Source organism: Malania oleifera, chromosome 2 (assembly GCF_029873635.1).
Source record: "Malania oleifera isolate guangnan ecotype guangnan chromosome 2, ASM2987363v1, whole genome shotgun sequence".
NCBI lineage: Eukaryota > Viridiplantae > Streptophyta > Magnoliopsida > Santalales > Ximeniaceae > Malania > Malania oleifera.
This window is the reverse complement of record NC_080418.1, coordinates 2,746,559-2,818,647: the sequence shown is the minus strand read 5'-3', so window position 1 is coordinate 2,818,647 and position 72,089 is coordinate 2,746,559. Positions and strand designations below refer to the sequence as shown.

The 72,089-nt window shown below is 36.4% G+C and overlaps 2 protein-coding genes across 5 annotated transcripts; both read right to left on the bottom strand.

Moving 5' to 3' along the window:
- Positions 1–16,691: 16,691 nt before the first annotated feature.
- LOC131147577 (WRKY transcription factor WRKY24-like) lies at positions 16,692–19,494 on the bottom strand. The gene is made up of 5 exons (XM_058097067.1): positions 19,087–19,494; positions 18,538–18,726; positions 17,852–18,435; positions 17,596–17,760; positions 16,692–17,373 (listed from the first exon to the last, which is right to left on the bottom strand). The coding sequence occupies exons 1-5, from the start codon at positions 19,348–19,350 to the stop codon at positions 16,896–16,898; spliced, it is 1,680 nt and encodes a 559-aa protein (XP_057953050.1). The 5' UTR covers positions 19,351–19,494; the 3' UTR covers positions 16,692–16,895.
- Positions 19,495–25,751: 6,257 nt separating this feature from the next.
- Positions 25,752–39,030, bottom strand: LOC131149460 (F-box/LRR-repeat protein 3-like). Of its 4 annotated transcripts, none has more exons than XM_058099911.1 (8): positions 38,016–39,030; positions 29,128–29,253; positions 28,919–29,023; positions 28,305–28,695; positions 27,407–27,536; positions 26,641–26,935; positions 26,307–26,558; positions 25,752–26,123 (listed from the first exon to the last, which is right to left on the bottom strand). In XM_058099911.1, exons 1-8 carry the CDS (start codon positions 38,619–38,621, stop codon positions 26,079–26,081), a joined length of 1,950 nt encoding a protein of 649 aa, XP_057955894.1. In that variant the 5' UTR covers positions 38,622–39,030; the 3' UTR covers positions 25,752–26,078. The 4 variants fall into 4 exon arrangements, with proteins under 4 accessions (XP_057955894.1, XP_057955895.1, XP_057955896.1 ...); XM_058099912.1 differs by having other exon boundaries at positions 25,752–26,120; XM_058099913.1 differs by having other exon boundaries at positions 28,305–28,665.
- Positions 39,031–72,089: the final 33,059 nt, after the last annotated feature.

The window sequence follows — 72,089 nt, the reverse complement described above, 5'->3', positions numbered from 1 at the left end:
TTCTTCACTCAAAAGGAGCTGAATATGAGATAGAGAAGGTGGTTGAAACTTATTAAAGATTATGATTGCACCATTAGTTACCACCTAAGGAAAGCAAACATGGTAGCTGATGCTCTGAGCCAGAAATCAATAAAACCAACACTGATAGCTATGGAGGTTTAGCATCTGATCCAGATGGATCTGGAGAGATTCGGCGTAGAGTTGGTAAAGAGTGATCCTCAAGCATTTATTACCAGCCTAGTAGTGCAACCTACTCTACAGGAAAGGATTAAGACAGCTCAGAGAGATGATGCAGAATTAGCATAGCTAATAACTAAGGTGCAGGAAGGACAGGGGAAGGAGTTCAGTATTTTTTATGACGGGGCCTTAAGGTTCCGTTCCAGGTTATGCATGCCTGCAAATATGGACATCAGAAGGATGATTTTAGAAGAGGCTCACAGGTCCTTGAACACGGTTCATCCTGGTAGTACTAAAATGTATAGGGTTTTGTGAGAGTCTTACTAGTGGAGCGGCATGAAGAGGGAAATTGCTAAGTTTGTACAGTAGTGTCTCACGTGCCAGCAGGTAAAGGCTGAGCACCATAGGCCAGCGAGCTAGTTACAACCACTTTACATCCTAGAGTGGAAATGGGATCATGTATCTATGGAATTTGTGACAAGTTTGCCACCGGCACCGCATGGTCAGAATGTTATTTGGGTGTTCGTTCATAGATTGACAAAACCCGCTCACTTTATTCGTATTAAAGTCAAGTACTCCATAGACAGATTGGCAGAGATTTATGTTCAAGAGATAGTCCGTTCTCATGGTGTTCCAGTGTCTATAGTGTTAAACCGAGACCCACAATTTACATCACGATTTTGGTGGAGCTTTCAGGAGGCTCTGGGGTCTCAGTTATCTTTCAGTACAATGTTTCATCCTCAAACGGACGGCCAGACTGAGAGGGTGATTCAGATATTAGAAGATATGCTACGAGCATGTGTGCTGGATTTTGGGGGTAGTTAGACCCAGTATATGCCGCTGATAGAGTTTGCATATAATAGCAGCTATCAAGCCAGCATTGGCATGGCACCCTATGAGGCGCTCTATGGTAGGAGATTCTGTTCTCCTTTATACTGGGATGAGACAGGTGAGAGGTGAGCGGTGGAGCCAGAGCTGGTGCAGCAGGCATATGATAAAGTTTGGCTCATTAGAGATATGATTAGTGCAGCTCAATTTCGACAAAAGAGTTATATGCATACTCACTGTAGGAAACTGGAATTTGACATGGGAGATCGCGTGTTTTTGAAAATAGCTCCATTAAAGGGAAATATGATATTTGGAAGGAAGGGTTAGCTTAGCCCTATGTTTATTAGTTCGTTTGAGATCCTTGAGAGAGTGGGGTCAATTGCCTACAGGCTAGCCTTATCACCCATTTTTTCCAGAATATATGTCGTATTTCATGTTTCCATATTGAGGAAATATCTCCCAGACCCCTCTCATGTGATCAGTTGTGGTGAGATAGAACTCAATGATACTCTGGCATATGAGGAGGTACTAGTGCAGATTCTGGACAAGATAGAACAGTTGCGCAATAAGAAGATTCTTGTAGTAAAGGTATTATGGAGAAATCATGCGATAGAGAAAGCTTCATGGGAACTCGAGAAGCAGAAATGACAAAAATACCCGTATCTCTTCAGCGGGGATCGATATTAATCGGGAAAAGTTACTAGTGAAAATGTAAAATTTCTTTTGTGCTGGTTAGTTAGATGTAATAATTTTCTAGTAGTAGATAGTATTTTGGTTGTGGGAAAATTTTATTTTATATGTATATGTAATCTCCTAGAACATTGAATGTAACCACGGTATTCCTCCACCACAAGTGAGGGTAAGTAATAAAATAAGTAGCCCATTTTCTTTAAAAGATGGTGTCGCTACAGACAGTAAATTTTGAGGACAAAATTTTTATAAGGAGGGGAAAATGTAGAAACTTGAAGAATTATAACAATTAAATAATAAAAGAATGAGAGAAAAAATATTTTTTCTTAAGGAATTTCAGCAGGGTCTTGTCGACGAGTGACGAAGTGCTCGTCGAGAAGCAGGGTTCTTGGGCTCGTCGAAGGGGACTTGCGTCTCGTCGACGAGAAGTTACAGAAAGGATGGTTTCTGGACTATGAAACTCATCGATGAGGAGAAGGTGTTCAGTGACGAGCTCCCTTCATTAACTCGTCGACGAGGAGATGCGACTCGTTGACGAGTCCACATGGACAAGCTTTCTATATAAGCTCAAAACCTCATTTTTTTGCAAAAAATTTTTACAGAAACTCTCTCTCTCTCTCTCTCCTATGAATCCCTCCCCTTCTCTATTTGATTTCAATCCCATTCTTTGCCGGTTTGACGATCGGAAGCCGCCACGTCACTCCTGGGAAGATTCTCTTCACGTCTGTTGGAGTGATTTGTAGGTCAGGACAACTTGGGAACCATCCCAAAATTTGGGTAAGTTGATTATTTTAATATTTATTCAAGTATTTGGTATTTCTAGGTTGAGGAAGGTAATTGTAGTGACCTGAAGAATAATAATATTTTAATAATAAGAGGGAGAGAAAATAGAAATAGAAATAGAAGGAGGCCGTAGACTTCGTTGACGAACGCTCCGCGTTCGTCAACGTCATTGCATTTTGGAGATAATATTAAATAATCAAAATTTTAGAAAATTGCTAGGCTTCGTCGACGAACACAGGGCTTCATCGATGAGAAAATATCGAGAGAGGGTCTAGGGCAATCTGAATTTCGTCGACGAATACAAGGCTTCGTCGACGAAGTGACGTGGCTCGTCAACCAATCTGACAATATAAAAGGAGGAAACCAGGATTTTTATCAGTTCTCTCGCCGCTCTCTCTCTCTCCTCTCTCTTTCCTACGACTCTCTCTCCCTTCTCTCTTCATTTTCGGCCCCACCAGTCACTGGATTGACGATCCGAAGCTACCATGACGCTCCTGGAGGAGTTCTCTAGGTATCTACTGAAGTGGATCGTCGGGAAATCAGAGTTGGAAATCATCCCAAACTCAAGGTAAGGCCTTTTAGTTTCCTTTTGGCCTTGTGGTAGTTATAGGAAATGATACAGGCAAAAAATACTGATGTTGAGTTCTGACAAATATTGGTTTCAGGGTGTTTTGTAGGAGGCCCTGCGGGTATCGGGCTAGAGTATAGTAGGGGTTTTTTAGAGATAAGGTAAGGGATATATGCTATGCTATGAAATTTCTAAATATTATGCAGTGTATTTATTTATGAAAATTATGTACTCAAGTATGGTGTGGCTTGAGAATATGTATGTAGTATGGGAGTATGTTTTATGAATTGTAGTTTCATGATTTTATGTATTTCAGTGCTATGATTATATGAATTACAGTACCATGATTTTATGGATTTTAACACCATGATTATACGAATTACGGATACAGTATTATGATTACGTAGTTCCAGTGTTATGATTTACATAGTTTAAAGCATGCCATGTTTTCTATTACCATAACATTCAAAGTATACAGACAGAGCATTTAGAGAATATATAGACAGTTATACAAAGATAGCATCGAAATGCTACAATTATAGTATGTACAGAACAGAAAGATAGCGTTATGGTAATTTTGAAAACATGATGAAAACAGTGAAAGAGTATATATATGAATATGTATATAGTATCAGACCCTGTTGGACCATACAGTTTACAGAGCACGATACCGTAGCTACATGCAGTATACAGTTTACAGAGTGCAACCGTCTATTCAGATAATAGGTTGTAGGTCAATCGTATAGTGCCCTTGACGTGGACAGGTTCCCCATCAGATATGGGTAGAGGTGGGAAGATCGACCGAGGGAGTATAGTGAATTACCTGGTCGGCCAACCAGTGTAGATCCCGCCTACGGGCCGCACAACCCTGTCATAAGGGGTTAAATCATGACATACAGATATCCACAGGGGAAAGTTTACAGTTATTATTATGTATATTAAGATTTATAGAAACAAGGAAATTACTTATGTATGTTAGTATTTTGAATAGTAACTTAAATACAGATGTGTTAAATGACATGAAAATGGTAATGAATATTATGATTTGTATTGTATTTATAGATCTAGATATGATTATATGGAAACGGATTTTTATGATATGATGACTCATTTGCCACACACTAGTAATAGCATATATCGTCTTACTGAGCGTTGGCTCATCCCAGTGTTGAAACCTTTTTCAGGTGATCCAGGTAGGCGAGCAGATCAGGCTCGCAGGTAGAGGGGCGTCTGTTGTGCCCTGACAGCATAGTGAGTATAGTGGAGGGTTTTTGTATTCGCCCTAGCTAGCTGAGGGCAATTTTGGGGATTTAGTAACACATGTATATATTCTTTTGGGAAAGCACTCTGGTATTGTACAGTATAGTATATCATTATGTATGGAAATGTTTATTTGTTTTATGCTTCTCGCTGCTTAGGATAATGTTATGGTATTAGAGTACGATAATTATTACAGTGGAAAAAAAATCATGTTAATTAAGCAAGTCGTTACAGTAATAGATGGGTATATACTGAAATTTTGTTGGGGAAAATGCAAATTTCAGGATATTGAGCTGGGGAACACACAAATATAATTTTGGAGTAATTTGTGGGCTTTTCCATAAGTCAGGTAAGGGGATAAACTAAGTCAGTATTTTTCATGAAATTACTTATTTATACTCAGTTATTATTTTCAAGGAAATTATGTTTGTCATAAAACTGAGTTTGGAAATACTGCTGTTAACAGGAAAACCAATTTTAACACAGTTCAGTAGGGATTATGATTTTATGTAAATTTTATGAATGAAACAATATTCACTTTTGTGTGGCATGAGTATGAAATTCTATGATTTTATATAATATCAGAATATTATGTTTTCAGAATAAGCATGTTAGTACTGTTTTTCAGGAAAATATTAAAAATGGTACGGGGATTTCAAACTATGAATTTTATATAATATGTTGGCGTAAAAGCCATGGTTTTATATGATATCCCGACGTAAGGGTTGTGATTTTATATGATATGTCAGCGTAAGGGCCGTGGTTTTTATATGACATGTTATGCCAGCGTAAGGGCTGTGATTTACAAGATACAAAATGCCGGCATAAGGGTCGGGAATTTTATATGAAATGTTATGTAAAATTTTATGAAAATATTATCATGACAGATATTATTATGAAATAGTTATGTATCATTATTTGGAAATATACTATATGTTATTAGAACCCGGATGGCTTGATTTAGGCTTTCCAAATCATGGTACCCTAGCTATATGATCACGATCATGTATATGTTAGTGCTACGACTTGTCGTAAGGGGCAGTGGGAGATCGGTAGTTGATGTGGTTTTATGGTAGTGCAAGCGTCCCTCTGGTGTCTGGACCAAGAGGGGCAGACCCATCGTACTTACAGACTTATGCTGATTTAGTGTGGTCGGCTAGCCATTACTAAGTCTCTCCTTCAGGTCGCAAAACCTAGTCATGTGGGGCTAAGACATGACACCAGCTAGCTATCCATCCAGGGTGTTATTTCATGTATAGTTATTTGAGATGATTTTCATGTATAGAAATTTAGTATGTTATACCATGTTATGATAATTTATGTTTTTCAAAGATATGATACGGACTGTTTTACCAAATAGGATTTATGTACCGTTATATGTATCACACGAAAATACTCATGTTGCCACACACTAGTATTAGTTTGTTTCCTTTACTGAGACGTGTCTCACCCCAGCTATATACAAATTTCAAGAGCCCTGGATAGGAAAGCGGATAGAGCTCCACAGAATTAGAGGTTGACTATTTTACCCTATCAGAAGGGTAAGTCGTTATGCTAGAGTCTGATGGATTTTTGGGTTGCGACCCTAAGCCAATTTTTGGTCTTTTTGGGATATTTGTATGTATGTAACAATTTTAGTAGAACTATGGTATTGTGTTGGTTGGATGATTTAATATGTATATGATTTTACGTTTCTCGTTGCTTAGGTATCAGTGTTGTATTTCAGGTATATCCCTAGTACCCATGGGTCCAGGTTGACTATGATTTGTAAGGATTATTATATTGGATATTATTATGGAAGGAAAAAAAATTTATGGTAAAATAGGCAGGTCATTACAACCTGGTTCAACCAAACTCGTTTTTCTTTAGCTTAGCATACAACTTCCTTTCCCACAGTACCTAAAGTACTAACCTCAGATAGTTTTCATTCTTTTCCAGACTCCTAGAATATACCAGAATATCATCAATGAATACCACTATGAACTGGTCCAGGTATTCATGGAAAACCTTGTTCATCAAGTCCATAAATACCACTGGAGCATTAGTCAACCCAAATGGCATGACCAGAAACTCGTAGTGGCAATATCTGGTTTGGAAAGAAGTCTTCGCAACATCTTGAGTCTTAACTTTCACATATTGATACCCTGACCGTAAATCGATCTTCGAGAAGACCTGCGTTCCCTACAGCTTGTCAAACAGATTATCTATATGAGGCAACGGGCATCAGTTCTTCACTGTTACCTTGTTGATCTCACGGTAATCAATGCACATTCTCATTAACCTGTCATTCTTCTTCACGAACAATACTGGCTCTCCCCAGGGTGAAACAGTAGGTCTGACAAAGCCCTTATCCAGTAGTTCCTACAACTACTCCTTTAACTCTTTAAGTTCAGTTGGAGTCATCCGGTATGGAGCTTTAGAAATCGGTGCCTTGCCTAACAATAATTTAATAGCGAACTCCACCTCACAATCAGGAGGTAAACTGGTTAAGTCTTCCAGGAATACATCCGAAAATTCGTTAACCACTTGGATATCTTCAAGTTTCAAATCATCTCAAGGTGGTTCCTTCACACAAGTTAGGTACCCCTAACACCCATCCAAGAGTAACCTTCTTGCCTGCATTGCCGATAGAATCTGTCGCGTCGAGCGCACACACGATCCTACGAACTCATACTCCTGTTCCCCAGGAGGTCTGAACACCACCGCTTTCCTACGACAATCAATCATAGCAAAACTGAAGGATAACCAATCCATCCCTAGTATAACATCAAAACCAAACATATCGTACACTACCAGGTTTATCGGTAGCGGCCTTCCCTGAATTATCACTTGACAGTTCCCTAACATCTTCCTGCAGATCACTACACTCCCAGACGGTGTAGCCACAACCAACCCTTCATCCATCGCTTGGGTTTCAACCCCACACAATTTCACAAAGTTTGCAGATATAAAGGAGTGAGTTACTCCTGAATCAAATAAGACAATAGCTTTATTTGAAAGTAGTAACATGGTACCTGTCACCATGTTGCCAGTATGCTCTGCATCGACTGAAGTAAGTGAGTACCCAACACAACTCCCGAGTAAAGTGTGGGCGCACATGGTCAACTGGTGAAGCTCTCTTTAGCAACAATATCGTGCTTATAACAACTAGGTCCACTGGGTTCTTAGAGCATATCATGCAATATAAGTAATTGAAAATGTACTTTAAACTTATTTCACATAAAATATGTCATTTTTATAGATCCCGGTCTCACGCCATTTAATACAAACTCAAGCCTCGCCCCTCTATTACAACTTGGCTCTCGGCCTCTGAATAAAACTCATCATTTTATAAACCATGGCCTTATGCCGTTTAATACAAACTCGAGCCTCGGCTGTGATGACCCAAAAATATATATACGATTAAAACATAATAATAATAATAATAATAATAATAATAATAATAATAATAATAATGGTCATTAAGTTAATATCAATGCAGAAGTACTTTCTGTAGGATCCTTGATTCCATATTTGATGCCTAAGAAAGACTTTGTCTTAGCGAGTGCTCAGAAACCATTGCAGCTCAGTCACTCCTTGGAGGTTGGTCTGGTCAAAATGGAATTTCATAGGAACAAGATAAACATTGTTTGTACACGTAAATAAGTACATATACATAAAATATTGTTTTGATAGACATAATTTGTAAAAATACAGGATAAAATACTAATAATAGTATAGGTATCCTACGATGGACCCACAAGACTGTGTGGGCCCATATGAGTCCTAAAGTTGTGTATGACTTATAAAACCGTATGAGAACTATTGGAATTACATAAGACCCATTTGGGTCTCGAAGTTGCGTAAGACCCACAAAATCATGTGGGGCCCATATGAGTTCTGAAGTCGTGTGGAGTCTACATGAGTCCTGAAACTATGTAGGACTCATAAAACCGTGTGAGGACTATTGGAGTTACGTAGAACCCACTTGGGTCTCGAAATTGTGTGGGGTTCACAAGATCATGTGGGGCTCACATGAGTTTTCAAATTTTGAATTTAATTTTAAAAAAAAAATACTAAAACATGGCTTAAAAATAATAATAATAATAATAATAATAATAATAATAATAATAATGATTTAAAAAAATTAAAAAATTAAAAAAATAAAATAATAAAATAATTAAGAATTAATTAAATGGGAGTGGTGGCAAGCACTCTCACATGGCCTCCATCCCTATCTCATACTCAATTCATACCTAACCCATCCCTTGCCCATTCTTTAATTTTTTAAAAAAATTATAATTTCACCTCTCTCCCCATACTTTTACAAATTTCATTTCTTCTTCAAAAGTTTCCTATAAATAGGAAGCTCTCAACTTTCATTTTTCACACAAATTTTCAAAGGAAGAGAAGGATTAGTGAGTGAAAGAATTAGTGGTGGAGAGAATTTTTGAATAAGTTCTCACTCACCCACTCTTTCCAATCTCATTTTTTAGAGATATTCATTATATTCGTAGCACAAAGTAAAAGAAGAGATAAGTAAATTTGATTATGCTAGATTTTTTATTTAAAATTTATACCCGAATTTTTGTAAGTAAATTTCGATTATGTTAGTTAGTTTCATAAAATTTCCCTAAGTTTATTTTTACGCATATTCAATTATATCAGTTTATTTTTAATATACTTGCAATTATTTTTGGGTTAAGAAATGTTCTAATCCACTCAGGTAATTTTTAGCATTTCTTTCTATTCAAAAATAAATAAATAAATATTTTTAACACAAAAATTGTGTGGTATGAGTTTATTTCTACGTTGCATGTTTCATGTAAATATGAGATTTTCATGATATTATTTTAAATTGCATATATTATAATAAGATGATTTTAAAACCCCTTATGGCAACAAAAGTTCAAAGTTACAGATGTTTGGTACCGCAGCTTAAAGTTTAAAAGACTCAGAGTGTACCCACACTGTTTACAGAGTGGCTATTTAGCTAAGTCCAGTCTTCAGACCGCACAACCCAGTCATAGAGGTAAACATGACTTACGATTAACAGGCCTAAGGGTGATTTTTACAGTATCTTTATATACATATTTAATTACATGTACAGAGTTATTGATGATTTGAAGGTAAAGTATAAGTATATATGAACTGGGTCATTCTTGTGCCTAAATAATGATCTAAAGGAAACGTATAAGGAAAAGTATATATATGTATATAATTAAAAGTTATAATTACAGTTTTTAAAATTAAAAGTTTAATTTAACAGTTATAGTATATGTTTATAAAATTTTACTGTTATAGTTGATGGCAAAAGTTTTTATGCAGAAAATTTTAAATTTACATTTATTTTAAAAGCATTTTAAAGTTATAGCATTAAATATTACTTTACGAAATTAAAATATTTTGAAAACTTATTTTAGCCACACACTAATAATAATTTTATTTACATAATAAGTGTCGTCACACCCCTAATTATTATTTTACATTTCAGATCATTTTGATGAGCATACCAGAAATATGGAGTAACAAGTGCATGGGTGGGAGTAGAAAGAGTAGAGTAGAATAAAAAAATTAGCATAATATAATTTAGAATATGTTTGTTTATTTTAGAATTTTGCATTTTAATAGTTGAGACATATATTTGTAATAAAGCTAATTAGCGCTCTAGCAATAAAAATGATTTAGATTTATTCGCATCCGCTGAAAAAGTTATATGTAGGAACCCATTCGGGTTCGGGTCCTTACATTGGCCCTCTCATAAAATCCCTACATTTCCCAAACAATTCCAGTATGTTTCGCAAACTTCTGGTATTTCCATAACTCAAAATAATAATTGTCTGCCACACAATTTTCCCTATTTAAAACATAGCCTGTAAGCAAGCAATAAAAGCACTGGATAAATGGTTTGTAGGATCAAACCGAGCTTTCCACCGTTCATTTCTACTCAAAATATCATATCATATATCCTAGGTTTGAAAACAAGTCTTTTGAACGGTTAGTTTTAAAAAGACTAACTGAAAACATAATTATACTTACTCCATAAACATTTCCATCGGTTCAAAATCACTAAAACACTGCATTAACATAATCCCCTTACCTGTTTTCTGAAAAAGAATCTGAAACGAACGAAAAATCGAAAACCCTAGCTTTTCGAACTAGTAAAACTACGAGATTATATGAACCAGAAGGATAAAGAGTGATCCGAGAGCACATGAGAGTCCGTGGGAACCTTTTAGCGAAGAAAACCAAAAACCCTAGCAAAGCTCAAAAGATAAGTTTTTGAGATTTCCTAAAAAAATGTGCTCACTTCTATTTATACGTGGGAAGCCTAGGAGGAAATCGGCACCGGTTTCCCCTGCTCCCACAAAACCGTCGCCGATTTTGTGGTTGACTAGCCTAGTTGACCCAAAATCGTGGCCAATTTTCTTCCAGCCTAGAAAACCGTCGCGAGTTTTGGCCCTAACTTCCCTAATTCCTTCCTTTTATTTTATCTTCTTTTATTTCTCCATTTTATATTCATTTTCCTTTATTTATTTTTTTTGGGTTCGGGTTCCTACATAGCCCCTTTTACATAAATTACATATATGCATCAAAAGCCTTCCTTATTGGACTAATTGACATATTTAACCCCCATGACGGGTTGTGTGGTCCGTAAACTGAACTTAACATCTGTTCGGCCGACCAATGCTAAGTCAAAATATCCTATCTAAAGTACAATTTGCCTACCTCAACCTGGTCCAAACTCTAGGAGGGGACGACCCAACTCAGGCCAAACTGACTATCACTGGCTCACACTTCCACTACAGTGTGGCTGCACTGATCCTTATCACTAGCTGCGGTGCCGAGCTTCTATAACATCTAGTCCCTCATGGTTCATACCATATATAGAAATTTACATAAATAAAAGTAGTAACATGATCTCATTTTCGCAACTTGGTATAAAATCATCATATTCACAAATTGGTATAAAATCGTTATTTCATAAATCCGTATCAAACCGTATTTTCATAACTCAGTATCAAACTGTCTTTTTGTAACTCGGTATCAAATTGTCTTTTTCACAATTTCACAATATTCTCAATATTTCCAGAGATCAGTATAAAATCACAACTTTCACTGTAATGCCCCGAACCCACCACGTGGGGTCCGAAGTGTTATGAGACCAACACACGTCTCTAATACCATTCACGCAGCAGGAATAATAAAATGACCTCAACAAAATATACCAGAATTCTATATTTGCACATACAGATCCATAATAATTACAACCTAATTCTTCATATTACAAAACCTGAATAAAGTATGTATATATATCATAAAACTAAAAACATAACTATTCTGTGACCACTCACAAAACTACCCCGCCCTGGAGCTATCTAATCTCGATCACCTGGATAACCTGAAAAGATTTAATCAACAACGGGGTGAGACACCTCTCAGTAAGGAAGAAATAATTTATAACAGTGTGTGGCTGAAGTGTTTAATATATAATTAACATATCCATGCAAACGCGTTCACAATCCACCAGTAGCCAAAATATCACGCCCATAATCACACCATGGTCAACGTCTTTGTCATCCAATCACATGCCCATATATATAAATATTTTACTGATAATTCCTGAGAATAAGGAAGTCTACCTGCCCATACAAATAGATTCCCTCTGCTCTAGTGCTAACACCAGGGTACTCGCCTTTCTCAGTAAGCCATCGAGTTACGTATCCAGGTAAAGTCACCGAGAATAGGGAAGGTCACCTACCCATACAAGTGGTTTCCCTCTACTCTGGTATCCACAAATAATTACTAGAGTACTCGCCTTTCTCAGCAAACCCTAGGGTGGAGTAATCTGTTTTACCATAAATACTTAATTAGTTAAAGTCTCACGCAACCTACCATATTCGTTTCACAGAACTTTACACATATATGCATATCACAATCAATCCACACAGGATAATCATATAGTCTTCAATCATACCCACATAGGGTCTACACCCACACAATATGAATCGCCCACACAGGACTCTAACACACACATCATACACGTCCACACAGGACTGTCAATTACGACATACCTGTCCACACAGGACTGGTCCACACGGGACTAACTGATCACACATATTACACGGCCCACACTGGACAAACCAATCACACAGCATATATGTCCACACAGGACTGGTCCACATAGGACAACCCAATCATACAACATATATGTCCACACAGGACTAATCAAACCATATTGGTTACGAAATAAACACCTCGTTCATGGTAAATAGGTAAACAACCTCCTCATATCACTACCAATGTTTACCTCCCAGTATAAACGCCCATATAACGACCTCCTCATACCACTACCAACGTTATATGACGGTTATACCAAGTACAATATAACGACCTCCTCATACCACTGCCAACGTTATATCGGAATTTACATGAACCACAACACAAGTCCACAGTAAACTAATCATTCAACACATCCACAGTTCTACCACAGTATACACAACATCAATATCCGCAAACAACCAGTAAGTTCAACCAAGCATAAAATTACAACCAAACAATATTTGCAGCCTCAATGGTTCATCAAATCCACAATGCTCACAATCATTTAATTAAGAAAAATGGTTTCAACCACATGATTTTTCCCAATATAATATAAATATTTTAAAACAGTATTTTTAATACTAGCATGGTTCAGAAAAATTATACCTAAATATGAAGAGATTGTACCCAAAATTAGTCGTTTAAAATTATTAAAAAGTTATTATAAAATATTTCCCCTTACCTGCTCCTCGGGATTTGACCTAAAATCAACAAAACGAGATCTTGTATTCCAAAAATTCCAAATTCCTCAAATTTTAGTAAAACACCCTTTTAATACTTTCTAGGCTCTAAATGCCTCAAAATAATAATAATACCTTAAATTATTTCACTTACCCTAATTTTGGGATGTTTCCCAAACTTCTCAAATCGAAAATCCGCTCCACCTATATTGCAGAGAATCTTCCTAGGAGTCTCGTGGTAACTTCCAATTGTCGAACCGAGCTAAATCCGGCCCGAAATCAAAGAGAGAAGGTAGTAGGGCCGAAATTCTAGTGAGAGAGAGAGAGGATTCATGCAAAGGATTTCGTGCTAAAATGAAAGAATTCGCTATTTATAGTTAGGAATTCGTCAACGAGTCCTAGCACACAGTTCAGCGACAAAAGAGCAAACTCGTCAACAAATTTTAGTCATGTGAAAACTCCTTTCGGTGATTCCTCGTCAATGAGACATATGCCATCGTTGATGAGCCAAGACAAAACGCTCGTCGACGAGACCAGTTGGTTCATCGATGATTGCTCGCTGTCGCCTTTTAAAAATTTCTTTTTCCTTCCCTTTTCTCTTCTTTTATTATTTTTATTAATTAAATTTTTCAGGACGTTACATTCACTATATAATACCATGAAAATCCAACAAGTTTAACTATGCAATAATAAAAAATCATTCTTATGCCACATAAGTTGAATATTAAATCATAATATAATAAACTATCCAGAGAAAATATAATTTATTGAAAACAAAGGTATGATCATCTCCATGATTTAATTCAACTCAAAATACATGTATTACAGGGAAAAGGAGATGATCACCATACTCGCTTTAGTTTTCCCCAAATACGTATAATATACAAAACCATTATTTTCATATGTCTGATTCATTCAGAAAATCATATACAGTATTCTTATATCCATATTGTTGACCTTATAGGTCACACCCAGTTTTGATAATGACAAATACTCAGGTATTTGATGACTTTCAAGTGTTTGTGCAGGTTCGTTTTAACATATTAAGTAATGGCACATGAAAGTAAAACATGAAGACGTTGAGGATTCTCTCTCATTTTGTAAATTCAATTAATGTAATATGGGTCTATAATAGTAACTAGGTATATGGTCTATAGCAATCTCTGCATGTCATGCATGTAGGTTTTTGTAAGCTCAACATGACCATAAACTGACCTTAGGGTATTGAATGTCATTAGGGCAAGTCGACCGACACCAAATTTTTTCAGTATCTTCAAAAAGACCTAAAAATGACTCTAGGACACTCACTCATGCACATATATGTATGGTTAAATGAATAGGGTGATTATATAATTAAATAGAACCGAAATGTACTTAAGTTGCATATTCGGTCGACTGTACTGTTCACGTACAAAACCTCCCGGTCGACCGAACTTACCTAGTTCATTTATACTTGGTCGATCGAACTCCCTAGGAGTCAATATAATTGACCTTCTGGTCAACCATGACCAAAAAGAATAACAGCGCCCTAGTTGACCGAGTTCCCACGTGTGAGAACTCAACGGTCTGGTCGACCGATCGAGATAGTTCAAAAAGTTCCCGGTCAACCGAACTGCGCTAAAAGGGAAAAATCGCCCTGAACCTCCATGTTCGGTTAACCGAACTTGTAGTTCAAATTGTTTCCGATCAACCGAACTTCAAGCAACTCGGTCAACAAAAATTCCTTCGGTCGACTGGTGCTCTCGGGTTGCCCCAAATATTTTACCACGGTTAATATTTTTAAAAGGGGTCAATTGGGTTAAAATGATTTAAAACAATATTAATAATTGATAAAAATACTGTTATATTTCCAGGCGTGGCCTGAGGGGGCAGTAATCCAACCCGGTAAGGATTGTGTAAAGGTTGGGGTCAACCCTGTGAATTTGACCTAAGGCCTTCTCTGCCCCGCAAGGAGAATTTGTAAAAGTTGAGGTCAGTTCTGTGCTAAATGACCTGATTGTTTAGGTGCCACTTTACCTGTTAAGTGAGCCTTTAGTGGAATCCTCGAGCTTGCGAGCTAGAGGTGAAAACATAGGCACAGTTGGCCGAACCCTGATAACATATCGTGTGTGCATTTTATATTTTCGTAATTTATGTGTCGCATGTGTATGTTATATTGTGAATGTCACACATGATTTAATATTCGAACGTTATATTTATCTGCGCATTTAGAACTGTATAGACAGACCCTAAGTTGCGAATATACTGCTGTTAGATTAGTTAAACTTATGAATAAATTTTAAAGTTCCAATTCACCCCCCCCCCTTCTTGGGAATACAACAAAGCTAACACATATACTTCAGTTTTATCGGTTCACATTTCAAAATAACTGACATAATCTAATTCCCGTACCTGTACTTAACTTTAACCGGTTGGATTTTGAAATAACAACTAACATAATATCCCTAGGATCATAAACTCTAGTTTAATCGATTGAATTTTGAAAACAAGCTGATATAATTTATTCCCCTTACCTATTCCCAAAGATATGTCTACCATGTTTTTGAAACGGTGCCTGCAGCATTTGGAAGACGAACTTCCCAAGCTTCCTTAAACCTCGCCGCAGAGAGAGAAGCCAGCAAGTTGAGAAGAGAGAGACGATCAAAGAGCGAGGTAGGACTCGAGAGTGGGAGAGAGAGCTTGGGAGAGCGGACGGATTAGAACGAGAGCTTTGACTTGTTCAATAAGCCTCCCCAAAATATTTAGATATATAAATATTATAACAAGATATTTGTATAAAGATATTTATATATATATATATATATATATATATCATAAGAAGATATTTGTATATATATACTTTAGCTTGTCCAAGAAGCCTTCCTAAGATATTTAGATATATAAATATTATAACATATATTTGTATAAAAATATTTGCATATATATATATATATATATATATAATTTTATTATATCAATATATCATTTTATTATATCATATTATTTACTCAATATTCATTATTAATTAATTAATTAATTACCATTAATTTTTTTTTCGGGTTTCTACATATGTGCACAATTTCCCTTTTATAAAGGGAAAGATAAGGGGTCCCTTTTAATTGTAAAAAAATATTTTTATTTTTTATTTTTAGTTTTTAAAAAAAATATAAAATTTTTAATCTTTTCTTAAGAAAAATCTATGATTAGACCTAACAAATTCATTTGGATCAAGAATTTAGCTTGAAAAAAAAAAAGTAAAACAACAATCAAACCCTTTTTTCCTCCTATTTTCTTTATTTAGTAAATATTGTTAAAAATAGAAATTTATTTTAATATAACTAAAATTTTAAAAAATTAAATAGCAACTATATACAAAATTAAAATTTTATTTAAAAAATTAATATATTTTTTATTTTCTAGTTCTTCAAATTTTTTAAAATATTTTTCAAGTTTTAAAGAGAACTATAAGAAAAATGTTACAATAATAAATTTTGTGGCTCATTATTTAATTGTATATGCTAAAAATAATCTAATTAACCCAACATAGAACATTAATAAGAGTGACAACAAGAATTTTGAAAAACTACAATAATTAAAAATCCATTTTTTTATTTTTAAAAATAATGAAAAAATCACAAAAAACAGAATGAACAGCTATAAATTCCACTTATCTTCGAATATACAGAACCATATTTTTGTAGAATTAATTAAATATACAACAAAAAATACAAACAAACTGAATTCCAAAAAATAAAAAAGAATTTGAACTATTTCTCTGTTTCTTTTTTCTTGAAACAAAAACTTTCGAGGATAATAATTAATTAACCCCAATTTCAAGTTCTCACTTCTCAACACAACAAAGATTCGAGAAACAAGTCATCCCTGGGCTCTTCCTTGGCTCTGGAAATGAACACACTGCTGTCACTCTGCTGCGGGAATTGATTCATGTAAGCTCCCATTCCCCCGGGATTCCCAAATCCCGAGAATCCGAAACTTCCCGGTGAAGATCCCGGCAGCATTTCCAGGGTAAAGGGTGCTTGCACCTCCGGCGCCGGCACCCTCAGGTCGCTTCCGCGGAAAGGGTTCGCAGCGCTCGCGATGCTGGTCTGCGGCCTTATTGCGGCGTGTGGGGCAGTGATTTTGGCGGCGGCCGCAGCAGCGTCGGGCAGAGGACGGCTGATGGAGTGGCCGCCGCTACCGCGCGCCGCCGGGACGTCGTGGGTGTGCTTCCCCTCGTACGTGGTGATCACCGCCCGGAGATCGTGGGACGCCCGCTCCACGTGCTTCCTCACCGGGCACCCTGGGTGCGTGCACTTGTAGTAGCTCCTGCAGCGAGAAATGAAGACAGAATTAGAAAACATATTTCAAATATTTTGAGAGATTAATTACCCCTTTAGGAGCTTAATTGAATTCTGATCTTGATTTAAATCATACAGATTGAACAAATTACAGTGTAAAAGAATGCTAAATTAATTAATTTTCATCTCATATTCTCTTCTTTTTCCTTTTTTTTTTTCTCAGGAAAAGGAAAGGGAAATGGAATTCTACCTTGGATTTGGGTTTCCCTTCACCACTTTCTGCCCATATTTCCTCCACCGATAGCCATCGTCGAGAATATCAATATCGCTCGTTGTTTGAACGACGACTCTGGGTTCTCTCACTGTCCTGCTCCCTGGAAGTGCAGAGATACATTCATTCTCGCTCTCTTTTTTCCTGGGAAAAATTGAAAAAAGTTCGATCAGATCAAAAGTGAAAAACCCACTTCCCAGAAAATTTAATTGTTTGGAAAATTTAAGAAATTTACCATCTTTTGGCCTCGGGTTCTTCATCATCGACGTCGTCTCCTCCTCCGGACTTGCTCTTCTGAGAACTGCGATCAAAATCGTCGTCTCCTATGGAGATGGAGGAATTCTCCGGAGTCGCGACGGAATTTTCCATTTGTGCAGTGAGTGATTGATCTGGTATTTCAGAAGCGGAGAGATTAGAGAACTGAGCTGGTTGATGAGAAAAAGCGGATGAAGATGATGATGATGATCTTCTGGTAGACTGAGGTTTGGGATGGTTATGGCTACCCTTGTAAACAATCTCAGTGATCTGCCCATCGATAGACCTCTCCACTTTCTTCTTAGTTGGGCAATTGGGGAACGTGCACTTGTAGTAGCTCCTCGGATTCTCGCTTCCCTTCACTTGCTTCTGCCCATACTTCCTCCAATTGTACCCGTCCTCTGACCTTCTCTGTTCCTTCACAAACTGAGATGGCTGGTGCTGATAGCTACTTTTGTAATCCGGTTGTGACGATGCGAACTCGGGTTTCACCATGTTCTTTTCATAATTGGGAGACTCTTGGAAGCTCCACGCTTGCTGCTGTTCTGATCTTGAGGCTTGTTCCTGAGAATTTGAACACTGTTAGATGAGGATTGTTCGAGAGAAGGAAAACAGGGGAGAACAGATGAACTGTGAAATTAATCATATTGAAGAAAACATGTATACCGTGATGACCCTGGACGCTGAAGATTGGAAGTCCGTAGTTGATGCTGGGGGCGGCTTCGATTGAGCTTGGAAAGAGAAATCCGAGTAGTTCTTGTGTTCTTGCTTCACACCCTGCTGGCTAGTGGTGTCGGAGTTGTAGGTTTTCCAATTGAAACCTGGAAATGTTCCAGTAGTTGGGGACGGCAGAATCTGCAATAAAAAGAAATTTGTGTTAATCCAAACAAGATATTAACTAAGAATTTCTTTTTTGGCCTTTTGGGTTTAGTCTGATTCTTTATTTGGATCGAAGAAATGGGATAAAGATAAAAACTTCCCAACTGAAACCCCGGTTTTTTTTCTGTTGCTGGGTTCCCGGGAAAATCAGGAAAGAAGCTCCCACTAAAACGCTAAGCTATGCTCTTAATTTACTTCAGAGATAGTTTTCAGTTTCGGGAGTTCACCTTTCCTATACTTTCTCGGAAACCAAACAGAGCCTAAAAACGGAAACCCGAAGGGGCCAAAAGACAGATTAATCAAGTTATGTACAGAGTTTGAGCTTTGGGAACTCACGTTGGAAGTGGAGAGAAGAACAGGGGAGTCCAAGAGCTCGGCGGGGCTCAAGCCGGCAGGAATAGCGATATAAGACGACGGAGAGATCGACGGCGGGGAGATGGGCAGAGACGGCGGCGGAATCGACTTGAATTTAGGGACCCCCCTGCTGGCAGAGAAGGCGGGGTTGTCGTCGGCGGCGGTGAGGAGATCGGAGAAGGAGGTGGTCATGAAGGAGAAAGGTGAGTTCGCCGACGTCTCCAAGCTGCCGGTGGAAGAAGCCATCAATTGAGAAAGAGAAAATGAAAAGAAAGGAAGAGAAGGGGTGATCAGATATAAAGAGGGAGAAGAAGAAAGAGGAAGGGAAGATGGAAATGGTTGCGTATGAAACAGGAAGAGGAAGGTACCTTCTGAGAAGGTGGAGAGATGTTTGACGGAGAGGAAACAAATTAGAAATACAGAATTTGGAGGCATGCGGGTGGAGGGTGGTCAAACCTCGTGGCTTTGACTGGCGGCCATGGCCATGATCCACTGTGGGTGCGGAGGCGGCTGCAGCGCGGATATTGCAAGAATTTTAAATTTTGATTTTCCTTTTTTGAAAGGTTAAAATTTTGATTTTCTTGCATTAATATTACTTTTGGTTATTATTATTATTATTTTAAATGATGACTTTAATATTCAAATTTTAAAAATAACAGCACTGAACATTGTCTTTTAACGTTAGAAATTAATTTTATTAATTAATGAGAAATAGTTTTGGATGAATTAAATCAAATTTAGTAGGTAAAGTGAGAAATGCTTAAAATATAAAAATATATTTAAATTAGCGTGGATTAGTATATTTATTTTTAAAGAGCGATGTTATACATTACGGGTCTATAATTATTATACTTCTATAGTAAGATGATAGAGAAGGATACCAACCCTTAAGAGCTTTTCTTTAGTTTTCTTCTTCGTTTTTTTTGTTAAGAGGGCTCATCTGATGTTAAGTATTTTTCTTTTTTTAATATGAAGCAAAATGTTATGATATTATGCACTTATTATTACTATTATTGTTATTTTTTTATAATGCGGAAACTCCTACCACCGTCATGCATCATTGGACATCATGGTGCCGCACCAATCTCGGGGAATGTTCACCCTCCAAACACTATCTCTAACATTTTTTTTTCACCAATAACGTGCAATCTCATGATTTGCTAGAATTAATCAACTTTTTCACATTTGATACTGCAATGAAATAGTATGAGATTGTGAACTTTTTAAGTATTAACAGTACTGCGGCAAAATAAAAAGGAAAGAAGCGTACCATTACGATCAAAAGTTGTATACAATTTTACTCAAAGTCACTATTTCTACACATTATGTTTAAAACTTTTAAAGTCTATTTAGTTATGAAAAATAATTTTTATTTTTAATTTTAGTTTTTCAAATTACTAGAAAAATGCAACTTTTAAGATTCATACTAGAAAGCAATAAAAATAAAAATAAAAATAAAACGCCTGTTTAGTTATAAAAAGTAATTTTTATTTTCAATTTATAGTTTTTTTAAATAATTAAAAAATTTTAACTATTCAAAAATTATATAAGAAAATGGAAATTTTAAAGACCATATAAAAAATTATTTTTTATAATTTTTATGCCAATTTAAAAATTTTAAAAATATGTGGCATTTTTTAATTATTTTTAAATTTAAGAATACAAATAAAATCATTTTTTAGAAGTGAACTATCAAGCCCGCTCATAGACTCCTCCAGTGCTAACAAGTGGCATTAGTGCCTGATTCATCATCATTCTCCCTAGTGTGTCGTGCCGGAGGAGACCCCGATGCATTACCAAAAGAGATCTCGATGTGTGAGGGGAGATTATTGGATTATCTCACGTCGATTGTAGAAGGAACTGGTGGTCAGTTATTAAGTATGAGAGAAAGTCTCACCCCTTAAACTAAATTTTAGGGTTAAGAAGACCAAATACCACTCAACACCGGCATCAGAGTCAGGTTGAAAAAATTTTTCATTATTTTTCAAATTTTATATAACTATTCCAAAAATTGGAAATTAAACTAACCAATCTATAGTAATAATTATTAAAAAATAAACATAAAAAATAAACACTATTTTTTTCCAATTAAATAGGCTCTTAAATTTTTCCAAATAGCACTTCATAGCAAGGGATTGCAACCGAAAAAAAAAAATCAGAGTTTCCCATTTGTGGGCCGAGTTGGGCTACCCGCAACTATAATCCAAATCTTATCCGGTCCGGGCCGGGTCTTACCCGACCCAATCATGCCAATTCTTACAACCCAGGATCCAGCTTTGGCATAGTTCGTCGGTTGAAGTAAATTAATTGCCGATAATGACACTGGCGGTGGACTGTTGTTTATTAAATAATTAGAAACTAGATGGATCCATTTTACGGATCTTGCCAAAAATTTTAAGATTAATTACCTCATTAATTTAATAAGAAGGATAATCATGCGTCATCAAATTTTGTGTACCACAAATTTTTAACATATTAATAATATATTTTATCAATTTTATATTATTAGCACCCCATCATCTTTTTACAGTCATCTATTTTATTCTTTTTTTATTATTTTTAATTAAAATAATAATATTATTATTATGCTATTTTTAGGATGCATTTGAGACGGTTCGTTGTAAACGAGAGCTCAACTCGTCTTGAACTCGATTCAATCGCAATTTAGTGTTTTAACTTTTTTGGATTATAAAATAATACTAAAATATAAAAAACTCGATTTGAAAATTTTAAAAATATAAAAATATTTAATATAGATATTTTCAAATATGAAGTTGGAAGTCAGCATATTAATAGTAGAGGGGATCCATCAAAAGATAATATCTCACCTAACAGATTATGTTTAATTAATTCCAACTACATTTAATAATGTAACAAATTGAACATATATGGACACATACTACGAATCAGGTTTGGAAATTCTCCTTAGTAAAATCCCGTTAAGCAAAGTACAATTTTATGTGCACCCTAAAAAGATCGGATAATTATAAATTCAAATTTTCCGTATAGGATTAATCTTCCCTTTGCTTGAAAAATTAAGAGTCTGTTTGGATCAACGATTTTATTTAAGAAAAGGAAATGAAAATAAAATAAGAAGGAAACTCATATTCCTTTATATTTTTCTTTTCTATTAAATACTATTAACAATAAAAATTTGTTTTAATATGACTAAAAATTTTAAAAAACTAAATATCACTGATGTGTAAAATTAAAATTTTATTCATAGAATTGGTATATTTTTTTATTTTTTTTTCTACTTTTCTTGATAACCAAACATAAAAACATAAATTCTTTGATATTTTCCTTTTCTTTCTTTAATATTTTCCAAGTTCCAAACGAAGCCCGAAGGATAAAAGAATGAAATGATTATTGTTAATTTTAGAGAAGAAAAAATAAAAGAAAGGAGAGTGATTTCTCTCATATTATTTGGATATTTAGAGAGGTATGAATAGAAAAGAGGATGATCCCTATGATGAGATAATTTAAGAGAAGAAAATAGTATTATTTTATTAAATTAAATTTTTATTTTTTAAATAAGTTAATAAATTGTGTTTCGTGTTTTGTTGGTCCTATTGTGAATTTTAAAAACGAATTAATGAAAAGAAACTAATTCAAATTGTTACAAAAAATTGTTTGCCTTTTCTTGAAAAAGGAATTGTTACAAAGAAACGGGTAAATTTAAGTGTTCGATAAAAAAAGTTGGAAGGTATTTAAAACTAATTAAAATAATTATAATAAAAATGTAAATTCAAGAAATACAATTGAAGCATATATAAATTTATAGTATTTAAAAAAAATAAAAAACAGCACCAAAATGGAAGAATTTGTTTAGAAAAAAATACTAGCTTCCGGATTTTAAAATTTTCAAAATCAAAATTTTTTAAAAACCCTAAAAAATTAAAAGCTAATTTTTCAAAATTGAAAAAAAAAATTATTTATCAAATAAGTTATACCCAACTTACTAAATTCACCCTACTTTCATGGATTAAAATAGTTTTTTTCAAATTAATAAATTTAAAATGAAACCTATTTTTTAAATTTATAATCCTATTACACACGACTATCACGAATCCACGTGACAACAATAAGATAAGTATAATAGATAAATTCTACTTTGTTTCATCTATTATGTTATTAAGGGGTGGCAAAACAAGTTGACATACCCAGTTTAGACGGATCAGAAACGAGTGGGGGTGAAATGAGTTTGAGTTCGGATTGACACATTTATTAACGAGTAAATAACCTATAAATCCAAATCCATCAATTTAAGAAACATGTACTCATGTTAACTCATAACAATATAATTTTTTTCACCAAAATTGACTTACTTTTTTTATATAAAAAAAAAAAAAGCACTCACTTACTTTATTTATTAATATCTTAATAAAAATTTAAAATTTAAAATTTAAAAAACCATACATCCTTTTAATTTTTAAAAAAAATATAATTTAAAATTTTAAAAATAGCACTTATATATAACTTATCACGTGTCGTGTATCATTTTTTCTTCTTTAATTTTTAACAAATATAATTATATAATTTATATCTATAAAATATTATTTTATCTAAAACCCAAAACTAAAAGTAAGAATAAAAATAAGATTTTTTTTAATGTAAATAGGTGATTCGACGGGTACGGACTCAAACCCATTTAACTTATTCATGAAACCGATTGTATTCAAATGGATCCATTTATAAAGAGATCATCCCTCTCATCTTAAACTTAAATTCAATCTAAAAAGATGAGCAATGATTGTTCATTGTTCAAGTAGGGTTTTGATTCCTTTTATTACCCTCACTTATCAATCATCACGTGAGCTCATGTCATCCAAGTAAGCATCTTCCTTTTGTGTTTTTAAAATTTTTTTCATAGATGTTCACTTCTAGACGAAAGGCTGAAAAGAAGAAAGCAAAAAGTCTCCTCAGGACCAAAAAAGTTTAGCAAAGGTGAAGGAGAGAGAGAGAGAGAGGTACAAATCTAGACGATATGAGATCTAGAAAGAAGGTGATGTACGGTATGACACACCCCACTCTCTCATTTTTATCATGTGTCTATCCATCCATCCCCCAACACTCCAAACACTTCACACCATACCCAATTCTCTATTTTCATTAGTTTAGTTTTCTTGTAGAAAAAGCAATCGCTTAATCACACCCTTCCCCTTCTTCTTTTTTTTCTATAAATAGCACAGATTTCCGAGCTTTGCCTAACTAATCCTGAGGAGTGGCGGTCTTCCCCTCTGGTTCGCCATCCAGGTAAATCGGATGCGGTTACAACTTATGCACACTTGGGTCAGACATTTGGGACGCGATTACCCTCCCTATGAACCCTTCTTTATGTCGTGCGGATGGGGCCTCCGAAGGGGCGACCATGTCTCCACAGGGCAGCATAATTGTTGTCATCCAACTACGCGGGGATTCAAACTTCTATACTTCATAAGAACCCTCCTACTTTACCACTGCGTCATGTCCACAAAAATAATGTTTAATGTAGTCAGATACTGTCTTCCACCATTTGATTAATTCGTAGAAGTAACGGGTTTAGCTTTTTCTTTTTCTTTTTTTAATTATTTATAATAAATTGCAGTTTTTAAAACTTATTGAGATCGAAAAGAATAATTTGCCCAGACAATTTTACTCTATTTTTATGTTATCGTAAATTTTTTACATGTTTGTATTATATGTATGCTTTTATTAAATTAATTATTTTTCACTTATATTATAATTAAATTTAATCTTTGTTTATGAAACATTTAAGCACTAAATATAAGCAATCATTTGGCCGCTAAAACAATTGTGTACTATTTTGTTACCTAGCAACTAATTTTTTAATAAAGCAACCATGCTGTGCACAGTGATTTTTGAGATTAGAATCGTACAAATTTATCATATATACATGTTATCATAATTCATTGACCCATGCCTAAGGTGGCGGTCATGGCGAAGCAATTATAGAGTCAAATTCTTGGAGGCCCTTTCATTTCATTTCAGAATTGTTAAATGTCTTCTCATCCATTTGGGTCAAATTCAGGATGAGAGTTTGAAAATGAAGTTTGGTGGAGGAAAGAGAAATAAGCGTGCCAATGTTCTGATCAAATTCACTTTGAGTTACATATATATATATATATATATATATATATATATATATATATATATATATATGTATCTTAGGTTCCAAACAGATCATGAGTAGAAAAGAGATTGGGAGGATGATCTTTCCCTGTTTGGGGAACTTCACAGGTTCTCGCTTTGTGACTTTCTGCAATATTCGCTCCCACAAGGCCATAAGTAGGGGACCCTACAAGCCCATTGAAGGGGGGTTTGTCTCTTCACAAAAATGAAAAAATCACAATGCCCACAAATGCATCCAGTCAAAGTCGACAATTTTGAATGAGACCCAATTGTTCAACGCCAAAATGGGTCCACAACCATTGATGCTTTCACACCCCCTCACTTCCATATCAAGAAGGGAGTAGGGACGTGGGAGACAGGGAGAGTTGAGCCAAACAGGGCCCTAGGACTACCTACAGACATGTGGGGAGCTCATCTGCTGTGAGTTCAGACTCCCTGCACCTGCATTAGCCGCATGAGGCCAAGCCAGCACTTCTTCAGTACATCACATACTCTTGGCAGCTATAACACGAATATGAAGCCAATATAGTGGTCAATTCTTCAGCACATAAAGAAATTATTCAATTGATTATTACATGATGGGCTTTGCCCAGACAAGAAATAAAGAAATCTGTTCTTATCGCTCCCAGTGGCACTTGGTTGAACAGAGTAGCCCATCCGAGTCCTGTACCCCGTCTAACTGAGCTTTCAACTTGAGACCTCCAATGCGGGCATCTTGCTGGGGAGTCCTGGACTTGGAGATTCAGGACTCGAAACTATCAGTCCTGTATCCCGTCTAACTGAGCTTTCAACTTGAGACCTCCAACGCGGGCATCTTGCTGGGGAGTCCTGGACTTGGAGATTCAGGACTCGAAACTATCTCCTGAGACGCAGGTGTCTCGGTGCTGCTGCAAAGCAAGCTCACATTATAAGTGTTTAGATTGGTCTGGAAGTGTTCAGATGCTCATGCATAAGCTGTGAGCTTATAACAAGATTCTAAATTTCAAAAAGCAAACCAAGTCTTTTCTCCAAATGAAAAACCAAAATATACAGTTAACTTGAGCAACAATGGAAGGAACAGAACAAGGTACCTGGAATGCTTTGTCCCTCCACTGAAACACGCACCCACTGGCCTCCATTTGGCCTAGAAGGGACCGAGGAAGCAGCCGTTTAAAGGATGAGTGAAGCTTAACTTTCATTAGCCCTCTGCTAGCCGACAAAGCAGCCATCAAGCCACTCGGACTCAAACCTGTCAGGTTCAAGATGGTAAGGTTCTGCAGGCGGCCAATACTGGCCACCGCTAAGAGCCCAACATCTGTTACTGAACAATTTGACAAGTTTATCTGCAGGAAACAGATGAACCATCACAGTTAGTTTGGCATCATCTCTCAATGTACGAAACAAACCAGAGGAAAGGGAGAGTACCTGTTTGAGATCGTGGGAAAATTGAGCAAGTGAAAGCATTCCAGAGTCATTAATATTATAGCACTTCTTTATATCTAGCATGGTAAGTCGCCTACACCCCATAGCAATAGTGGAAAGGCCCACCAATGAGACACATGAACATCCTCGAATTTCCAGTATTTTTAACCTCAAACATTTAGACAATGAGACTAAGGAAGCATCAGTGACGTTACTGCAGTAAGCTATGTTAATCATTTCCAGTGCCGGACAACCACGTGCAATTGCAGCGATTCCCACATCGCTTATCCCAACAGACCTGAATAGAAGAACAACAGTTAAATCACTATGAACTTATATAGAAAGTTCTTGCTCTGGAACATTTCACATTTTGCCACAAAGTGGTTCGAGCAGATCCCCACACCTAATCTGGAAAGTTTACCACATCTACTTGCATGCATGGCAACTAAATTGTAGAACTACCATAATACCATTATACTGCAGAATGACATCGACATCACTTTACTTGCATCAGAATGTAAAAAATACGTCAAAGAATGCCACAAAAGAGGTATTTCAAGTTCTGCGCTCTCATTACTGCAACAGGAAGTCATGTTTTTTCGTTCAAAATATTTAAAATCATTTTCAAATTCAAACACTTCATGGATTGGGCAGTGCTCCATGCTCCTTGATTAGAAAAAATAAAAATGCTTACAAGAATGCCCATCTACATAGTACATAGTAGTCAGTTTCAACTCAGATAAAAATTAAGTGAGATGGAAAATCCAACCTGTACAAATCAAGCTCTGTAAGTTTTGGACAACAAAGGCCAATATGGGTAAGTCCACCATCAGTAACATTTGGACAAATACCTAGCTTTAAACTAGAAAGCTTGCGGCATCTTGAAATGGATTTCAGACCTGCACAAAAAAACCCAGCACGAATCATTTCAAAAACTGGAGGGCATTTGGGATCATTGTCAAAAATTATGAAACGAAAACATACAACTAGAAAATAAAAAATAAAAACTAAAAGCTGAAAACCAGTAACTTTAATATTTCTAAAACTAAAAAAAATCAAAAACTTAATTGAAAAAAAAAAGATGCTTTTTTTCCTTGAACCAAATAACAATTAAAAATATGATTAAACAATAAAAATATTAAAAAAATACAAACTAAAAAATATTTTAATAAAAATATAAAATATAATGATTATTTTACTTGATTATTATGTTTCAAAACTCACATTTGAGTACTACACGAACAACCTCATTGTACATGACAACTGAAAAATTGTAAAAATATTTTTTAACTGATTAGTATTATTATTTTTATAATTTCATTAGAAATTTTATGGATATTTTATTTTAATTTAAATTCATATGGTTTTATTTTAATTAAATTTTTTGTATAAAATTGAATGATTTAATCTACAAAAATTAATTCTAAATATTAAAGTATCATGGCAAGGTTGTCAAAACAATTGAAAATCATAAAATCTAGTTTTATATTTTTTGAAAATGGTTAAAAATGATAACAAAAACAAAATACTAGCAATGCAAACAAAAGCATTGTCATAATTTGTTTCTTCACTATACATAAATGAAAACTCAAAACAGAAATGAGAAATGATAGCAAACAGGCCCTGAAATTTGTGTTATATATGACAAGTCAAGGACAAGCTGAAACCTTCATCATCAATTTCATTATCTGTGACATCCAATTCCTCCAAGAACTCACATCGCCCAATCAAAACAAAAGCTTCTTTGGAGACCAGGCTACAAGACTCCATTCTGAGCGACGTGAGGAAAGAGCACAAACTTGTTAAGCTGTCTATAGAGACGTGAGTTATCTTGCGACAGCATGTAATGTCCAATTTCCTCAGTTCTTTGTGTTTTCGCACTACGGGGGAGAGACCCTCATCTGTAACTCCCAAGCACTTACTTACACTCAGCTCCTTGAGGGATGCACACCAATTTCCAATGGTCATCATCCCAGAACATGTAACCAAGCAACCGTCTAATTTAACAGATTGCAACTCTGAAAAGTTCTGCGGGCATTTTCCCAGATCAGCTGTGACCTGAACCACCATTGCACCATGGTTGGTAGGAAGGATGGAAAGGTGGGAGGATAGAAAATATTTTGATCCAAACGAGGTCGCATAGCTCAGTCACAGGATCAAAATATTTTATATCCTCCCAACTTTCAATCCTTCATACCAAGCATCACCCTCTAGTTGTTAATATTTGACCATTGGAATTTTTTTTACATTTAGAAAGGAAATCAGTGAGTTTCAAACTTACAACAGAGCCATATGCCAAGGAAAGCTGGTGTAGGCATGCAGTGCCTCTTGTTAGGGGAGACAAACCCACATGGGTGATATTTTGACAATTTGCGATATTTAATTTCTGGGAGTTGCAAAATTAAGAAAAATATCAATTTAGGAAATAGTGGCATTTAGATTTGCCAACATGAAACAAAAGTATATGAAAAGGTATCAATGAAATGGTACCTCTAGTGAATTGCACCCATGCTTCAAGGTTGCAAGCCCATTGTCATCAATGCCAAGGCATCCCACAAGAACCAAATCTTTGAGATGTTGCAGTTGCAGGATTGGTTGCAGGCATTTGCTGGTGATCTGCAGCATATAAGAACATAGAATATTCATTTTTGGCACGATAAAATCATCAATTTGTGTACTGACTAGTGAAGAATGAAAGATTCATCACAGAACTAAGGCAAACAAGTAACACATTATTACATTGCATGTTTAGGTCTTCTATGATAACTACAACAACAACAAGCCTTAAGTACCACTAGGTGGGGTCAGCTACATGAATCCTTTTCGCCAATTCACCCAATCGAGAGCGGTTTCCTCTATTAGATTAAGGGCTACTAAATCCTTCCTCACTACATCATTTCAAATTATTTTAGGCCTACCCCTACCTCTTTTCATGTCAATAACTCACTCCTTCTCACAGGTGCTCTACTAGGTCTACATTTCAAATACCCAAACCATCTAAGCCGCCCCTCCCTCATCTTGTTTTCAATCGGTGCTATGCCAAAATTAATGCGTATATGCTCGTTTCTTACTTTTATCTTTTAATGTTAAACCACTCATCCACCTTAACATTCACATTTCAGCAACTTTTACTTTTTGTACATGTATCTTAGTTACCAACATTCTGAACTAGAAAGCATAGCTAGGTCTTTTTATGGTAACTGCTCTTCAAATTTAGCAATAACAAACCCATCACACACACTAGTTAGCTAGAAGATAATTTGAAAATATTTGCACTTGTGATTCAGGTATGTTCTGTGATGTTATCGGAGTTTCATTACATTCTCTTTTACTAAAACTAGTCATCTCTCATTTACCCAGAAGGTTATCATCAACCATCCAATATTATAGAAGAAACAAATTAGTTAATTAAGTAATTTAGACAATCTAAGAAAATTCATAAAACAAGCGATCTACAAAAGTAGATAATCTTTTTAATAATGGTAACGACAAAATAGATAATGAAAGCTAATGAATGATGTAGAATAGTAAGTCAAATGAATTATTGAAGACAACTACTGAAGAAAAACAATCTATCAGACGGAATCTTCAAAGAGTAATTAATCTCACCTCACAAAACGAAAAGTGGAAACCTATCAGTCCAGCTCACTAGGATGTAGAAAACTAACTAAAAAATTGAAAAGATTAATGCATAATAAATTTTCAAAATGAATTCAACTTCATGCAGTAAAAACTAATATACTAACACCTGTTAAAAAATGAAATCTTCAATCGTAAAATCAGCATATTTAGTCCATTAAAAGAGGAAAATAGTGATGTAACAACTTCAGCAAACCCAAAGGACATAAAAGACAAAAATAACATGTTCTATTCTGTTCAATTAAGGAAAGTTTGGACTCTGCAACATTGAGCATGGTTTACCACTAATGCACATTACCTAATGATATCAATGCATTCCTATACTGCTACAAAATGATACCTCAAACATCCTCATTCGCATCCTCATCACTTGATGTAGTCTGCTACAAAGCATTATGGTCAGTTACAGGCTGTTATCTACTTATACTTCAGACTAACTGCTTACCAACTTTTTGCATTAATATTGTACTTCTAAAAAAAAATTCCAGATTTTAAAACTTGGAACAGAAAAACAATATTCATTGTATCTAACATCAAATGGTCAAGAATTTAACTCAAACTAATTGAAGATAAACAGCTGTTATGTAGAATAGCAAAAGTCATATTTTAGAAGCTTTTTCTTCTAGTGGCTAGGACATTATATTTGTAACATACATCTAAATCCTTCAATCGCTGAAAAAAGTAAGAACAAAACTTAAATTTGAAGCCAGGTAGTCTTTAGTTTTCACTCTGTACAGCTCATTCTTTGATTAGATGCTATGCTTTTATGTGATCATGCTATGAAATATGAAATATAAATATGTTCCGTTGTTTATGTTTCAATTTTTTTTTTTAACGAGTAGTTTAGATTAGATTCATACTCAATAAAATAGTGACAAGTGAGCTACAAGGATTTTCTCCCTTTATGGACAAAAGAACAGATCTAACATTCAACATGTTTAGCATATGTTATGTGTAACTTGATTTAAAATTTGGTATTAATTGCGTAAGATATTAATATACAAGATTTTGGAGTCAAAACAAGTGAATCTATTAGGTTTTAATAACTTTTGCAGTTCTCATAAATGAATCCACAAACACAGAGTCCATTATGCGTAGTAAACATCCGAAACTACTGCGACCGTCACCATTGCACGGAGTCGCAGACTGCCACCATTTTTAGAACTATGCTATTGAGTGCATATAGAAGCAAAAGATACAAAATGGTAACGTATGCCAACAAGAAGGACAAGAAATTTACATTGTGAATCTTAGAGGTTGTTTGGTATCATTTATGTTTTCTATTTTCGTTGTAAACATGTTATTGCAAGTTTTATTTTTTGTGGACGGCCAAAAACTGAAAATTAGATTTAATGTTTTTCAGTTGATTTGGCAACTATCATTATGCTTAAAAATATAATTAAAATTAAAAGTATCAATAAATTTTGTAAAAAATTGAAAAAAAAAATAAGAGTCATTCAAAAACTATTTCACCATTTTCAATTATCGTTTACAACAAGATTGTTCTTGTAACACTCAAAGTGAGTTTTGAAATATAATAATTAAGTAAAACAGTTATAACAATTTTTATTTTTTATTATAATGATTTCAATTTATAATTTTACTATTTTTAATTATTATTTGGTTCAAGGACAAAAACAGCATTTGTTCAATTAGGTTTCTAATCTGTTTTAGCCTCAAAAATATTAGCATTTTTTATTTTTATTTCTATATTTCAGTTTTCATTTTTCATTTTTCATTTTTGTTCCATAATTTTTAAAGCGATACAAATAGCTACTTTATTTTTTCCAAAAAAAGAATCTTGAAACTTATAATTTTATTTTCATAAATTCTGCAAACCAAAAAAAATAAATAAATAAGGGTGTGTTTGGTCATGGAAAAAATTTTTGATTTTATTTTCTTAAAAAAATTTTTAAAAAATGACATCATTTTCTAATTTTTAAACATTTATAACTTGAAAAATAACAAAATATATTTTCAAGTTCTCTGTACAAATGGTTAAAAAATAATTAACTAATGTAACATTTTTTAATTGGTTAAAATAAAAATTAAACTACTAAACTAATAGAAGTATTTTGAGCAGCTCAACAAGCCCTAAAAATCTCCACTTAATTGAGCTTAACACAACTATTTGAATTAGTTGAGGCAAACTTTTCATTTGCACAAACTAATAAAGGTCCGTTTGGATCAAGAATTTTACTTAGGAAAAGAAAAGTAAAAGGAAAAAAAAGAGACAACTCATTTTTCCTTATATTTTCCTTCTCTATTAAATATTATAAAAAATAAAAGTTTGTTTTAATGACTCAAAATTAGGAAAAACTAAATATAAATGATGTATAAAATTAAGATTTTATTCATAGATTGGTATTTTATTTTTCTCACATTATTTCATAATCAAACATGAAAATGTGAATTCTTTCATCTTTTCCTTTCTTTTTTCTAATATTATAAAGAAAACTTTTTTAAAAAAAATAAAATAAACAGAGGCTCAAACTTTTAATTCTTTTTGTCTTTTGTTTCTTACCAATTTTTAGCAACAAATTAAAGAATTAGGGTAAGAGCAGAAAAAATAAGGAGAGCACACTATTAGCAGTCTTAGCAGCTCTGCAAGCATTTCAGTTAAACAGCAGCGACAGCATATCAGTTACAGCAGCAACAGTATTTTCAGTTCTTCAGTTTTCCAGTTAGCTTAACAGATAACAGCAGCATATTTCAGTTGTAGAATTTTGTTATTTTATTCTTCAGTTGTAAAATCTGTTTATTGTAATGTGTATATAAAGGATTGTGTAAGTAATTTTTGTGTGTGAATAAAAGTTTAAAATTTCATTCGTTTTTAACATGGTATCAGAGCATTTTTAAACTTCTTCCACATTCTCTGCATTTTTTTTTTTTTTTCGAAGCTCTGTTGAAGCTTTCATGGCATCTTCTTCTACTTCTACAAATTCATCTACAGTGGATGATTTTACTAATCCCTATTTTCTGCATCATGGGGATAATCCTGACATTGCTCTTGTTACTACACCTCTCATTGAAACAAATTATCATACATGGAGTCGTTCCATGATCACTTCTCTTCATGCTAAAACAAACTTTCATTCATTGATGGCTCTCTTCCACAACCAGATGTTAATGATCCTCTTCGATCTGCTTGGGGGCGATACAACTCAATGGTTGTTGCATGGATTACAAATTCGCTATCAAAAGACATTGTCTCTAGTGTTTTGTTCTCTGATAATGCAAGAAGCATATGGCTGGATCTGCAACAAAGGTTTTCAAGAAGCAGTGCACCGCGTGTCTATCAATTAAAGAAATCGATATCAGATCTTTCTCAAGGCCAATTATCAATCACTCAATATTACAGTCATTTGAAAATGCTTTGGGATGAGCTTCAAACATACCGTCCAGCTCCTCATTGTTCTTGTTCACCATCATGTTCCTGTGGAGCACTTCAGCAAATATTTGATCGTGAACAATTTGATTACACTATTCAATATCTTATGGGATTCATTTTCAGCTATAAGAGGACAATTGTTAATGATAAATCCTCTTCCTACCATTAACAAAGCATTTTCTCTTCTCCTTCAAGATGAAGGTCAATGTCAGCTTACAACAGCTTCTGCTCCAATTTTTTATTCTGCTGCCATGGCTGCAACTGCTTCACCATCATCCATTAATTCAAAATCTTTCAAGAAAGACAAGCCTATATGTTCTCATTGAGGAATTTCAGGCCATACTGTTCACAAATGCTATAGAATTCATGGTTTCCCACCAGGTTTTAAATTTACTAAATCAAAAAGAGGCACCCCTTCTGCAAATCAAGCCATTTCAGAGGTTCCTGCTTTGCCTTTTACTCGAGAACAATGCAATCAATTGTTAGCTCTTCTTCAACCTTTACCTGCATCATCCTCAGCTTTGGTTGCATCAATTGTTCCTACTTGTAACTCTTCCTTAACTCCAATGTGTATGACAGGTATATCTTTCAATTGCTCTTCTTCTTTGTCTTCCCTTACTTCCTGGATCATAGACACAGGTGCAACTGACCATATGGTTAGCGACATTCATTTCTTAACTACCATCACCTCTTCGATTCAATCTTTTGTTAATCTACCAAATGGCACTTGTGTTTCTGTAACTCATATAGGAACTGTTACTTTATCATCATCTTTAATCTTACATGATGTTCTTTGCATCCCTTCTTTCAACTTCAATCTTATTTCTGCTAGCAAATTATCATCCACCTCATCTTGTTGTCTAAATTTTTCCTCTTCTTTCTGCTACATTCAGGACCTGCGGCTGTGGAGGACGATTGGACTGGGCCAACTTCTTAATGGTCTCTATTATCTGCTTCCTTTCTCAACTAGAAGTCATTCTGCTACATCTTCTGTTAATTCTTCCTTTTCAAATAATGTACACTAGTTGTTTGATCTTTGGCATCAACGACTAGGACATCTCTCTCATAATCGTTTACATATGTTGCACAATTATATTTCATTTTCTCCTTCGAATAATCATCAATCTTGTAATGTTTGTCCACTTACAAAGCAACACAGATTACCATTTCAACATAGTCAATCTGTATCAATTTTTAATTTTCAGTTAATTCATACAAATATTTTGGTTACTTTTGCAATTCCTTCTTTACAAGGTTTTCGTTATTTCTTGTCTATTGTTGATGATTATTCCAGATGTACATGGATTTATCTCATGGAGTCCAAATCTGAAACTCGCATGCTACTTCATTCTTTCTTTGCTTTAATTAAAAATCAGTTTCAGGCCACTGTTAAAATTATACGAACTGATAATGGTCCTGAATTCAATATGTCTGAATTTTATCGTTTAAATGGCATCATTCATAAAAAATCCTGTGTTGCCACTCCTCAACAAAACTCAGTTATGGAAAGAAAACATCAACATCTACTTAATGTTGCAAGAGCAATTCGTTTTCAAGCTCATTTACCATTAGTTTTCTGGTCTGATTGTGTTTTAGCTGCTGCATATATCATAAATCGCACACCCACTCCTTTTTATCAAATAAAACTCCTTATGAAATTCTATTTGGCAAACCTCCTTCATATTCTCACATGAGAGTTATTGGTGCACTTTGTTTTGCTTCTACTCTTCCTTTCAATCGTCATAAATTTGATGCTCGTTCTCGTCATTGTATTTTTCTTGGTTATCCTTTTGGCATCGAAGGTTACAAATTATTTGATTTACAAACTTATCAAATTTTTGTTTCTTGAGATGTCAATTTTCATGAACATGTTTTTCCTTTTGCTTCTTTACCATCTGATTTTCTTACAAAACCATTGGTTTCTAATACTGTTCTGCCCACTCATCCAACAGATGTTGCTCTTGATATTTCTATTTTTTCATCAAACACTCCATCTTCATCTAACACTTTACCCCCATCTTCCACTATATCTAGCTCCATTTCAGTTCCTCTATGACATTCAAGACGACCACGACAACCACCTTCTTATCTTCAGGACTATCATTGTTCTCTGGCCAGAAATTTTAACTCAGTCCCTTCTCCTCCTCACAGCTCTCTTCAGCAGTCCTCAGGTAATCCACATTCTTTATCTTCTGTTTTATCATATAATCATCCTTCTTCAGCTTATCGTTCTTTTGTATTAAATGTTTTTTTTCAATCTGAGCCTCAATATTATCACCAAGCTATAAAAAATCCTGAATGGTGTGATGCCATGAATGCTGAAATACATGCACTTGAAGAAAACAAGACCTGGTCAATTACTTCTTTGCCTCCTGGTCACAAACCTATTGGCTGCAAATGGGTGTATCATATAAAATTTAATTCATACCGTTCTATTGAACGATTTAAGGCTTGCTTGGTAGCACAAGGGTACAATCAAACAGAGGGCATTGATTATTTTGAAACTTTTTCTCCGGTTGCTAAAATGGTTTCCATACGTTGCTTATTAGCTGTTGCTGCAACCAGAAATTGGTTTGTCCATCAGCTTGATGTGAACAATGCCTTCCTCCATGGTGACTTATCAGAGGAAGTTTACATGAAATTACCACCTAGTTATGGAATTCGAGGGAATCATGATTTGGTTTGTAGACTTCATAAAAGTCTTTACAGTTTAAAGCAAGCATCCAAACAATGGTTTTCCAAGCTTGCTAAGACTTTAATTGCTTATGGATTTTATCAGTCCAAGTCTGATTCATGTCTCTTTATTCAAAAATTTGCTACAGTTTTCATAGCTCTTTTGGTATACGTTGATGATATTATTCTTGCAAGTTCTAGTATGTCATCTATCAATGCCATCAAACAATTTCTCCATTCAACTTTCAAAATTAAGGATCTTGGCTGCTTGAGATATTTTTTAGGGCTCAAAGTAGCTCGTTCCTCTAAAGGATTTTTTCTTTGTCAGCACAAGTATGTTTTGGACATTTTATAAGACATTGGTTTTCTTGGCTCTAAATCTGTCTCTTTTCCAATGACTCAATATCTCAAGCTCTCTCGGTCTGAAGGTGTTTTGCTTCCACATCCTTTACCATATCGACGTCTTGTTGGAAGGCTATTATATCTCACAATCACCAGACCTAATATTGCTTTCTTTGTTCAAATGCTTACTCGGTTCATGGATACACCACGACTACCCCATCTTCATGCAGCTCACCGTGTTCTTCAATATCTGAAATCATCTCCTAGACAGGGTCTTTTCTTTCCTGCTCATTCATCTCTAAAACTTACAGGTTTTACTGATTCTGATTGGGCAAATTGTCCTGACTCTCGTCGCTCGGTTACTGGTTTTTGCATATTTCTTGGTAACTCTCTTGTATCATGGCGATCTAAGAAACATACTACCATTTCTAGGTCTTCTATTGAAGCTGAATATCGAGCCATGGCAACTACTTCTTGTGAACTGACTTGGCTCGTTACTCTCCTCAATTATTTGGGTGTTTCAGTATCTTTACCCATTTCTTTATTCTGTGATAATCAAGCTGCTATGCATATTGCTTCTAATCTTGTTTTTCATGAAAGAACAAAACACATCGACATAGATTGTCACTTGGTTCGAGAGAAGGTTCAAGCTGGTTTTTTAAATCTTCTTCATGTTTCCACCCATCACCAATTAGCAGATATTTTCACAAAGGCCTTAGGTTATAATGTTTTTCATTATCTTTTGTGCAAGATGAGTGTGTTGAATCCTTATTCCCCATCACCATCTTGAGGGGCGTATTAGCAATCTTAGCAGCTCTGCAAGCATTTCAATTAAAGAGCAGCAACAGCATTTTCAGTTCTTCAGTTTTCCCAGTTAGCTTAACAGATAACAGCAGCATATTTCAGCTGTAGAATTTTGTTATTTTATTCTTCAGTTGTAAAATTTATTTATTGTAATGTGTACATAAAGGATTGTGCAAGTAATTTTTGTGTGTGGATAAAAGATAAAAATTTCATTCCTTTTTAACACACACCTTAAGATTTATAACCCAACAAATTCTACTTCCACATGTCAACATTTTCCTACAAGCAGAACTACATTAGATACAAGCGGGACCCAAATTCTTCGTACTATTTCCAAACCTATCATTGTCAAAATTCAAAAGGGTATATAACATGAACCTACTTTGTGTAAACAAGCACAAAAAATCACTGATGTGTGCCATAAAATCGATGCATTCTGAAGTCCACATGATGCTGTTTGCTAGTTTTTTTCTCGGGAAAAGAGGGAAATTGCCATTTTCTCGGAGAAGAAGAAGAAGAGGGGAGTTACCGGTAAGTAAGAAAGGTCTAAAGCACGAATCTCCTTGCACTTCATAGCAATCAAAGCCACCCCCAAATCAGTAACCCTCAAGCACCACCTCAAGCAAACCACTCTTAGCTTCCTGCACCCAACAGCTACACACCCAATCCCTATATCAGAAACCAGCTTGCACCTCCCCAACGACAACTTCTCCAAATTCTTCGCCTCCGCTATCGACGCCGCCGCCGTATCCGTAATGTCCATACCGTTCGACAGATCGATCTCCACTAACTCCGAGCAGTTCAGAACCAACCTAGAGATACCCGCGCTCGTGAAATGCCGCGATCTCGAGAGGTTGATGGACCTCAATGTCGATTTGCACGATTCGGAGATGAAATCCAAGGAAGCGTCGTCGACGCGAGGGCATTGAGTGAAGTCCAGGCGCTGGAGAAATGGGTATCTGGCGAGGGTTCTGCGGAGGAGGTCGATGCGGAGAGGGGTTAGGGTCTTGCGGTGCTGGGACTCGACGGAATTAAACAATTTGCAGACTAGTGAGAACGATTTCCTGTCGAGTGGGTCGTGGAGTCGGTCGAGGATTGCGTGTAGGATTTCTTCGTTGACGGCGTCGAAGGCCATTGGGTTTCAGCTTTCGATTGACTGATTCCCGTGATGGGTTTTGAGTTTTTCGAGTTTGATTTACGTGTCTGGAGAGTGAAGTGCGCGGGATTTGTCCGAGAACAGAGATATTTTTGCAGGTTGATGATGAAGTTTGGATTTCGATGTAAGATTTGATAATGAAGAGGAATGTGAAGAGATGAACAGTGGATGACGTTCCAGGAAAATTGAAAAACAGTGGATCAGCTGAGGGCCACTTCAGTTGAGAGTTGAGAAGAGGAAAAGGGGAGGATCGGAGGAGGAAGAAGACGACGTGGGTGCGCTCACTTGTTCTTCGTCAATTGCTCTTGGTAGTTTGACCTTCAGGTTTATTTTTCCTAATTAAATTAAATTATCATTTTTCACAAAAATAAATAAATTATAAAAATGTATTTACTTATATTGTGGATTTTTTTTTAAGTATTGATTTTCAACTATTTGCTAAAAAATTAAAAATAAGACTATAATTTTTAATATCGAAAAAAAAATAGCGAAAAAAAAGTATTCCAATAAAAGAAATGTATAAACCAATGCTTCCATAGATTGGATTGTAATTTTTAATTATAGCTTTCATACCTGTTTATTTATTTCAAAGCCTTTTCGGATAAAGAAAGAACAACGATCAAAGAAAGGGATGACAACTTATTAGTAAAAATTTAGATATTCAGAAATAATTTTTAATTAAATTATTTATTTTATGTACTTTTAAATTTAAATTAAATGATTATATGAATTTAAATATAATTTTAAAAAAAATATAAATTTTTAAAAATAATAATAATGTCAATTTTAAAATACTTTTGCTATTTTTTAATTGTCATATCCAATAAATTTTTAATAACTATAATAATTTTTATTTTTATTATAATAATTTTTTTAATGTGTATTATTTATAATTTTTATTTTATTTATATTTTGTAATATTATTTGATTAAAGAGAAAAACAAATATTTTTTTCAGTTAAGCTTTAATTTGTATTAGTTTTATAAATTTTCACTAAACACATCATTGATTTATAATTTTTTATTTCTATTTTGATTTTTAATTTTTATTTCTGGCTTCATTTCTATAATTTTTACAGTAATATCGAATGATCTCATAAATTTCACCGATCATGTCACATTTTTATTTTTATCCTATGTAAACAAAAAGTTAAATTAAAAAATAAAAACTAAGTTATTGTATCATGACTAATTTAAATAAAAGGTTCAAATATAGATTTATGAGTCATCATTTAAGTGAAAAACACAAGTACTCTAAAAGGTTTCGAATATGTTCGAGTAAAAATTTATTATTATTTTAAATTATTTTAAAACATTTATAATGATTTACTAACCAACTGAAAAAATATAGGTATACATAATATTTTACTATTTTGATGGGACAAGAAACAAACACAATTTATTAGAACTCATAAATAAATGAGTAATTTTTATGGTCTTGCTTTGATTCATATATAATGCGTTTAGAGGATTATTTTGGGTTCATTTATAGATATAAAATAGACTATTTTATAAATTTATTTGTAATTTCATTTCACTTAGTATTAACTTCATTCTCGCTTAGTCATTATTTTTAATTTCTTTCTCAATTTTCAAATTTTCAATTTTAAAAACAGTATTCTAACTTTAAGCGCAACGATAAGTGTAGGAATCCGAACCCGAAATATAAAATAAAATAATAAATAAATATAATAATAAATATCTTAGAAGAGATATTTTTAGATATTTATATAATAAATATCTTGGAGGAGATATTTTAGTTACTTAAGAGTTAAGTTATGTATATATATATATATCTCGAACCCACGCCCTCTCTCTCTCTCTCTCTCTCTCTCTCTTCGATCTTTCATCAATTGTTGCCCGGTTCAACGATCGAAAGTTACCACGAGAATCAAGGAGTGAATATCTACAAGTCTAGCGGAGCGGATTCTGAAACTCAGGAAAAAGCTAGGATTCAATTTTCGAACGTCTCAGGTTGTTTTTTAGGAAATAAGTAATGAGATTTGTTTGCATCAATTATTTTAGAAAACTAAATTGGTAGAACTGTAGCTTATGTTTATGTGTACGTTATGACTGTTCATTTGGAAAATTCTACCGAGTGAAATGGTCGTTTTTACGATTTTACGGTTTTGGTAAAAACTAGGGTTTTGGCGTATGATCTCCAAATTTCTCAAAACTTCTTTATTTGCATTAAACTTAAAGTAGGAGATGCTTGAAACTCTTGATTGCAGTTTAAATGATATTTTACGAATCATTTTACTATGTATTGTATACTTAACCAAATGAGTGTGGCATATGATATAAAATAGGAATGTATTATAATCAAAAGCATGTTTATGAAATATGGGAACTGGAGTTCCAAATTATTATCAGGAAATACTAGAAAAGAGATGTTGGTTAGATACCGAGTACTATGTATGCAAGGGTTAAATCGAGAGTGTGTGTGCCAATTTATACCATAGAATGAATGTATAAAAGAAAGAATGAATGAGTTTGTGAAAAATACTAGAATTGCTTAGATGATTTATGGAATGAAACATGTTAATATGCTTTTATTATAAATTGTATATATGATGTTGGAACTGCCCTAAAAAGCTTGTTACTAATAAATCTTTAGATAAGTTTATTATCAAAAAGCCTTAAAAAGCTCGTTATTATCAGTAAGCGCGGTACCGTTGCTAGAATATGAGGTATAGTGCAACCACATGACAGTTTCTTTGGTATGGGTATCGAGATAGTCTGTCACGCCTCGAACCCCAAAATGGGATCCAAGGGTGAAAATGTAATCTAACATGTCCTTGTATCCGATAAAACATCCACAAATACAGTACCAAGGATGAGGGTCCGACCCCGTGGGGTTCTCAGGCACCCTAAGCACACCCAAACACAATTACATACGCAGCAGAAAAAGGTCATTTTATATATACATATGCAGTACCATACCAGAGTCTATACAAAAGCTGAAATAAGCTCTATCAAAATGTACAAACGGATGCCCAAATACATTTCAAAATGGCAAGCCACCAAAATACAGTCCTAGCACTTACCCAAGCGCTAACCGTAGTACACCGGCCACTACGCTCCCTACACTAGGACGCTAGTTTCGGTTACTTGAAGGACCTATAAAAATGTACGTACAGTAGGGGTGAGACACCTCTCAGTAAAGAAGAACACAGGTTATATCGGTTTGTGGCATTTGAGTGTTATTATGATGCAACGTACACGCAGTTAAATGCAGTCCAGTACTAGTTTACACGGTGCATACATGAACACATACACATGATTAGCAATCCTGGTGTCGTCACACCCTTTGGCCCGAAGCCGGCCTGCGACATACGGCGTTGGCTCGTAGCTAACCCGCGAACACGGCGCCACCGACACATGGCTAGTCCCCGACTCCCATGGCATCATACCGGTGCTAACTGGTGGATCCACACCCTTCGGCTTGATCTGCCGGTATAGGCTCTCACCCTCGGATATAGAGCCAAACACTCTTGCCTACGTGGCAGGTGATAAATACAAGCCCTCGGATATAGAGCCGAACACTCTCAGTACCTGGAACAATTCGGAACCCCATTCCTACTAGCATTTCAACAGTCACACACACATGCATGCTCATATAACCAAACAAACCACACACATTTGGTAATCTAAATCATGATTTTCCAAATAAATACAGTTTAAATAAGTCAAGGCATGGTCATCCCAATAACACAGTATAAATCACCATATACGCTTGGTTTTCAACAAAACCAGAGATGTAGCTCGTCACCCCTTTTTCCCAAAACTGTAATAATGAAAAATCCATAGTTTTCCCCGTTAGATCTCCCCCAAATGAGTAGCCAAAACACACACAGGATAGTGAACCACAGTTCCACCGAGTCCGATTTAAAACATAACCAATATAAACATAGTTCCCCTTACCTTTTCCCTAAATAGAAAATCCCGAACTCCAAGGCCCCTAAACAATGAACCGAGTTCCAAAACCTACAAATCACAGTACAGAATATACTCACAATACTGTTTCCTACAAAACTACCGGATCAGAAATGAAAACTGAGCTTTACCTCAATTTTATGCCAAAACCTAAAAATCTCCGAAACAGGATTCCGATCCGTAGAACTTGTAGAGAATCCTTCCACGATCCTCGTGGTAATTTCAGATTCACGATTCTAGCAACGATCGGCGAAGAAATCTAGAGAGATAGAGAGTAGGGAGAGTTCTAGAGAAAGAGATATACATTTGAAGTTCCTTAATGGTTAAGCAATGAAAAATGATATTTATAGCCCTTTGACCTGGGCAAACTCATTGACGAGATGGTGTCCTCGTCGACAAGACAGTGGATTCATGGACGAATCCTGATATCCCTGGTTTCCCGAAACTCCTTGGCTTCTCCTCGTCGACAAGCCCCTGAATTTCGTCGACGAGAAGGACGAAGACTTCGTCGACGAAATCTGGCTTCGTCGACGAGGCCTACTCTTTTACCAAAATGCCCCTCTCTTTAAATATTTAAAAAACATTATCAAGAGTCGGGTTCTCTCAACCTCCCCTCCTTATAAAAATTTCATCCTCGAAATTTGTACTCTCTCATACACGAACTCATTCATACAATCGAACACATATATACCAATCTAGAGAAAAACTGGCAACCACTACAACGTAGCCCCATTATACACATACACATATATACCCTCACTCATGGCGGAGGAATATCGTGGTTACATATACAACTGTCTCAGGAGTTCACAATACACACACTCTCGATGACTAACCACCTATCCCAACCCATAGTAGGGTCATGTGCAAGTGCTCAAAACAACTGTGGATACTTCTGGCGTATTTCCGTTTCTAGTTCCCAAGAAGCTTCCTCAACCTCGTGGTTTCACCACAATACCTTCACTAACGGTATCTCTTTGGTATGAAGCTTCTGAACTTTACGGTCCAAAACTTGAACAAGTATCTCCTCATACGCTAAAGTATCTCAAATTTCCAACTCATCATAACTAATAACATGTGAAGGATCCAACACGTACCTCCTCAACATGGATACGTGAAACACATCGTGGACCCTCAAAAGTGCTAGAGGTAATGCAATCCTGTAGGCTACCGGACCCACTCGCTCAAGAACCTCAAATGGTCCGATATGCCTCGGGCTCAACTTGCCCTTCCTCCAAAATCTCATCACCCCTCTCATCGGAGCGATATGCAAAAATACCTTACCTCCCACTTCAAACTCTAACTCATGGTGGCGAACATCTGCGTAACTCTTATGCCGACTCTGAGCTGATCTAATCCTCTCCCGGATCAAACCCACCTTCTCAGACGCCTACTACACAAGTTCAGGTCCTAACACCTGACGTTCACCAACCTCATCCCAACACAAAGGATATCGACACCTCCGACCATACAAAGCCTCGAACGGTGCCATCCCGATACTAGACTGGAAGTTGTTATTATAAGCGAACTCTACAAGTGGCATAAACTATATCCAGCTACCACTAAAGTCTAACACATACGCTCGCAACATATCTTCCAATATCTATATCGTCCTCTCCGACTGTCCATCAGTTTGGGGGTGGAACGTTGTACTGAAAGTAAGCTTCATCCCAATGCCTTCTGCAAGCTCATCCAGAATCGAGAAGTAAATTTCGAATCATGATCAGATACTATGGACACCGATACTCCGTGCATTCTCACAATCTCATGCACATACAAATCTGCTAGCCTACTCAAAGAATAGCCAACTTTCATCAGTATGAAATGAGCAGATTTCGTCAATCTATCAACGATCACCCAAATAGCATTCTACCCGTGAAGTACTGGCGGCAATCCGGTCACAAAATCCATGGAAATATGCTCCCATTTCCACACCGGAATAGGCAAAGGCTGCAACGGCCCTGCCGATCTCTGATGTTCAGCTTTCACCTACTGACACGTCAGACACTGCTTCACGAATTGAGCAATCTGTCTATTTATACCTGACCACCAGAAGGTCTTGCGCAAGTCCCGATACATCTTTGTTGTAACAACCCGAATAATAATGGGATTTAAATAATAAAGAGGAAGGGGAATGGAGACAGTAACAGAAGGAGGAAGACAGGCTTTGTCGACGAATACAGGGGAACGTCAACGAGGGTTTAAGATAATTCGTTGATGAATATAGGGGATTCATCGACGAAGAAATACCGAGAGAGGTTTGAGTTGACTGAATTTCATTGACGAGGACTGAATTTCGTCGACGAAATTATTGAAGGATTCGTCGATGAATGACGTGACTCGTCGATGAATCCAGTTCTATAAATACTAAAAATCCAAATTTTTGTTACTTCATAACTAAGAAACTCATTCTCTCTCTCTTCCCTTCGGTTCTCTCTCTCTCTTTCGTCAATTTCGGGCTAGATCTTCGTCGAATCGACAATTCGAAGTCGCCACGACGCTCCTAGGGAAGTTCTCTCCAAATCTGTCGGAGCAGATCGTTGGTGAAAGTAAGGTGGAAACCATCTCAAATCCAAGGTAAGGCTTTCTGCTCAATATTTGGAGTTTTGACAGTTGTTGAAAGTGTTATACAGGTAGAAATACTGAACTTTAATTCTAGGAAATGTTGTTTCTAGGGTGTTGAGTTGGGAACCCTACGGGTGCGGGGCGGATTTTCTTAGGGGCTTTTCAGGGATCAGGTAAGGGGATAAACTAAGCTAGTTCTTTTTGAAAAATGTATGTATATATATAGCATTTGATTTCAGGAAAATAAATATGTTCATATATATAATTTATATTTGAGAAAAAATAATTGTTGAAAATGATGTTATGTTGAATATACGAAAGATCTGTTAGTGTGGCATGAGTATGAAATGATATGAAATACTGTTTTCTGGGAATGTGAATGATACAGATTTTTATAATGGAAAACCGGCGTACGGGCCGATATTTTATATATATGATTTGTCGGCGTATGGGCCGAGCTATGTGTATGATTTGCTAGCGTACGGGCAGGGCTATGGATATATTTTGCCAGCGTACAGGCCGTGTTGTGGATGTTATTTGCCAGCGTACAGGTTGTGCTATGATATGATTTTTCGGCGTATGGGCCGAGCTATGGATGTGATTTGCCAGCGTACAAGCTGTGCTATGATTTGCCGGCATACGAGCCGAACTATGATAAAATGTGTAATACTGGCGTACGGGCCAATGATTTTCATGATATGCGTATATATGCAAAATGATATGATTGATTTGATAATTAATGATATGAGATATCCATGTATCACAATTTCAGTATATGTTATATGATATCAGAACCTAGTTAGCTTGGTCTAGGTTAACACTTGCACGGTACCGTTGCTATGTGTCCATGGTCTTTGTGATCAGGATATTTGTGTTAATGCCATTGTACGGAGTGCTGTGAGATTGGATGGTCGATGTGGTTTTTAAGAAGTACGTGTGATTGCCCTTGGTGTACGGACCAGGTCAGGCAGACCCATCAGACTTACAGACTGTACTTTTGACTTGGTAGTGGTCGGCCAACCATTGTCAGGTCTCGCCTTCGGGCCACATAACCCAATCATGTGGGGGTAATACATGACAACAGCCAGCTAACCTGTAACGTCCCTCAATTTCTTAATATGAAATATCACATAATAAATAAAATGGTCACCCCAACCCGTGGGTAGTGGGGACCCCGTCAAATGCAGCGGAATTCTATGCAGCAATAAACATAAAATCCAAAAATCCATCCACAAAGCATAATACCAAAGCTTTCTATAACATTATAAAACTATACTTCTATACATCCTCATATACATCAATATATCTCTAGGGTCGAACACAAAATAACTCTGACCCTATTACAAAATCTTACCCTTCTCACAAGGTAATCTCACTAGCTCAACAGCGGCCTTGACCCGCCGGTCTCTCAGGGGCTCTTGAAAAATTAATTAAGTTTAAGGGTGAGACACTTCTCAGTAAGGGAAAATAAACTAAATACAGTAATATTTAATACAATTATAAGTATACAGTACATTTCAGATTTCTTAAACATTCATCATATCATACTGAATAATCACATGCTTTCATATTTTCTAGTAAGTCATATCTTACATAAAACATCTGTTATACTGGTAATACTGAAAACATATACCTAGGATGAATAGCTAGTTGGTGTCATGTATTACCCCCCATGACGAGTTGTGCAGCCCGAAGGCGTGACCCAACAATGGCTGGCCAACCACTGCCGAGTCAAATATATCTATAAGTACGATGAGCCCACCACACCCTGGTCCGGACTGCTAGGTGGACGTCCACACTCTATTGAAATCCACATCAACTATCCATCTCTCATCCCCTTGTGGGATAGTTAGCACTAATCTGATGTAGATATTTGATCTACAATATAGTTACAGTACCGAGCTCCTGAACTGAACTAAACTAACATCTTGGTTGTGATAACATATAATACATGATCATATATATAACATCATTACGACCTCGTGCCGAAAATATAGTAATTACGGCCTCGTGCCGAAATCATACATAAATACGGCCTCGCGCCGATATCATAAATACGGCCTCGTGCCGATAACATAAATACGGCCTCGTGCCGATAACATATATACGGCCTCGTGCCGATAACATAAATATGGCCTCGTGCCGATAACATAAATACATGGCCTCGTGCCGATAACATAAATACATGGTCTCTCATCAAAATCGTTTCAGGCGTATATATTCTGAAAATAAATCATTTATCATATAATCGTCAAAATCATCACAACATAACTCATCTTTTCATAATACCTGAAACCATGCTTTGTTCGTAAAATATTTCGCATCCTAATACATTTGACATAAAATAATATTCATGCCACACAAATGCTGTTAAAAGTCATACTTCATATTCTAAAATCGTGATTTTTCGGCATCTCACACATACATATATATTTTAATCATCATAGTAGTATTTTCCCAATCGCACATTTCATTCATAATAAACAATATAGCATATGCTTTTCTAAAAGTAAATTTACTCATAATTAATAATAATTTGCATGGAAAATAATTGTTTTAGTTTATTCCCTTACCTAACTACTGAGAAATTCGTTAGGACCCAAATCCTACGCCCTTGGCGCTCAAAATTTAACTCCTGCAATTTACATTTTTCCCAAGTTAATTAATATATTTCTCCAAAATAATACTCATATAGCCTTCCCTAGGCTCCATATACCTCAGATTAATATTTAAACTATTATTTAACATCCCCACTTAATTTTCCAAATTTTTCCTGCGAGTCCCAAAATTACACTCGTAGCGCTCACCCGGTCCCTAAATTTTAAAAATCCTACTTCAATCCCAGATGCTTATTATTTTAACATTTCTAAATTAATTCTAATTAATTAAAAATAAGCCCCTTAATAACCCCTGCACCCCAAATTTGGGGTTTTGGCCCGACACCCCCACGAGAATTCCGTCCCACTAGACTTGTAGAGAATCATCCCTAGATTCTCGGGTGGTGTCCGTTCGTCAATTGGGCTTATATTTTGCAAGAAATTAAAGAAAAAGGAAAAATGGCTTATCCCAAGGAATACGCTTACGCCGCTCCTACCACCGATCCGCTCCGGTAGAAATGACGGTAGCGACGAATGGAGTCCAGTGGTATCTTCAGATTTTCGATCGGGCGAAAATCCGCCATGAAATAGAGGAGAGAGGGAGAGAGAACGTGAGGAGAGAGAGAGAGTTCAAAAGCTGCAAAATAGAAAAGAAAAGAAAAAGAAGAAAAAGAAGAAGAAGAAAGGTGGGGGGCTGCCTGCGCAGGAATTATCTTGAAGGCACCTGAAGCTTCTTTGCTTCAGGTGCTTTAACATATATAATAATAATAATAATAATAATAATAATAATAATAATAATTAATATTAATAATAATATATTTGATTAATAAAATAAAAATTAATTTTAATTATTATTTTTTTCCTTTTTTTTTTTTTTTGAAATCATTCCACTAATCTTTTATATCTCTTTTTGAGGTTTTTACATAACCTACCAGGAATGTTTTTGTGTTATTATTATTGTATGAGATGAAATATGTTTATGAAAATGCAGTATGTTCTGCCATGTTTCGATGATATATATATGTTATCCCAGATTTGACAAAACAATTACCGAATATGTTCTTTATGATATATGTATAACACGGAATACTCATGTTGCCACACACTGGTATTAGTTTATTTCCCTTACTGAGAGGTGTCTCACCCCTAAAGTTTATAAACTTTTCATGAACCCCAAATAGAAGAGCGGGAAAAGCCCCGCTAATCTAGAACTGTTTATTCGCCCTTTGTAAAGGGTAAGTTTTGTAGGGACAGTTAGATTTTGTGGGAAATGTCCGTAGATTTGATTTTTGGGATGTATATACTAAAACACAGTGATTGTAGTAACTCTGGTATTGTGATGTATGATATGATGAGATGTATATGATTGTATGTTTCCTACTGCTTAGGCTTCCGTTATGTGTTCTCATGTATCCTTGGTACCCACGGGTCCAAGTGGATTATGATCTGCTGAGCTGAGACATGTGATATTATTATTATATATAAAAAAAATATGGAAATTAAGTAGGTCGTCACATTTGTACTACCAGGATGTACCGTATACAAAAAACGATGCGCCTCCTCTAGAATCATCCTTCTGATCTCATCATCATTCGGAACACACAACCTGGTCCCAAACCTTAACATACCTCCCTCAGAGATGTTAAACTCTGTAGCCAATCCCTACTGTACCTTTTCCCTAACCTCTGCCAACTCTGCATCACTAGCTTGCGCGGCTTTTATACGCTCAAATAAAGTCGGCTAAACCACCAAACCAACAAGATAAGCCTAATGATCACCAACCACCAACTCTATACTTGAGCTTTCCAAATCCCGTCTAATGTAACACTGAGTTACAACCGTAGATACAACCGTAGGCCCTGACTTCCAATGCAACGCATCAGCTACCACATTAGCCTTCCCTGGGTGATAACTAATCATGCAATCATAATCCTTAATCAACTCTAGCCACCTTCTCTGCCTCATATTCAACTCCTTCTGCGTGAAGAAATACCTGAGGCTCTTATGGTTAGTGAAGATCTCACACTGCCTCGTATAGATAGTGTCGCTAGATCTTCCGTGCATATACCATAGAAGCCAATTCCAAATCATGCGTAAGGTAATTCTTCTCGTACTCTTTCAATTGTCGAGAAGCATACGCCACTACCTTACCTTACTGCATAAACACACATCTCAGAACTTTCAGAGACGCGTCGCTATAAATCACAAATCCACCATCCCCCGAAAGAATGGTCAACACTGGAGCAGTAACCAGCCTGTGCTTTAATTCCTGAAAACACTGCTCGCAATCACTAGTCCAGTTAAACTGTACTCCTTTCCTGGTCAATCGAGTTAGAGGCCCAGATAGTTTAGAGAACCCCTCCACGAACCAACGATAATAACCCACCAGTCCTAGAAAACATCGAACCTCCTGCACATTCTTTGGCCTCACCCAGTCGACCACAGCTTCAATTTTGCTAGATCAACCGATATACCATCACCAGTTACCACATGGCCTAAGAATGCAATCTGACTCAACCAGAATTCACATTTCTTTAACTTAGCATACAACTTCTTCTCTCGCAAAATCTGTAATACCAACCTCAAATGATCTTCATGCTCTTCCAAACTCCTCGAGTATACTAGAATATCATCAATGAACACCACCACGAATTGATCAAGGTACTCATGGAAAACACTGTTCATTAGATCCATGAACACTGCCAGAGCATTCGTCAACCCAAAAGGCATAACTAAGAACTCGTAGTGGCCATATCTAGTTTGGAAAGCTGTTTTCGCTACATCCTCCGATTTGACCCTCACCTGATGATATCCAGACCGCAAGTCGATCTTCAAAAAGACCTGCGTCCCCTGCAACTGGTCAAAGAGATCATCTATACTCGGTAAAGGATAGCGATTCTTCATAGTTACCTTGTTAATCTCACGGTAATCAATGCACATCCGCATCGACCCATCCTTCTTCTTCACAAACAATACTGGAGCTCCCTAGGGCGAAACACTAGGTCGAATAAATCCCCTGTCTAGTAATTCTTGTAATTGCTCCTTCAACTCCCGAAGTTCTGCTGGAGCCATCCGGTACAGAACTTTAGAGATTGGTGCCTTGCCAAACAGCAACTCTATCATAAACTCCACCTCACGATTCGAAGGTAAACCAGGTAAATCATCTAGAAACACATCCGAAAAATCGCTGAATGTCCGAATGTCCTCGAGCCTCAACTCATTCCGCGACGGTTCCTACACACAAGCTAGGTACCCCTGACATCCGTCCAAGAGTAGCCTCCTCACCTGTAGTACAGACAAAATCTGTGGCGCTGGACGCACACACGATCCCACGAATTCGTACTCCTGTTCCTCAAGAGGTCTAAAAACTACCACCTTCCTACGACAGTAGATCACTGCATAACTAGAGAACAACCAATCCATCCCCAGAATGACATCGAACCCCGACATGTCATATACAACAAGATTTACCAGTAGCAGCTTTCCCTGAATTTCCATTGGGTAGTCTACCAACATCTTCCTACAAAAAGATACACTCCCATATGGCGTAGTAACAGATAACACCTCATTCATGTCTTGGGTTTTAGTCCCACACCGTCCAATAAAACTCACAGATACAAAAGTGTGGGTTACACCCGAATAAAATAAAATAGAAGCCTTATTCGAAAGCAATAATGAGGTGTTATCTGTTACTACGCCATCTGGGAGTGTGCCTTATTCAAAAGCAATAATGAGGTACCTGTCACCACATTCCCTACATGCTCAGCGTCCGCTGGAGTAAGAGAATATACTCTGGCCGAAGCTGTATTCATCTGAACGGTTCCCAGAGGTATCTGATTGCTCCCTCGGTCCCCACTGACTGCAGGCACATCCCGCTTCGGTGCACGACAATCACGAGCCATGTGACCAGGTCGACCACAGTTATAGCAATTACCTTCAAAAGACCGACACTCACCCTCGTGCTGTCTGAGACACCTGGTACAACGACCACTATTCTGGCTCCCCTGAGAATCCTGACACTCGGTATTCTGGCGGTAGCCCAAGCTCTTGTTGCTCTTTTTCCACGATCCCTGTTGAGATCCTGTCTGAGAACTTGAAGGTAATGTCCTCTTCCTCGATTCCTGATCCACCTCGTCCTCTTGGATACCAGTCTCAATCACCGTGGCTTTATCCACCAACACCGAGAACTAATGGATCTGAAGCATACCCACCAGTCTGCGGATATCCTTCCTCAGGCCCTTCTCGAACCTCCGAGTCTTCTCATACTCACTCGAGATCAAACATGGTGCAAAGCGGGACAACTCTATGTACCGAGCCCCATACCCCTGCAACTTCAAACTCCCCCGAGTCAGAGTAGAAAACTCATCTGCCTTCGCATCACGTACAGAAGCCGGGAAGTATTTGTCGAAGAACACCTCCTTGAAATGGCTCCACGTCATCTCCTCTAAACCGGCTCTCTACTTCTCCAGCAGACTCACCACAGTCTACCATCGACCCGCCTCCTTAGACAGCTGGAAAGTAGCAGAGAGGACTCGCTGCCTATCCGTGCAGTGCAGGACTTCTAGAATCCTCTCAGTCTTCTCCATCCAGTCCTCTGTTGTCGTTGGGTCAGGTCCTCCAAAGAACGTCGAAGGATACATGCGTGTGAACCTATCAATGGTGCACCCCATAGCAATAAGAGAGGGCTTTTGTTTCCTCACACTCCGCCCGATCTCCTGTAACACTTGCCTCGTCAAACCTCAAGGCATAGAAAGAGACTCATCACTCACAGTCTTTTCGAAGCCACTTCCTAGGTCATTCTCCTTGGGCTCCATTCTGCAGCACAATAGGAATCTGTCAGTATCCCATGACACAAACAGTTAACACAATGATCTACACTAATCGTATTAACTACTCCTTGCCAGGTCTAGGTCTGTCCTATCACACCGACACGAAAGTCATCAATAATCTGCCCTGCTTTTACTGGAATCGTAATCCCAGGAAAAACACGGAATATCGTCGACAAATCCTCATTTAACAACCAAACAACCCTCAACCAACTCTACCCATATCCACATCCTATACTCTAGTATGTACTCACAACTAAGTCTAACCAAGTCTACAAGATCTAGTAACCTGGTTAGCTCTGATACCAAGCTGTCACGCCCTGAATCCCAAAATGGGACCTAGGGGTGAAAATGTAGTCTAACATGTCCCTGTATCCGATAAAACATCCATAGATATAGTACCAAGGATGAGGGTCCAACCCCGTGGGGTTCCCAGGCACCCTAAACACACCCAAACACAATCACATACGCAGCGGAAAAAGGTCATTCTATATATACATATGCAGTACCATACCAGAGTCTATACAATAGTAGAAATAGGCTCTATCAAAACGTACAAACGGGTGCCCAAATACATCTCAAAATGGCAACCCACCAAAATACAGTCCTAGCACTTACCCAAGCGCTAACCGTAATAAACCGACCACTACGCTTCCTACACTAGGACGCTAGTTTTGGTTACTCGAAAGACCTGTAAAAATGTACGTACAGTAGGGGTGAGACACCTCTCAGTAAGGAAGAACACATGTTATATCGGTTTGTGGCATTTGAGTGTTATCATGATGCAACATACACACAGTTAAATGCAGTCCAGTACTAGTTTACACAGTGCATACATGCACATATACACATGATCAGCAATCCTAGTGTCGTCACAGCCTTTGGCCCGAAGCCGGCCCGCGACATATGGCATTGGCCCATAGCCAACCCGCGAACACGGTGCCACCGGCACATGGCTAGTCCCCGACTCCTATGGCATCATACCGATGCTAACTGGTGGATCCACACCCTTCAGCTTGATCTGCCGGTATAGGCTCACGCCCTCGGATATAGATCTGGATACTCTTGCCTACGTGGCAGGTGATAAAAACATGCCCTCGGATATAGAGCCGAACACTCTTAGTACCCACAACAATTCGGAACCCTATTCTTACTAGCATTTCAACAGTCACACACACATGCATGCTCATATAACCAAACAAACCATACCCATTTGGTAATTTAAATCATGGTTTTCCAAAAAAATACAGTTTAAAAAAGTCAAGGCATGGCCATCCCAATAACACGGTATAAATCACCATATACGCTCGATTTTCAACAAAACCAGGGATGCAGCCCGTTGCCCCCTTTTTCCCAAAACTGTAATAATGAAAAACTCATAGTTTTCCTCGTTAAATCTCCCCAAAATGAGCAGCCAAAACATACACAGGACTGTGAACCACAGTTCCACCGAGTCCGATTTAAAAAATAACCAATATAAACACAATTCCCCTTACCTTTTCCTTAAATAGCAAATCCCGAACTCCAAGGCCCCTAAACAGTGAACTGAGTTCCAAAACCTACAAATCACAATACAGAATATACTCACAAGACTATTTCCTACAAAACTACCGAATCAGAAATGAAAATCGAGCTTTACCTCGATTTTACGCCAAAACCCGAAAATCTCTAAAACGGGATTCTGATCCGTAGAACTTGTAGAGAATCCTTCCACGATCCTCGTGGTAACTTCAGATTCACAGTTCCAGCAACGATCAGTGAAGAAATCTAAAGAGATAGAGAGTAGGGAGAGTTCTGGAGAGAGAGAGAAAGATATTTGAAGTTTCTTAATGGTTAAGCAATGAAAAATGATATTTATAGCCCTTTGACCCAGGCAAACTTGTCGACGAGATGGTGTCCTCGTCGACGAGGCTTTATAGTCCTCTCATCGACGAGATGGTGGATTCATCGACGAATCCTCATATCCCTGGTTTCCCGAAACTCCTTGGCTTCTCCTCGTCGATGAGCCCTTGACTTTCGTTGATGAGAAGGACGAAGACTTCGTCGACGAAATCTGCCTTCGTTGACGAGGCTTGCTCTTTTACCAAAATGCCCCTCTCTTTAATATTTAAAAACCATTATTAAGAGTCGGGTTCTTACATAGTCGATTGGTACGAAGGGCCACTGGTCGACTTAAGGGTCAAGGTGGTGATGGCCAAATTAGACTGGAAAGAACATGATGCCTGACAATGCATGCACGAATAGGGCAAGATCAAAACTTTATTATTACACAACCATTGCCATGTGGGTAGTAGATGGCTTAGTTATGATGTTTCAAAGTTGGGATGGGTTCTATATACATATACATGATTTAAAAACTATAATAGGCAAAGTCACATGGTTGAGTACCGAGCAGAGGGGTTGTACAGTGTATGGGTCTGTACCCTACCCTAACCTCGAGAACTCTTGCTTGTAATGATGTTGAATTATCTTTTGCAGGAATTATATATATATCTCCTATATTACAAGATTGAGAATGTTTTAAATGTTTAACTGCTTCTGCTGAAATAAACTCATGTTGTCACACACTAATGTAATATGATCTACCTTACTGAGAAGTGTCTCACCCCAATACACAACATTTGTTTCAGGTCCTACAGGAAACCGGTCCTAGATTTCTAGAGGGACTTTGGAGCATAGTGTTGTTTTAGTTTATGTAAGTTTTGTATATGTATTGGATTTTTGGCCAGGATGTCTTTTAGGGATTGTAATAGCAAATTATGTTTTAGTACATTTGAATGTATGTAAGAAACAGTTAGATACTCTACTAGTCTATCAGAAGATGTATGAACTTTTATGTTTTCTGCTGTGCATGAGAATACCGATCAGTATGATACACCCGTATGTCTCTTATTAGGGCGAGTAGTTTGTGTTTATTATTAGAGATTTGCATGTTATGTATGTTAGTAGCACTATGGGGCCACCTAGAGGGCCGAGGCACTACAGTTGGTATCAGAGTCATAGCCAGCCGAAAGTGTGATAAGATTCACCCTGCCTGGTTATGGAAATGCTCAGAACTTAGGTTGTTAGGTTCTGTAGACTAGACTTTACCAGAGTATAGGATAAGAATAATATTTTCGAGTCTTGCTTTGTAGACCCGGAGACAGAAATCCATTGACAGGTTTCTGTGTTTTTCTAGGTCAGTTGACGGTTCAGAAAATTACGGCAATCCATCGATGATTTTGTTTCCAAGTGGAGAGGCAGAACTTAATTTTGAATAAGAATGTTGAGTTAGCAAAGTATGTCAGTATTAGGAATGTTAATTCAGGGAAATGAGTTGTATAGTATTGTAGTTGTAGCAGATATGTAGGGTATTAAGATTCTAAACAATCTTCTCAACTGTTTCTTCAAGATGGAGTCCAAGGATAATACTGCCAACATTGGAGGCAGTAGCAGTGAGGGGACTGGCCATGAGGCTGGCAGTGACTCCATAGTTGTACTACGGGACTTCGCGCAGTAGCTTATGGCTGAGGTGGTGCAAACAAATAGAGGGCAAGACCATCCCACAGCTGAGTTGGGATGCTCCATCGATCTGTTTACCCCACTGAAGCCTTCAGTGTTTGTCGGAAATGCAGACCCGATCTGAGCAGAGAATTGGATTTGGGAGATCAAGAAGATCTTGGATGTCTTGAACTACACGGAGAAGCAGAAGGTGGCCTTTGCAACGTTTAAGTTAATAGGCGATACGGAGAGATGGTGGGAATCAGTAAAGCTGCTAGAGGAGCATTGACCGATACTAATGACGATGTCATAGGGCCATTTCAGAAAGTTATTCTTTGAGCGGTACTTCCCAGCCACGGTCAGAAATGCGAAGATGGAGGAATTTATGACTCTAACGCAGGGGCAGCTAACAATTCAGCAGTACGTTGCTAGGTTCCAGGAGTTGTCAATATTTGCTCCATTTATGATACTTGACGAGGCAATGAAAGCCTGAAATGTGATACCCCATGGATGAAAGGTTTAAAAGACTAGATGTTACTACCCGTATCAACAAGGTGCACATTTATTTGTCAGAAGTCTTCCCATAAGAACTTCATAGTTAACCGTGCTTGGCTTGGAGCAATCTTGGGATGGGCGACCTCCTGAAAGTTTTCTTAGGAAGTGTGTGAGTGAGGACAAAACACACTGAAAAAGACACGTGTTGATCTGTGGGGCCAGTCATTAGTCTAATAAGGCCCTCCTATTGTCTGGTCCAAGTGGAGGAGGAGAAACACAGTGCTCCCTAGCAGACCCAGGTTGGGGCGTTACAAATGGTATCAGAGCCAACACCCAACCAGAAGTGTGATGAGATTCACATCACCTGGGTTTGGAAATATGGGTTCGCAATGAGGACGTTGCGTTCTATAAGTGGGGGAGAATGTGATACTCTATGGATGAAAGGCTTAAAAGACTAGATGTTACTACCCATATCAATAAGATGCACCTTTCTTTTCGAGAGCCTTCCCATAAGAACTTCATAGTTAAGTGTGCTTGGCTTGGAGAAATCTTGGGATGGGTGACCTCCTGGGAAGTTTTCTCAGGAAGTGTGTGAGTGAGGACAAAACACACTGAAAAGGATACGTGTTGATCAGCGGGGCCAGTCATTAGTCCGATAAGGCCCCCCTGTTGTCTAGTCCAGGTGGAGGAGAAGAGATGCAGTGCTCCCTGGCAGACCCAAGTTGGGGCGTTACATGGAAGTTTCAAAGGGGTTTGAAGAAGGAGATCTACAAACAAACAGCAATCCTGCAGATTCAGAACTTCACTACTTTGGTAGACAAAGTGTTGACCTTATAGGTCGCACCCGGTTTTGATAATGACAAATATTGATATTTGATGTTTGGCAAGTGTTTGTGCAGATTTAAATTAATATCCCAAGGGAAGACACTTGAAGAAACAAGAAGACCGTGAAGTTTTGTAATTTGTATTGTAATTCATATTGGTCTGTAATAATGAGGGTCTGTAATAGTAACTTAGGCATGCGTATGTATGCTTATCACTTGCACGTCATGCACATAAGATATAGTGTAAGCTTAACTTGACCATAGCAAGACCCTAGGCTCTAACAATCACACACACATTGCATAAAATAAGAGTGTGAAATAATTGTGCTAAAACTGAATATATCTAAGCAAACTAAGAGGGGTCGGGAACCTGTGGAGTACAAGACTTCTCGGGCGCCCGAACTTTACAAGTCAAAAGTTGACCAAGCCCTCAGGCAACCGAACTAAAAATGTACACATCTTCTTCAGGTACCCGAATGCCTCGAAAGGGACCACTCACCAACTCGGGCGACCGAATATTTCAGTTCAAATCAGCCTCGGACGACCGAACACCTGAGTTCGAGCACCCGAACCTAGGACCGGTCACCCGAAATCACGTAGCTTTGCTACTAACTTTGATTCGGGCTGCCGAACCAAGACACAAGCGACCGAACTAGCCCAAAACACTTTTGTTGCTGTGTCTTCTCAGGCGACTGAACCTAGGTTCAACCACCCAACTCCAGTCGGTTAAAATCAATTAACCGCAGTAAAACAAGGTTATTTTGGGCTAATTGGATTTTAATTATTTGGGACTTTTTTTAAAATACCCATCTTGTCCTGAACGGTTATATTTTTTTTCCTAACTATAAATAGGCCTTCATTTGCATGATTAAATAGGGTGATTAGAAAAAGTGATTAGCAAAAAATCCTCTCTCTCCTGACAATCCATTTCTTGCCCTAATACTCTCAAACTTGCATCCTCTTGATAAAATCCGAGATTGTGAGAGTTTCATTTGTATTTGTTTGATTGCTACTTACAGCTAATCCTCCCTTTATTGTGTTTACTTGATATTTAAATTTTGGGAGCATAGCTTAGGTTTGTCTCGCAGATTTGCTCATTATAAATCTTGTGTGGGATTAAACCTAGAAAGTTTAGGATATTTGTATTTCATTGCAAGTGTCTAAGAGCTTTGTTTTTAGCGTGCAAAGAATTTTTCAAACAAGCAAACAATCCTTTCAAACTAGCTCTATTCTTATTTCAATGAAGAAAGTCATTTTGAAACTAGTTTGATTATTTATCTAGTATACTTGGAATATGCATGTGTTGATTGAAATACTCTGTTTAGATTCCAAGTCATTGCTTGTGTTGATTATTCTTGAGCATCATACTGATCATATTGTGTTGAATACTCTTGAGCTTCATATTGACTATACTGTGTTGAGTATTGATAGAACAAACCTTGCATCACTGAGCTTACACTATATCCTTGCTTTTGATGCATATGTGATTGAGCGTATTATTTGGGTACAAATCTGCTTTACCTGAAAGCACTATTTCATTGTACCATTTGATTGTAAAATCTGAGTGATTCCAGGCGTGGCCTGAGGGGGGTGATAATCTAGCCCGGTAAGGATTGGTATAAAGGTTGAGGTCAGCCCTGTGCTAATTGACCTAACTTGTATAGGTGCCGCTCCACCCGTTTAAGTGAGCAAGTTATTGTGGTAATCCTTGTGCTTGTTAGCCAAGGCGAGGACGTAGGCAATTAGCCGAACCTCGATAACATCTCCGCTTGTCACTCTTTCTTTATTGTTTTCTGGTGCTTGTGTGATTGATTAAATTGCTTTATTTACATTTTGGTATACATTTACTTAACTTGCACTAGATTGACCATAGGATTGTAAATATACTGGCATGAGGAGATTGACCTAGGATTTAAAGTTTAAAAATACCAATTCACCCCTCTCTTGGGATCACGGTAAAGCTAACAATTGGTATCAAAGCCTAGGTTGCATAGACTAACTGTTATTTTGCACAAAGATTACTTATGGCTTACAGCTCCGTGACCCCTTTCCCTGAGGGACCATCTTCCATATGAGGTCTTGTTTTTAAGTGGCGTTAACTGCACCTTCTGGAAACAGAGGATGCGCATCTATCTTCATAATACTGATTAGAAGGTGTAGAAGATTGTCTCTAAGGGAAACTATGTCCCCATGAAAATTGAGGGTGCAGCTAGGGTTCCTAAGACTGAGGTTGAATATGATGATGATGATGATGATGATATGAAAGTTGTTAGTCTTAATGCCACTGCCATGAATATTTTATACTGTAGTATTGATGTAAATGAATTTAACAAGATCATGGCATGTTCTACTACAAAAGAAATATTGGATAAGTTAGAGGTCACATATGAGGGTACTAGGGATGTAAAGGACAGTAGGATAAATATGTTGACTAGTGAGTATGAGGCATTTAGGATGAATATAGGTGAGTCCATTCAGAGCATGTACACTAGATTCACACACATCATAAACTCACTACATGCATTAGGAAAGACCTATCTCACATATGAAATGATTAGGAAAATCCTTAAAGGCTTACCTCCTATTTGGAAAGCCAAGGTTACGGCTATTGCTGAGGGTAGAGACCTTAAAGCCATGACCTTAGATGAATTGATAGGTTCCTTGATTACCTATGAATTGTTCATAAATGAGAGACTTAATGAGCACAACAGGGCCAAGAAAGTGACGACATTAAGAGCATCTAATAACACATCTAGTGAGTGTAGTGAGTCTGACACTGATGATGAAATGGCCATGCTAACCAAAAAATTTAGCAGATTTTTCAGGAAGAACAGGAAGCCCTATAAAAAAATATAGAGAGTCTACTAATGAGAAGGGAGAGTCCAGCAAAAGAAAAGAAAAATCAAATGCTCCTTCGTGGTATAACTCCAACAAGGTAGGGCACTTCAAACCCGACTGCCCACTGCTGAAAAAGGAGGCTAAGAAAAAGAAGAAAGCTATGAAGGTGGGGGCTTCATGGGACAAACTTAGTAGCAGCGACTCAGAATCAGATCACAGCGACTCAGAGGTCGCTAATCTGTGCTTGATGGCACACGAGGATGAAGTATTGTCTTCGAGTTCTTTATCTTTATATTGTTCATCTAATGATTGTGATTTCGATTGCATGCCTGCATTTAAAGAGTTGTAGTTTGAATATATTCGTGTTTCTAAATTGTTAGGCAAAATGACCAAATAAAATAATGATTTGAAAAAGAAATGTGAAAATTGGTCAAAGTTGTTTACAATGGTAAAAACCTCTCATGCTTCTATTTTAAAGCAAAAAGATGCTACTATTGTTAAGCTTGAGAGGAAATTGAACGATAGCTCCAAAATTATTTTTAAATTCACTAAGGGTAAAGAAAATTTTGAAAAACTGTTTGTTGCCCAAAGAAACTCCTTAAGTAAAGAGGGTCTTGGTTTTAATGGTATTGAAAATGTTAGACGACCTAATCTTTACTTAGGACACTTTACACGTGAGTCAAAATCTCATATTCCTCCTAAAGAACCTAAGTGTAGATTAAGATGCTTTAAATGTAAACACATTGGTCACATTCAGTTTGACTGTCCACTTAGGAATAAGCATGCTAGAATTAGGAAAGTATGGGTAGTTAAGGGAGATCTTGCTACTAACCCCCGTGGACCCAACAAAATTTGGGGACCCGCATCAGTTACTTAACTTATTTTGCAGGTATGCCTAAGATCGTCCTCCTCCAAGGACCGGTGATACTTGGACAGTGGGTGCTCACGGCAGATGACCGGCGACAAGGGAAAATTTACTTCAATTGTTCCCGATGATGGAGGCTACATGACATTTGACGACAATGCAAAAGGACGCATCATCGGGGTAGGTAAGATTGGTAAGGATTCATCTCTTACTATTAACAATGTTTTGTTGGTTGATGGGTTGAAGCATAATCTACTTAGCATAAGTCAATTGTGTGACATAGGATATAAAGTATCTTTTGAGAATGATAAATACATAGTACAAGATAAAACAAACCAAAAAGTGCTTTTTACTGCTGATTGACATGAAAATGTTTATACTACTTCTCTTGACAACTTAGCTTCTCAACAAGTGACATGTTTTTCTGCTGTAAATGAAACTAGTTGGTTATGGCATAGGCACTTAGGACATGCTAGCATGGATTTATTGTCTAAACTTGTTATAAAAGAATTAGTTAAAGGCTTGCCTAAAATGTCTTTTGTAAAGGATAAAATTTGTGATGCATGTCAAATGGGTAAGCAAACCAAATCCAGTTTCAAGAAAAAGAAACTCATATCTACTACTAGACCACTTAAGGTGCTTCACTTAGATTTGTTTGGACCTAATCCTGTGCAAAGTCTTGGTGGTAAATCCTATGCTTTTGTAATTGTGGATGATTTTTCTAGATTCACATGGGTATTATTTCTTGCACACAAAAATAAATCGTGTGAACAATTTACCAAGCTTTGTAGGAGAATTCAAAATGAGAAAGGATATAAGATAATTCATATAAGAAGTGATAGAGGCACTGAATTCAAAAAAGAAGGCATAGAAAAATATTGTGACTTAAAGGGCATATCACATAAGTTTTCTGCACCTAGGATACCTCGACAAAATGTTGTAGTAGAAATAAAGAATAGGTCACTACAAGAAATGGGTAGAACTATATTGAATGAGCATAACTTACCTAAATATTTTTGGGTTGAGGCCATAAATACTGCATGCTATGTTATGAATAGGGTGTTGATTAGACCGTCAACAAATAAAACCCCTTATGAATTGTGGAACAACCGTAAACCCAATATTTCCGATTTTCATGTTTTTGGTTGTAAATGCTTTGTATTTAGGGATAATAAACACTTAGGAAAATTTGATTCTAAATCTGATGAAGGTATTTTCCTAGGATATGCATTAAATAGCAAAGCATATAGGGTTTTCAATAAAAGAACTTTAAATGCCATTGAATCTATTCATGTTGTGTTTAATGAGTCTAATCCATTTTCTAATAAAGATGATGAAGATGATATTGATATTAGAAAATGCTTAGAGAAAATGTCTATTGAAAACAATGCAAGTGAAAATCAAGAAGAAAATCAAAAATCACTTGAAGATAATAAAAATGGAAATCAGGAGTTGCCTAGAGATTGGAAATTCATTAGAAATCACCCTATAGATCAAATCATAGGTGAACCATCCCATGGTGTAGCCACAAGATCCTCCCTTAAAAATCTAGTGAATCATTCTGCTTTCTTATCCCAAGAATAACCTAAAAATGTTACATAAACCATAGAGGATGAGTCCTGGGTAATGTGCATGTAAGAAGAACTTAACCAATTTGAAAAAAGCAAAGTGTAGTAATCGAGAAAAATAAAATTTTAAAAAAAATAAAATAAAATAAAATAATTAAATAACGAGTAAAATGAATAGTATGAAAAGGAAAAATATATATATAAGTAAGTTATTATGATATATATGTAATATATATAAGTTAAAGGTATATATATATATAAAGTTGTACAAGCTTCTCCAGGAAGCTTTGCTTTAATTAATAAGTTATTATAATATTAATATATATATATATATATATATATATATATATATAAAGTTGTACAAGCTTCTCCAGGAAGCTTTGCTTCAATTAGTAAGTTATTATAATATAAATATATATATATATATATATATATATATATATATATATATATAAAGTTGTACAAGCTTCTCCAGGAAACTTTGCTTTGATTTCGGTCAATCCAATTGGAATTGGATTCCTGCGCCAGTGTTCTCTCTCTCTCTCTCCTACGACTCTCTCTCTCTCTCTCTCTTCGATTCCGAGCTAGTTTTACGCTGGATCGACAAACCGAAGCCACCACAACGCTCTTGGCGAAGTTCTCTGCAAATCTGCTGGAGCGGATCGTTGGAAAAAGCGATTTGGAAATCATCCCTAAGTTGAGGTAAGACTTTTAAAGCCAAATTTTACTTTGTGGCTATTATAGAAAATGTTGTACATACGGAAATACTAAAGTTTAATATTGGGAATTTTCGATTTCAGGGTATTGGTTAGGAAATCTTACGGGGGTTAGACTAGATTGTTTTGGGGGCTTTCTCAGTTGTCAGGTAAGGGGATAAATTAAACTAGTTCTTTTTTAGAAAATGTATATATATATATATATATATATATATATATATATATATATATATATAGCGTTTGATTCTTGGAAAATAAATAAATAAATATGTATATATATATATATATATGATTTATATTTGCGAAATATTGTTGAATATGATCGTATGTTGAATATAGAAAACTTGTTCATTGTGGCATGAGTATAAAATGTTGTGAAATACTATTTTCTGGAATGGGAATATGATATGGGTTTTACAATGGGAAAACCAGCGTACGGGCTGAGTTTTTTATATATGTGGTTTGCTGGCATACGGGCTGTGCTATGATAAAATGTATAATACCGGCGTACGGGCTGATGATTTTCATGATATATGTATATATGCAAAATAATATGATTAATCTATTAATTAATGATATGAGATATCCCTGTATCACAGTTTTAACATATGTTATATAGTATCAGAACTTGGTTGGCTTGGTCTAGGCTAGCACTTGCACGGTACCATTGCTATGTATCCATGGTCTTCGTGATCATGATATTTGTGTTAACGCCACTGTACGGAGTGGTGTGAGATTGGATGGTAGATATGGTTTATAAGAAGTGTGCTGATCGCCCCTGGTGTACGGACCAGGTCCGGCAGACCCATCGAACCTACAGACTAGACTATCGACTTGACAGTGGTCAGCCAACCATTATCAGGTCCCGCCTTCGGGCCACACAACCCAGTCATGTGGGGGTAATACATGACAACAGCCAGCTAACCTACTAGGAATGTTTTACGTTATTATTATTATATGAGATGAAATATGATTATGAAAAATGCAGTATGTTCTGCCATGTTTTGATGGTATGTGTATGTTTTCCCAGATTTGATAAATAGTACTAAATATGTTATGTATGATATATGTTGAACACATAATACTCATGTTGCCACATACTAGTATTAGTTTATTTCCCTTACTGAGAGGTGTCTCACCCCTAAATCTTATTAACTTTTCAGGAGCCCAGATAGGAGAGCTGGAAAAGCCCCGCTGATCTAGTGCAGGTTAATTGCCTTTTTTTGAAGGGTAAGTTTTTGGAGGGACAGTTAGATTTTGGGAGAAATGTCCCTAAATAAGATTTTTGGAATGTATATATTGAGATACAGTGATTGTAGTAACTCTGGTATATTGTGATATCTGGTATTGAGATGTATATATGATTGTATGTTTTCTAGTGCGTAGGCTTCCGTTTTGTGTTCTGATGTATCCCTAGTACCCACGGGTCCAAGTGGATTGTGATCTGCTGAGATGGAATGTATGATGATGATATTATTATATATATATATATATATATATAAATGAGAAAAATAAGCAGGTCGTGACACAAAGTGTGGACCTTAGTTCCTAGGCCTAATGAGCACACCATCATTGGAACTAAATGGGTATATAGAAATAAGAAAGATGAGAATGGGGTAGTAACTAGGAATAAAGTTAGACTAGTTACCCAAGCGTATAACCAACAAGGAGGGATTGACTTTGATGAAACATATGCTCTTGTTGCTAGGTTAGAAGTCATTCGTATGCTACTTGCCTTTGCCACTTTTAAAAATTTTAAATTGTTTCAAATGGATGTTAAAAGCGCTTTTTTAAATGGCTACATTAATAAAGAGGTTTACGTAGAATAACCACCCGATTTTGAAAATCATAAACATCCATATCATGTTTACCGGTTGTCTAAAGCCTTGTATGGATTGAAGCAAGCTCCTAGAGCTTGGTATGAGAGGCTTAGTGGTTTTCTACTAGAAAATGGGTTTACCCGTGGCAAGATTGACACTACACTCTTCATCAAATCCAAAAATGATGATATGCTCCTTGTTCAAATTTATGTGGGTGATATCATTTTTGGAGCAACTAATCATGAGTTGTGTAATGAGTTTGCCAAATGCATGCAAAGTGAGTTTGAAATGAGCATGATGGGTGAACTTAGTTTCTTCTTAGGACTACAGATTAAGCAAGCCAATCATGGAACTTTCATATGCGAATCTAAATATATCAGAGACTTGTTAAAGAAATTTAATATGGAAGATTGCAAAATTCTTGGTACACCTATGAACTCTTCCATTAAGCTTGATAAAGATGAGCAAGGAATCCCTGTTGACGTAAAATTGTATCGTGGCATGATTGGGAGCCTCCTATATCTCACTGCTAGTAGGCCTGATATTATGTTTAGTGTATGTATGTGTGCTAGGTTTTAGGCTGCTCCTAAGGAATCTCACTTAAAAGTTGTCAAACGAATCCTTAGGTATCTAGTTGGGACTATAAAATTAGGCTTGTGGTACCCTAAGTGTACTACCTTTGAGATTGTTAGTTACATTGACGCTGAATTTGCCGGTAGTAAGATTGATAGTAAAAGCACTAATGACACTTGTCATTACTTAGGACAATCTCTTGTTTCTTGGTTCTCCAAGAAACAAAACTCAGTTATCTTATCCACAGTCGAAGCAGAATATATTGCGGCTAGAAGTTGTTGTGCCCAAACTCTTTATATGAAACAACAACTTATGGATTTTGGATTGCACTATGAAACAATATCGATTAAATGTGATAATACTAGTGCAATCAACATCTCTAAAAATCCTATCTCACGGTCACGAACTAAACATATTGAGATTAGACATCACTTTCTTCGTGATCATGTGCAAAAAGGAGATGTGGCCCTTGAGTTTGTATGCACTAATGAATAATGGGCGGATATATTTACTAAACCACTTCCCGAAGATAGGTTCATACAAATTAGACGAGAGTTAGGTCTAATGCATAGTAAGGAAGCTTCCTAGATGTTTCATAGCTTGCATATATTTAGGGGGAGCGCTTATGTAAAATTCATAAATCTAAGCAACCACTATTATTGTTGCCTTATATTCTTGCCTACACTTTGAGAATGTTGATGATTTAGTAATGGCTACACCATCAAAGTCAGTAGTCGTCTGTAATAAGGTGACTCGGGATTTCCCAGTAGAGATTTAGGGGAGAGTTTTACCAATCAGCCTTATTATGTTTGATATGCATGGCTTTGATATCATTCTAAGTATGGACTAGCTATCAACAAGTTGTGCCAGTATCAATTGCCACAGGAGAAAGGTAATATTCAAGCCTCCCGGGGAGCAGGAATTCAAGTTCGTAAGGTCGTGTGTACGTTCTGCACCACGGATCCTCTCAGCTGTCCAAGCTAGTAGATTACTTTGGGAGGGATGCCAGCGGTACTTGGCGTGTGTGAAAGAAATGCCGAAAGAAGAAAAATTATCAGGACACTCGCCTTTCTCAATAAGCCCTCGAGTGGAGATTTTTACTTTACCATAAATTCTAATGTAATTAAAGTTACATGTATCCAATGCCATCATTTCACAAAGATTCACATGTATACACATACCACAACCAATCCACACAGGATACACACATACTTCATTCACACCCATATAAGGTCCATATCCACACAAAATATAACGTCCACATAGAACTCACATCCACATAGGAAATACGGTCCACACAGGACTGGTCCACACAAAACTAACACCTTCACAAAATACATGGTCCACACAGGACTAACACCTTCACAAAATACATCGTAGCTCTCACAGGCACCACAACCACATAGGTTACAAATCCACACACACAACCTCATTCATAGTAAATCAGTAAAACAAATTTCTCATTCCACTGCCAATGTTTTACCCCCCTTAATATAAATGCTCATATAACGACATCCTTATACCACTGCCAACGTTATATGGCGATTTATATCAAGTATGATATAACAACCTCCTCATACCACTGTCAACGCTATATCGCAATTTACATTAACCATAGCACAAAACATATCCATAGCATAACCAATCATCCAGGCACATCAACGTATTCACCACAACATTTGCAATCCAACAATACTCATAGTTGAACAGTACTCACAACCAAATAAAACTTATAACCCAATCAGTAGCCACATGCGAACAACAGTCGTGATCAAGCAAATCCAACAATTTTCACAGCTGAACAGTATTCACAACCAAGCAAAACTTATAACCCAATCAGTAGCCATATGCGAACAACAGTCGTAATCAAGCAGTACTCACAACCATTTAATTATGAAAGCTATTTTCATACCACACAAATTTTTCCCAAATATGAAATATAATCAAAATCATTATTTTCCAAATGTCTAATTGTTCAAATAAATCATACCTAAATATATATAATTTTATACTCAAATTTAATTGGTTTAAAATTAATTCAAAAGCTGCTATAACGTTTTCCCCTTGCCTGCTCCTCAAATTTCTGCCTAAGTCGAATGGAAAACGAGACCTTGTATTCCAAAAATCTCAACTTACTCAAATCTCAAAAAAATATTCATTTAATACTTCTTAGGTTCCATATATTTCAATTTAATAATAAAACTTTAAAATATCTCACTTACCCTGATTTTGAGAAGGTGCCCCAAAATCCCAAATCAACGATCTACTCCGGTAGTTTTGTAAAGAATGATCTCACGAACCCTGTGGTGGTTCCAAATCATCAAAATAATCCTTAATGGAGCGAGAATCAAAGAGAATAAGAGGGAGAAATCGTAGGGTTTCGTGAGAGGAAAAGAGAAAATTTTGATTTCCTTTTGAAACACTAGCAAGATCCTTCTATATAACCCCCTCTACACAGAAAACCGTTGCCAGTTTTCCCAAGCCTCCAGAAGACCGTTGCCGATTTTCTCTTTAATCGGCCCAAATTTACCGTTTACTAGTTACCATCCTGCGGTAAATTCAGAAAACCGTCCCCGATTTTCTCATGAATCGGCCAAAATCCATTTTTTCCCAATTTTCTTTTTATTTCCCATTATTTCTTTATTTTATATTTATTTTTTTTAATTCCCAAATTCGGGTTATTACAATGGTGATGGCCAAATCGAACTGGAGATAACGTGATGCATGACAATGCTTGCACGAACAGGGCGAGATCAGAGCTTTATTATCGCACAACCCTTGCCATTGGGGCAGAAGATGACGTAGTTATGATGTTTCAAAGTTGGGATGGGTTCTTCTATATATATATACATGATTTAAAAATTAAAATGGGCAAAGTCACAGAGTTGAGTACTGAGCCGAGGGATTGTACAATGTATGGGCCTATACCCTACCCTAACCTTAGGAACTCTCGCTTGTAATGATGTTGAATTATCTATTGCAAGAATTATATATATATATATATATATATATATATATATATATATATATATATATATATTGTAATAACCTCAAAAAGGGATATAGAAGATTAGTGGAGTGATTCCCAAAAAAAAAATTAATTAATTAATTAATCAGATTTTTTTTTTTTTAAAAAAAATGAACAAAAAAATAATAATTAAAATTTATTTTTATTTTTATTAATAAAATATATTATTAATATTAATTAAATATATTATTATTTTTTTTATTATTTTTATTTTTATTTTTATTTTTATTATTATAACTCTCCTAAAGCTAGAAGCTTTAGGAGGTTTGCTTTTTTATTTATTTTCTTTGGTTTTCTTCTTCTTCTTTCTTCTTCTGTTTCCTACACGCACAGGCTCTTTCTCTCTGCTCTCATTCTCTCTCCCTCTCTCCTCAATTTCATAGCGGATTTTCGCTTGATTAAAAATCGAAAAATACCGCTGGACTCCATTCTCCGCTGCCGTCATTTCTATCGAAGCAGATCGGTGGTAGGAGCGACATAGACGTATCTCCTGGGGTAAGCCAATTTTCCCTTTTTCTTTAATTTCTTACAAATTATAAGTCCAATCGACGAACGGACACCACCACGAGAATCTAGGGATGATTCTCTACAAGTCTAGCTGGACGAAATTCTCATGTGGTCGTCGTGGGCAAAACTCCAAATTTGGGGTATAGGGGTTATTAAGGGGCATATTTTTAATTAATTGGTATTAATTTAGAAATTCTAAAATATTAAGTATCTGAGGTTGAAGTAGGATTTTTGAAATTTAGGGTCCGGGTGAGCGCCACGGGTGTAATTTTGGGGCTCACAGCTAAAATTCAGAAAATTAAGTGGGGCTGTTAAATGTTAGTTCAAATATTAATTTAAGGTATATGGAGCCTATGGAAGGTTAGATGAGTATTATTTTGGAGAAATAGATTAATTAATCTATGACAAATGCAAATTTCAGGAGTTGAATTTCGAGCGCCAAGGGCGTAGGATTTGAGGTTCTAGCAAGACTCTTAGTAAACCAGGTAAGGGGAATAAATTATAGTAGTATTTTTAGAATTACTATTTGAATTAATATATGAAAATGAGCATATGATATTTTGTTTGAAATTTATTATGATATAAATATCAGATAAATTGTGTGGCATTTGAGTAATTTTAAATTGTGATATTTTGGAGAGTGAAATATAACGATGAGTAATTTCTGAGAAAATATTGAAATGAGAATTATTGATGTGATTAATGAAAAATAATGAAATATGGTATTTATATGTGAATAGAAATGTTTTGCCTAAAAAATGAGATTTTGTAAATTTCTAATATTGGAAAATAATGAAATGTGGTATTTATTTGTGAGTGGAAATTATTTGCATAAGAAATGAGTTTGTACAAATTGTTGATATGAGTATTTTGGGAAAATGTGAAAAATACGTGAAATATGATATATGATATTACAAGATGATGAAATGTGCCCAGAAAATGATGAGAATATTTATATTGAACTGAATTGTGATATACTAGAATATAATTGATGAAATGTCAATACCGCGTAATGAATGCAGGTATATGGTAGTGAACCCTGATGGATGGTTATGATATTGAGTACGGTACCATTACTAGTGGTGTTAGTGCAACCACACGGACTCTTGGAGCATGTGGCGTGACAGTCGACTGTGCCATTTTGTAGGGTTGTGGGCCCCCTGAGTCCGGATCAAGGTTATAGGCCGGTCAGTCGTACTACAGACGCAATATGTGATATGATATTTGATCTAACCGGGTCGGCCAACCGTGATTAGATCCAGCCTTCAGGCCGCACAACCTTGATCATGGGGGAAAGTATGACGTGGATAGAAAGATCCTCAGGGTGGCCATAAGTTACAAATGCGATGTTGATATTTGATACTAAGGATACTCATGAGCCGGAAAGTAAAATGAAAATGAAAAGTGAAAGAATTATAAAATTGACTAAAATGAGAAATGAAAGAAAGAATGGAAATTGAGAAATAAAGAATGTTAAATATGAGAAATGAACTATGTGAGTTAATGACATAAATAATTAAGGCGAAGTGAAACTCTCCGCCTAAGAGCTTACTGAGTAAGATGAGTGCCCTGATAGATATCAGATGTGGTCATATTTGGTTGCATAACGTGTTAGGGCAGAGGCAAGCTACCTGTATGGGCGGGTAATCTTCCCTATTCTCAAGAACTTCGCGGATAATTATGTGTTGGAAATCATTGAATTTGAGAAATTATTTTAAAGCTTATAAAAGCTTGAGTTGTATATCTATATGACTATGGGAATATATTTGCTAGTGTATTTTCTTAGGTGAAATGATGATTTGAAAAGTAAAGTGTATTATAATTGTACTCATATGGCCACACATTGTAAATAATTTATTCCTTCTTACTGAGATGTGTCTCACCCAAATTATCTAAATTTTTCAGGGGATAGAGACAGGTCAGGCGATAGAGCTCTGTGACCATTGGGAGCTGAGACCCTGACACACAGGGTGAGTTTCTGAACTATGGGAGGTGTAATTCCCCTAGTGTTGAATAGTTTTTGAGTTTGTGATAATGATATATATGTGTGTATGTAGATACTTTAGGTATTGTATTCTGAATTATATAAATACAATGTCTTCCGCTGTTAGGTTTTATAAATAAAATGACTTTTTACTCGGTACCCAATGCGGGTCGGGTCGTACGAATGATAGTAGGATTGATGACGTGGCCGATTTATGAATGAATATTTATTTATTATTGAATGAAAAAAAAATTATATGGAAAAATCGGGGCGTCGCATATATATATATATATGTTGGTTTTGGTGTATTCCCAAGAAGGGGGGTGAATTGGGTATTTAAAAATTTCTCTCCTAGGTTCAATTTAACCGGCAATAGTATTACACATGTAACACCCCAACCCCGAAGGATTTGAGATATTTACTTTTTACCATTGATTTATAGCGGAAGTAAATAAACTTAATTATTATTAAACTAGAGTGCTAATTATTCATATTATAATCATTTATTTCAAAGAAGAAAAATTACATAAGCATGAATATCTAGCATCATACTAATATTTCTAATCAAACTTTATTTTTCTATTTTATTCCCACTCGCATGCTTGCTATGCTTGATTTCCTATATGTCCTTCAAAGTTATCTGAAATGTAAAAATATGATTGGGGTGAGACGACACTTGATAAGTAAATAAGATTATTATTAGTGTGTGGCCAAAATGAGTTTTTAAAATTTCATAAAATAATATTTAATACTATAACTTCAAAACTGCTTCTAAAATAATTGTAAATTTAAAATTTTCTGCATAAAACTTTTGTCATCAACTACA

Excerpts from the sequence above, each read along its gene's own strand:
- LOC131147577 (XM_058097067.1), bottom strand. The coding sequence starts at position 19,350 with ATGGCTTCTTCCACCGGCAGCTTGGAGACGTCGGCGAACTCACCTTTC. Across the intron at positions 17,761-17,851 it reads GAACCCGAGGCCAAAAGATG|GAAAAAAGAGAGCGAGAATG; the intron begins GTAAATTTCTTA and ends AATTTTTCCCAG. Across the intron at positions 17,374-17,595 it reads AAGGGAAACCCAAATCCAAG|GAGCTACTACAAGTGCACGC; the intron begins GTAGAATTCCAT and ends TTCTCGCTGCAG.
- LOC131149460 (XM_058099911.1), bottom strand. The coding sequence starts at position 38,621 with ATGGCCTTCGACGCCGTCAACGAAGAAATCCTACACGCAATCCTCGAC. Across the intron at positions 27,537-28,304 it reads TAATGAAATTGATGATGAAG|GTCTGAAATCCATTTCAAGA; the intron begins GTTTCAGCTTGT and ends TTTTTTGTGCAG. Across the intron at positions 26,559-26,640 it reads TTTCCCACGATCTCAAACAG|ATAAACTTGTCAAATTGTTC; the intron begins GTACTCTCCCTT and ends TGTTTCCTGCAG.